This window comes from Siphateles boraxobius, unplaced genomic scaffold, assembly GCF_051911475.1.
Source record: "Siphateles boraxobius isolate OS27281-9 unplaced genomic scaffold, OSU_SipBor_1 8, whole genome shotgun sequence".
Classification (NCBI taxonomy): Eukaryota; Metazoa; Chordata; class Actinopteri; order Cypriniformes; family Leuciscidae; genus Siphateles; species Siphateles boraxobius.
In genome coordinates, this window is record NW_027509208.1 from 30,572,924 (window position 1) to 30,645,012 (window position 72,089).

Consider the following 72,089-nt stretch of genomic DNA (forward strand, 5'->3'; position numbering starts at 1 on the left):
CGCCAATGTGGATTGGCTTGTTTAGTTTACACTCGAAGGTGATTGGGCTCTCAGGCTCCCAGTTCTGATGAAATGTTGAACATGACTGACTGAAAGGGAACAATAAATACTGTATAGATAGATTGCCATATCTATATATCTTCATATCTCAAACTTGCTTTATGCTAAATCACTCAGCCATTTTAGACATACACAGACATCCCAAGTCTCCCGGAATTTCCGGGAGTCTCCCCCATATTGATAGCGGCTCCCTGATGCCGACAAATTTGTTAAAATCTCCTGGAATCTAGAACGAGCGAGCAAGAGCGCGCATGTGAGACAGAAGAGACTGTGCTCCAAACCGTATAGCACACGCACGGCGGAGAGGGAGAGAGCGGGAGACCTTGTGTGTGTGTGCCTCATGAAGCGCATGTAAGACAAAGAGCATCCTGATTGGCCTGTTTCAGTAAGTCAACCAATCAATTTTAATAAAAAAAAGTTTATTTGTTCCATAACTGCAGCAGAAATGCTGCTTTTCAGAGCTTTTAAGAAGGTATTTTGCAGTCTTTCAATTACTATTTCCATTATATGTTGTCACTATAATTCTTTATTATAATACCTTAACAATAATAGCACAAAACCACAATCAGAGTCATTTGAATTAAAAAATATTTATCAGGTTGCAAAAAAATGTAAAATAAATATTCTTAACATCCTGCCAAGTAACATTAATATATATATATATATATATATATATATATATATATATATATATATACATTTCAGTACATTAAAAATAAAGTAAGTAAAGCAACTAGTATTTCATTATAAATTCACATTGTTATTTATTAACCAACTGAACAAGAATGGCTTAATGGTCTTACATGTGCATGTATTTTTTTAAAGATACAATTATTGAAAGGGAACAAATATGATCTCTGAAGTCCAGGATTTGTACCTTCCATTTGGACTTGTCTGTAGTTTCTCGCATTAGATTGAAAAATAAGAAGATACATGTTATTTTAAAATGTTAATTTTAGTGTGAAACTTCAAGAATCTGGACCCTTATAAATTGCTGGTCTTCCAATCATCACAATATCTTAAATAACTTAAGAATAAAACTACTATGATCAAAATAGTAAAAAAACAAAACAAAAAAAACAAAGCAAGAGATGTGAAATTTTGCTGGCTCAAAATTGATCCAGAATTTCCTGTAGTGGAAATAATTAAAATTAGTCTGTGGAAAAAGTCTGTGAAAGACTCTAAAGTTCAATCATACCCTATGGCAAGAATCATAAAATTACGGTTCTAATCTTCCTTTTACATATGCTGATAAGAATATTAAACCTTGAGTATACTTTAGAGTATATAACTTGAGATATCTTATGGATGTTTTACTGTACGTGAGAATGCAGTCAGAGACCTCAATACTTGGCTGATGTTCAGAAATCACAATCCCAGTCTGAAAACTCCTCCTCTGCTTGAGTCTTATCATAGGGGAAGCGGTCAAAGTTTATATAGCAGGGACCCTGAAAAAAAAAAAAAACACAAAGACACAATCAGTCAAACAGACTTTGTTACTTTGAGGCTTATGTTGTAGATGGATCTGAGTTTCATCCTAAAACAGTTTAAAAAGCGTCTGAAACCTGATTTTCAAATTTACCCATTGGCCTTCACTGATAATTGAAAATATATTTTGAACTTTGTACTAAAGAGAAATATGCTTGGTAAAGATTTTTTTTACATTGTGTAAGATGATCTGTGTAAAGAATATGATTTAAGATAAAAAATGTGACCTTTCTTATTAGTCGTACAGTCGGTGCTTCCAGTTGTCCCATTCTTAATTTATGCCAGTTAATGCTGTTAAACCACCTGAGAGATAATTGAGGGAAAATGTGTCATTAATAACAATAGAAACAGCACAAATGCTACACAAAAGTCTAGCATATCAAAATGACTAAACTCAATATACCTAAATTGTAATTGTGGGATATGAAAATATTTATATTTATCGAAAATATTAATCTGAACTAAGCACAATACACATGCATAAAGGTCACCTGTGATTTCTGACATCTTTGATTCCATTTTTTGTATTGCCCAAACGCTGTCCAGGACGTGGCCTGCAAGACATTTAAATAACACATAAACTGAAAATTAGCGAATTAGCAACCTAAAAAACTGATTAAAAATGGTGACGTTTAAATAAAATAAACTGGGATGAAAGACATTTTATTACTTCTCAGATAGAAAACAAATCACAAACTGCGTCAAATAAATTCACTATATGTAAAACAAGCCAGAGCTTTTGTAATAGTTTCTGTAATTACCTGCACAATTTAGTGATGATAGATTTGGCACCTTCCCCCATATATGAAGGGAAATTAAGCACACCATCCAAGATCCTGGCATAGATCTTCTGAGGTTCTGAACTGGAAAAGGGTGGGCTTTAGGACAAATAAAACTGTATTATTACAAGTAATTAAAAAAAGTGCAAACTTAAGACACATTTTTAAATACTGTATGAGCTGATCAAATTAGGTCAAGCTCACAGTACAGGACTGTAAGACTAACATAATTGCTGTGGTGTGCAAACTACACAACACAATGCTGACGAGGTGAACAAACTACAAGACATTATGGTCCACTTGCGTCGCGCCTGGCCAGGTGTATGATAAGGCCCTAAAAGTTATTGTTTGTAAACCCCCAAACCCCCCCCCCCCCCCCCCCCACCCCACTTCATTGAGGAAAACGTCTCGGTTACGTATGTAACCCTAGTTCCCTGATAGGGAACGAGACGCTGCGTCAAACGCTGCGGGAACGCCCCTGCGTTGTGCGTCATGAAGCACGTATGGAATCAGCCCAATGGAGAGATGAAACGTCATAGGCGGGTGACGTCATCGACCAGGAAACTATAAAGCACCCCAAAAACACAAGCGCATTAGCTTCTGATAGGCTTGAAGGAAGCGCTAACGGGAGTGCCGGGAGTATGGCGGAGCGACGCAGCGTCTCGTTCCCTATCAGGGAACTAGGGTTACATACGTAACCGAGACGTTCCCTTTCAAGGGAACTTCGAGCTGCGTCAAACGCTGCGGGAACGCGAATACCCACGTCGCCATAGGACCAAATGACCGTCATGTGAGACTAGCGCACAGAGGACGAGAGCACCTGTGCCCCAGGGGTAGAGCTTAAGTCTAGGTCATAGAACTTAATAAAAGTATGCGGTGAAGACCATCCAGCCGCATCACAAACATCACTCAGGGAAACCCCCGACAAAAGAGCTTTAGAAGCAGCCATACTCCTGGTAGAGTGAGCTCGGACAACCAAAGGTGAAGGCTGGCCAGCCGACTCATAAGCAAGTGAGATAGCCTCAACCACCCACTTGCTCATTCTCTGTTTAGACGCCGGACACCCTTTCCTGGGTGGCCCGAAACATACAAAAAGTTGTTCTGATTTCCTCCACAGGGCAGCTCTGTGGACATAAGCGTCTAATGCCCTAACAGGGCAGAGTGAATTAAGTTTCTCCTGGTCCGATGACATAAATGGAGGAGGACAGAAAGCCTGCAGAACCGTAGGTCTAACAATATTAGTAGGAACCTTAGGAACGTAACCTGGTCTAGGATGCAGAAAAGCTTTAACCATGCCAGGTGCAAATTCCAGGCACGAGGGTGAAACCGACAGAGCCTGCAAATCTCCGATTCTTTTTAGTGAAGAGATAGCAAGCAAAAAGATAGTCTTAAAAGTGAGAAACTTCTCGGGAACTTCTTCGATAGGTTCAAAAGGAGCTAGGGAAAGACCTTCTAATACAATGGCCAGATCCCAAGTCGGCACCCTCGTACGAACTGCTGGCCTCAGCCTCAAAGTGCCACGGAGGAAACGAGTTATAAGCGGGTGTCTCCCAAGAGAAACTCCACTGAAAGGGACGTGGTAAGCAGCTAGTGCCGCCACATACACCTTTAGTGTGGAGGGGGATAACCCTGTGGAGAAGCGCTCCTGCAGGAATTCCAGCACTGCACCCACTGGGCAGTTAACTGGGTCCTGCAGGTGTTCTCCACACCAAGAAGTGAAAAGTTTCCACTTCAAGGCATAAAGCTTCCTCGTGGATGGAGCTCTGGAGTTAAGAATGGTCTCAACAACCTCGGTTGAGAGACCGGAGTCTATGAGCTGGGCCCCCTCAGAGGCCAAGCCCACAGTTTCCACAATTCTGGGCGGGGGTGAAGTATCGTGCCCCCCGCCTGGGAGAGTAGATCCCTCCTGACCGGGAGCTCCAAAGGAGAACCGTCCAGGAGAGAAATCAGGTCCGCAAACCATACTCGGGCCGGCCAGAACGGGGCTACTAGTAGTAGACTGACCCCGTCCCGGCGGACCCTCTCCAGAACTCCTGGTAACAGAGCAATCGGGGGAAAGGCGTACAGACGTGACCTCGGCCACGGCTGCACCATAGCATCCAACCCCAGGGGGGCTGGAAGAGTGATGGAGAACCACCGATGACAATGAGTGGTCTCCTTGGAAGCGAATAGGTCCACCTCGGCGCGACCGAAACTCAACCAAAGGAGCTCCACCACCTCGGGGTGGAGTCTCCATTCCCCTGGCCTCGGCCCCTGCCTCGACAGGGAGTCTGCTACCACATTCAAATACCCAGGGAGATACATTGCTCTCAGAGATAGTAGCTTCCCTTGGGACCACAGGAGGATCTGACGGGCCAACTTGTAAAGCCGGCGAGACCGCAGGCCCCCCTGATGATTTATATAAGAGACCACCGACGTGTTGTCTGATTGAACTAACACATGATGGCCTCTCAGGTCTGTTAGGAAGTGTTTCAGAGCCTGAAACACAGCCAACATCTCTAGACAATTTATGTGCCACGAAAGATGATGATCCTGCCACAGACCTTGGGCTGGGCGACCACTCATGACCGCCCCCCACCCTGTGAGGGAAGCATCCGTCGTTAGCGTTATGCGACGACAAAGAGCCCCCAGCACAGGACCTTTGGATAGGAACCAAGTTTCTCTCCACATGACCAGAGCACGAAGGCAGCGCCGCGTGACTTTGAACGTGCGGAGCGGATTTCCCCTCGGGGAGAATCCCTTGGTCCTGAGCCACCACTGTAGCGGTCTCATGTACAACAGGCCGCAAGGTATAACGTTGGACGCTGCTGCCATCAGACCCAACAGTCTCTGAAACTGCTTGACAGTGAGTAGCTGGCCTAGCTTCACTTGTTTCACAGCTGAGAGAATCGAAGCGATGCGGGTCGGAGAGAGTCGCGCCCGCATCGATACCGAATCCCAAACGACACCCAGAAAAGTGGTCTTCTGGGAAGGAGATAATACACTTTTCTTTGCGTTCAGCCTCAACCCCAACTTTCTGATATGAGCGAGGACGACATCTCGATGCCGAACCGCCATCTGCTCGGTCTGAGCTAAAATCAACCAATCGTCGATGTAATTGAGAATACGAATGCCCTGAAGCCTCAGAGGCACTAGTGCTGCATCCATGCATTTCGTGAAAGTGCGGGGAGATAAAGCTAGGCCAAACGGAAGAACCTTGTACTGGTACGCCTCGCCCCCGAAGGCGAACCTCAGGAACTTCCTGTGTTGTGGAAGGATGGACACATGGAAGTATGCGTCCTTCAGATCTATCGTGACAAACCAGTCCTCGGACCTGATTTGAGACACGATCTGCTTGATAGTGAGCATCTTGAATTTTAGCTTCCCTACCGAGCGATTCAATATGCGCAGGTCTAAAATTGGACGCAACCCCCCATCCTTCTTTGGAACGATGAAATATCGGCTGTAATAACCTGACTCCAAACTGGGAGGAGGAACCCGTTCTATAGCCTCTTTTTGAAGGAGCGTTTTCACCTCTTGTTCCAATACCAGAGCCTGCTCGGGGCCCACCACTGTGTGCAGAACCCCTCTGAATTTTGGTGGACGACACCTGAACTGGATAGCATAACCCTTTTCTACTGTCTGCAGGACCCAATGAGATATTTTTGGAAGGCTTTTCCACTCTGCCAGAAATTCTACTAAGGGTACCAGCCTCTCGAGACTGGCCTCTGGTGTAACTTGAGCAGCAGACGCAGCGCCCTGTAACGGCGCACCGGCAGGGAACAACTGGTCTGACCGCTCTGAGACCCTCCTCAGAGGGAGCGAGCGTCCCTCGGGAAAGCGCTCGCTGGGATCGTCTGTGCCCCGGCATAAAGGCGGGGTTGGCAGAACGAGCCCCTGAGGGCACCGAGGAGGAATGGGCACCGTAAAAAGAGGTGAACACCTTTCCGCCTCGGTGGGGACCACCCTCAGCATCCTGAACGGCTTGGCGTCAGGACTTCTTCTTAGCCGAAGCCTTCTTAGCCAATATAACTGTCCTCAGATCAGTTCTACTGGGAGAAGGCTTCGGCTGAGAGTGTCGCGGCTGAGCCCACTGTCCAGCAGGGGGAGCACGAGACGCGACACTCTGCCTCTGCTGCGCTCTATGTGATGAGCTCGAAGACGGCCGGGGCTGCTCCCGCCCAGCAGCCCCAGGGACATGAACTTTAAGGGGAAGAAACTTTTTAAAAGCTGCAGTTTGTTTCTTTTCTTCTTGGAATTTATCGATAACTGAATTCACAGCATCACCAAACAACCCCATGGGAGAAAGAGGAGCATCTAAAAGAAAAGCTTTTTCTCTCTCTTTAATATTAGTCTGATTTAACCACAAATGTCTTTCTGCGGCCACCAGAGCTGCCATAGAACGACCCATTAATTTGGCCGATTCTCTGGTGGCACGCAGGGATAAATCAGCAGCCTGACGCAGTTCACGAACTACGTCAGTACTGACCTCCTCACTCTCACTCATGTCCCTTAGCAGATCAGCCTGGTATGCCTGCAAGATTGACATAGTATGCAGACATGACGCAGCCTGACCTGCTGCCGAATATGCTTTACCCACTAAAGCCGAAGTGTTTCTTAAAGGCTTGGTGGGTAATGCCGGTGCCTTAAAAGATGATGCTGCTTCGGGGGAGAGATGGCTCGCAAGCGTCTCTTCCACACGAGGCAAAGCACCATAACCATGAGCCTTGGCTCCCATAATATTAGCGTATGTTGAAGTCTGGGGACTAAACACTCTATATGACACCGGTTTTCTCCATGATTTCGACACCTCGGTGTGGAGATCATGGAAAAACGGCAGGCACCGGCGTGGAGGCTGCACACGTGACGGCAAAAATCTCTCATCCAACTTTGATTTAGAAACAGACTCCTGTCTAGTCACTGGCCATTCAATATTAAGTTTTTCAACAGCTCTTGTTAACACCTCCATAAGCTCATCACTCTTAGGAGTGTGGGGTGGCGAATCCTCCACATCTCCCTCAACACTAACAACATCAAGTTCCTCAGAACTGGATAGCTGCAGCATTGGTGCCTCAGCCCGAGCGGAAGAAACCGCAGCGCGTGCTTCCGAACCCGGGACTGAGGCACTGGATCTCACAGGTGAAGGGAGAGATAAGGCAGAGCCCGTCTCAAACCCCGCTGTGAGATCCATCTGCGATCCCCACGATAAGCGCCGCCGCTCTGCCTCGGCAGAAGCGGGACCCGAACCGCGGGGAGCGCGCACCGAACCGCTCTCCTCAAAGAGCGACCGGCGGGAGCGGAGCGTCCTTAACGGCAAACGCTCGCAATGCTCACAGTCTGCTCCCTCGAGAGCAAACTGGGCATGCTGAACTCCCAAACAAACAACACAAAGATCATGTGTATCCCCGCTCGTTAAATAACGCGAGCAGGGAGGAACACACTTTCTAAACTGCTGTTCGTCCGCCATAATCTCTCAATATATATATATATAGGGATAAATTGTTTGTGTGGTGCAGGGTATGTAAGACAGACAATATCACACAGGGACAGATTCACATGTAGCGCGACTGAAAGCACAGAAGCTAATGCGCTTGTGTTTTTGGGGTGCTTTATAGTTTCCTGGTCGATGACGTCACCCGCCTATGACGTTTCATCTCTCCATTGGGCTGATTCCATACGTGCTTCATGACGCACAACGCAGGGGCGTTCCCGCAGCGTTTGACGCAGCTCGAAGTTCCCTTGAAAGGGAACAATATTTTACGGCGGGCTTATGTGAGCCATTGCGCACCTAACCAGTTAGTTAACCTGATAATCGTGTCAAAACAGCTGGTACACGGCACAGCTGTACTGCATGGTGAGTCGGTGGCAGTCGCATGACCCAGTCAACACTTTGATCTTACAGTGATCTCATCATATGGTAACACCCTCAGCAATGTGAGGTCACAGTGAGCTAAAAGTGTAACCTCACAGCGCACTCACTGTGTGCTCATACTCTAGCCACAATATGAGCTCATCCGAGCTAGAAATTGTATTGTTCTCTGAATGTTTTGAGAGCATTATGTTATGTTTTTGTAATGTTTTCTGCAGCTAATTTTATTTTTGTTACCAAAATGTTCTCCTAAAAGGTAGGATAAGGGACCGTTCTGTATTTATGAAATGGACTTCAGAGGAAAATAGGGGAGGGTAATGTATTTTTATTCTTTGTTGAGGGGAGGGTCATCCAACTTTTTTTAGTCTAGGGAGAGGGTCACCCAACTCTTGTATTCATGAAAACAGCAACATTTCAAAGTGGCTTGTTTGGTGTATATTTTTTCATGTAGCTCCATTTAGCTCTCTCAGTCCCAACAAAAATCAGACACGAAAGATAAAGTCCAGTTTGGTGGTGTTTGAAAGTCGCTTCGGGCATACGCGCTTAGAAAAATTGCATCATGTCAGAACAGAACGCCAATGAAATGTTTACCCGGGAAAGCTTTAAAGTGAGCAAATAATGAACTTTTGTGATTGCGAATAAGTGCAGTGTCCTGTGAGTGTAACTCTACCGCTGCATTAACAGGCGATGTGAATGTACGTCGAGTTTTACAGTATTAGGACTTAAGCCTTGTTTATACTTTCGTCTGGCTCCGCAGTGTGAGCCTCTGCTGTCTGCGTGCACACCTCCCCAAACGGATGAGGCGTTTATACTTGACCCGCTCGCCGTTATACTATACTTTAAAACGACAGGAGGCTACTGAATAATTGCCCTCTAAACCACCAGGAATCAGCGGTGAGAAGTAAGGTACACAGGTGAATGTTCATTTTAGTACACTTCACCAGAACCACACTACATTGTGTAAAGCAGTAAACCTTGAGATTATTAGGCTACTTGTTACATTGGAACAAAATAAACTAATTTGAGAACATAGCCTGTAAAACTAAATTAACGATAACTATTTTCTAATTTCACTAAACATTTTCGTTTAGTTTCGAGATATTTATTTATAAAACATGGACCATAATTAAAAGGGCTTATGTCTGCTATTGTAGGCTCATTTTGTAAATTTAAGCAACTACTAGACGCACAAACTGTGTGCCGGTGTGATGAGACGTATGTGCTCGGCCAGATTCGGCTCGAAGTCGTGCATCTGCGGGTGCGGAGCCGCGCACGCAGTTACAAAATCTGCCGTGCACACCGCCAAGCGAAATGTGCCCTTGCGCTCATGCGGACACGAGTAACGGAGTTTACAAAACTGTATCGCACGCTTGCTACAGTGGTACATTTATTCATCGCACAGACCAATCTTTTCATAGATATATGTCGCACTGTACAGCCCTGTACAGGACCCTTTTTAATGAACGTTTGGTGAAGGTCTACTAGGCATAGAGATATCTGAAAATCTTTGCCAAGTGCAAACCAGTACAGAAGTAATCAATAACTTAACGGGGAGGGTCATGCCTTTTTTCACAATCATTTTGGAGGGTCATAGAAAAATGTATTGCTGGCGAAGGGAGGGTCAAGACTATTTTGACTATAGATCTCAAAACTCCGGTAGCCCCTTAAATAAAAAAAGAACAGTCCCAAACACTCTCTAAAAACACTTTAAACATGTTTAGTGATAACACTGATAGAACATTATTCCCTAACATTCTTATAAAGTTTCAGCGGGAAGTCTCCCAGCAGACACGGGACTGAACCTCTTAAAAGAAGTTTGTTTGAAAGTAATAGTTTTGTTTGGTCATCATTGTGGAGGTCAGTGTTTGCTTTAGTTTGGCTCTTTGGCCTTGACTATTTGATGTTAGTTTTTCTCTGGCTGCTGTAACTGTTTGTTATAGCAAGATAAAAGGTGATCAAGTATGTTGGCTACTTATTGATAATAAAGATATTATCATAATAAAGCAGCCTGATTTCATCCAGGCACTATTCTCTGGTATCAATTTTACATGATTATAACAATTCAGGATTTCTAAAGCATGAGATCCTGCAGCATTTTAATAAGAGAATCTGGATTATTAATATAAAAAACTAAATCTGTGTACAATAAGTTTTAAACTCCTTCATTGAGACAAACTATAATCATGCCATATAGGTTACTATAATCGATTATACAAAAGTAATAACACATGACGGTCTAAAAGAGATCAGCTGATCAGAACACTACATGATGGTTTTATCATTAACGTTATCATTAAGTAGCTGACATCATCTGATCACATTTTCTCTTACTGTCCTTGCCATAACAAACAGTTACAGCAGCCAGAGAAAACGTCTGGGTTACGTATGTAGCCATCGTTCCCTGAGTAGGTTTCCAACGAATTGGAATCACGCTAGGGAGACCAACTGCCTTCGAGTGAACTAAAACGAGCCAATAAACATTGGCAAGCAAGATTTGCATTCCGCGCGCCACCTACCAGTGCGGGTATAAAGCGGAAGCAAAGCGCACACACATTTGCTTTTCGCTAAGGAGCCGGACGGTGTCCAGTCCTCTGCGAAGGTACAGCAGCATAGCGACGGGACGAGACATTACATACGTAACGAGGGTTACATACGTAACTGAGACGTTTCCTTTCATGGGAACTCCTACGTATCGTCGGAGGAGTTTCCAACAAATTGGGATCCCTAACAAAACGCCATGGTGCTGGCCCCTTCCAGCGCCCGGCTTAGCTACCCGCCGGAACAGTTTCTTATCGTCTTTGGCGGGAGCTAGCTAGGAAAATCACACTGCAGTTCCGCAAGACCCTCTCAGTGGATATGGATAACACTGGGAAAGCGTGCCCAACCTGTGGGAGGGAACGCTGCGGAAGCCCCTGCCCGCCCGAAGGGAGGCACTGGAATACACATGTGTACTAACCCTTGGGGTAGTGAAACACATGGCAGTCCTTGAGGTAGTCCCAGCCCGAGGGGTTGGAGTGTACTCAGCAAGGACGACAGAATGGTCTGTTAAGGGGAAGACACGATGCTAGCCCAGAGTGTAGCTGGATCGTGGAGAAAATGGGTCGCCGAAGGGACCACTGTAGGCCACCCAGTCTACACACAACTCCTACGAGAGGTAATAGACCTATCGCCGGGCGATCCACCTCGCCTGGTGCCGAGGGTGTGATGGGGATGATGTAACTCACGAGGTTAGCCGTATATTAGGGAACCAACGGAGTATGAAGACGCACATATCCGGCCATAGAGGCGGGAACGGCGTAGCAAGCCGAGATAACCTAATTCCTCACGTTACTGGCCGTAGCGAGTACACCTGAGGAAACAGGTTCAACACGGAGGCTATAGACGAGGAAGAATCGAGACATGAAAGTACGAGTCTTTCAGGTCGATCGCTGCAAACCAATCCTGGGGACGGATGCATTCGAAGATGCGTTTCTGCATGAGCATTTTGAATGGGAGCTTATGTAGGGCCCGATTCAAAATCGGAGATCTCATCTCGGCTGGAGGGACCGGCCCGATCGCGTCCTTCGCCAGCAGGACGTCTATATCCTTCCTCAAAACAGAACTGAACTTGGGAGGCCGGCGGGCAAACTGAATTGCATAGCCGAGCCGAATGGTACGAATGAGCCAGCGGGACAGCCTCGGAAGCGCTAGCCAGGTTTCGAGAGACTGTACCAACGAGCCCACACGAACCGCCGGCGTACCCGCGGAGGGGCAGCAAGATGGAAGGCAGGGACCGGACTCTGGAGGCATTACTGCGGCCGAGAGAGGGGTCTGGGTGTGCGGGGCAAGACCTACCTGCTTCCACCGGGGGACAGGCAACAGGGAAGACCCGGAGGCGTTCAGCTGCTGGCTGTCCCGAGGCGAAGGAAGGAGGGGAAATGAGGAGGGAGGCCCGTAGGCGTCGAGTCCTGATTTCCGCACCTCCTTGCCCAGCGGGAGACGCGAGTGACGAGGCCGTAGCGGCGTCACTGGCGTCTGAGCACTGGGGTGAGGGGAATGAGAGCGGCGAGGCAACGTGGCGGCGCACACTGTCATTCTGACCCTCATGGACGGGGGAGAATGAGAGCGGCGAGGCACTTGGCGACCTTGGCTGCCAGTCTCGACCATGAGTGACCCAGAGGAAGTAGAAACTGCTCTTATTGAAACTTTGGGTACCACTGGTGCTTTACTGGTCAGTGGCAGAACAGAAACAAAAGAAAGATTCTCCACTCGGCCCTCCTCCTTACCACTCCTCTTGCTGGAGGGCTTAGATGAATCCCGAGCGGGCTGGGCACCTCATTAGCAGCCGACACCCCACTGCATTGAGGGGCGAAGGCGGCGGCAGGAGGGCACCCTCGGCATCAAGGGCAGAAGCAGCTTCTCCACACGCACTGTAAGCCTTCCGAGTCAGACTGGAAGAGAACCTACATGCGCGGGAGGGGAGCGCAGGGTTACCCCGCCAGGCGGACGCGGTCTGAGGACACAATTGCATCGCAACCGACCGGTCCACTGGGGGGGCGCCTACATATTCCTTCACTGCCCCGCCATCGAGAGTGGTGAGGGAGGAGGACGGAGTTGACCTGTGTCCGGCCGCCAGAGGGGCCATCCATGATCTCGTCACCTCGTCATGCACCTCCGGAAAGAAAGGAACCAGAGCGGGGCGCTGAGAACCAGCACGGGCCACCCACCAGATACCAATCGTCAAGCCGTGAGGGTTCGTGACACGGTGGAGGGTTCAACTCGAGCCCGACACTCGTGGCCGCCCGGGAAAACATAGCGGCCATTTCCGGATCCGGCTCGGCTGACGTTACCACACCCGAAGGAGGCAACACAGTTGAGTCGTCATCTCCAGAAGATGACCGCTCTCCCTCCGATGCAGCGATCAGACATCTGATGCTCTGGCGGAGCCCTGAAGGAAACGACTGGGACCACACGTGATGGCCCAGCGCGCTCCTGCGAAGGCTCCAATGGCAGCGATGCGGAGGAGTGAGGAGCCTGGGGGGTCTTTCACCCGGCTGGACATTCCTCACTGTAACTCTCAGACCACCAATGGGATTAGCAGAAGTAGTCATTTTCTGAAGTAAACCAGAAGAAGAACTAGATCGGGGAATCTCCAAAGGGACTCCCCCTCGTTTGAGGGATTGCAGTCTTGAATTAAGCATCGCGACGGTCATGTTCCCGCAGTGAGAACATGACTCGTTCACGAACGCTACCTCAGCGTGCGTGAGGCCCAAGCACGAGAGACAGCGATCGTGACCATCAACCGGCAGAAGATATTGACCGCACCCAGAAACACACGGATGAAACATCATCCTGAAAAGGACGCGATCTTCACCCGTGTTGCTCTTTTAGAAAATACTCTCTTATTGTGCTGAAGCACGCAGGGATGAACGCGGCAACACAGCGGGGAAACTGCAAGCCCGCTGTGTGCACTCAACCGAATACCAGCTGTGAAAACAGCTCTTTTAAAAGATGTAGATCGTGTGTAATCACAACCGGCAGCCAGGATCTCGCGAAGATCACTGAAGCGCTGTCACACCAACACAGAGAGATCCAGAAAAAGAGCAGACTCGTTGAGCACGAAGAAAACACTTTCTTGAAACTCATTTACCGCTTTATACCCGCACTGGTAGGCGGTGCGCTGAATGCAAATCTTGCATGCCAATGTTTATTGGCTCGTTTTAGTTCACTCGAAGGCAGTTGGTCTCCCTAGTGTGATCCCAATTCGTTGGAAACTCCTCCAAAGAGACGTAGGAGTTCCCACGAAAGGGAACTAACATTAAAACATCAAGAGTCAAACTGCCCAACTAAAGCAAACACAGATCACAATGATGGTGACTACCAAACTATTAATTTCAAAAAATCCTCAACCTATCAACCTACATTTCTACCTGGGGTGACCTCACATTGTGGCCATAATGAGCACACAGTGAGTGCACTGTGAGGTTACAGTTTTAGCTCACTGTGACCTCACATTTTGGTCATATGGAGAGATCACTGTGAGATCAACGTTTTGACTAGGGAGCTTTTAGGCTAAACATGGAGACTGGAGTACAGATAAAATAAAGACCTATACACTGGTCAACATGTTTAAAAATTGTTGTTAGGTCGGAAGGTGCTCATAACATACTCTGCTCGGTTCGTAACTCCTCAAGCCATGACCATACGAGCATCAGTTATTTCCATATGATTTCTCCCAAGAGAAAAAAATTGCCTGCATGCTTTTAAGACAGAAAAAAACAATATATGCAGAAAACAATATATGAGAAAACTTTTTACCTGCCCACAAGTAGCTCATAGATTAGAACACCAAGTGACCAGAAGTCAGCTGCAAAGTCATGGCCTTGGTTCTGAATGATCTCTGGAGACATATACTCAGGAGTACCGCAAAACGAGTATGTCTTTTCACCCCGAGAAAGCTCTTTTGCAAAACCAAAATCAACCTGAAATCAAAATACAAGAAAAGAAGATAAAAATAAACTTCACTGCACTTGACTGTTACAACATTGGATGTATTTTTTTCTGACAGTGTGTGACACCTATTAACAGAATGTTCACTCTCAACTCTGTTTAATTTGTATAAAGTACAAATAAAATAATTGTATGAAAAGTGTTGCATGTACAAGTTTCTTATTGGCATTCTTGTCTTGGCACTCGGTGTTGATGGATGGCCAGTTTTTGGCATATTGATCCAGTATTTTTTCCACTTTCATCACCTTAAAAGTGTACTATGCAGGATTTTCGGGGGGAAAATAGACTCACACTGTTACAAGGTGGTTGCAGCAGAGATGAAACAGGATCTAAGTGCAGCAGCTTTATTTGGAAACAAACTCAAAACTTCACAAAACAGAATCTCGGGTAGTGATGGGACAGTTGGTATGTCACAGACTTACGAAGCTTTGTTTGGTCACGGGCTTTTTTTGCTCTGCGGTGATTTGTTAGATATGGTGGACAAAACAAGTCTGACCACCAGATGTCGCTAATGCGCATTGTGTTAAAAGCTTTGAGTAATTAACCTTTTTTCAGCACAATTTGATGAAAGCTTGAACTGCTTCAGAAAGCCTCGATTTCCCATCACTAATCTCGGGAACACGAACACGAACACGAACACACCGTATAACTGACAAAGCACTGATAGAAACACAGGGCTTAAATAGACAGCAAACAGATGAACTAACGAGACCAACGAGTCCTGAAGCTCTGGAAACTCAGCTAAGGCCTGTTTCCACGCAAAAAAAATTCACTTATGTGTTGCTATTGCCTTACTGACTGATATATTTAACTCAAGTTAGATTATTAGGCATTGTAATTAAGTTTTTATGATGACATGTACTGTAATTATTAGCAAGCTAGACTGGAGGTGGCTAAAACTCACACATCTAATACAGAGTTGTTCTAATAGATCTGTTAGCTCAGCTGTTCTTTCATGTAGGCTACACGTACAATGCTATTTATGCATGATAAACACAATATTTGCAAGATAGAGTTGGTTGGGCTGCGTGTGCTGCTGATATCATATCAAGGAAAATCACTTCCTCTGGCTTTTTTACCATCTCCAAAAAGGGGCAAGTTTGAACATTGTGTTTACAAACAGTAACTGAAAATCCTGCATAGTTCACGTTTAAGGCTGGAATACACTATACAACTTTTGCCCAGATTTTTTCCACGATTTACAGTCTGGAAGAGTCGACACTAGTTGCTGAAAGTCAGGGCCAGTCTGCAGATTTTGGGCAGATAGTGTTGACAAATTTCACAGAAAATCACGTTGTATATAATGGGCAGAGGCTCAGATTTTTTTTAGCTTCAGACCATGACTCCATCAAGAGGATACCAAACATGTTTGATATTTTGAGCCTATTTTAGAAGACATATTGTTTAAATGTGTCATGCGTCTTCTAAGAACATTCTTAAGAACATTTTTGTAGTGTATGATGCCCAGTTTTTCTCTGTTACTAATGTAAAATTCTTATCACATTTCTGGCAAAATATGTTCTTGTGCAATGTAGTTACAGGTCATATCAGAGAATCAGATCATCACATGATGACTATAACATCATCAATTAATGATCGAGATCATCTGATATTTTCTCCAGCATTTATTCCTATGACAAACGTGTATCAAATGCACAGTTAAAGCAGCCAGAGAAAAGCAAAAGTAAAATCATGACCCCAACTAAAGCAGACACTGATCCCAATCATGGTGACATCAAATTTATTTTAACGTTTTTTACACTTTATTTAAATTAGCATATTTTACTTTCATTTTATGATTTTTGTTTGGCAGCCGCAGCTGCCAGTCATTTGAGCCTGTTTTTACGATTTTTTACAATGAAGGTATTTGATCATAATAATGCAGGAAATCTGTGAAATAACAATTTTTTCAGTTTATTTAAATTAACATATTTTACTTTAATTTTATGGTTTTTGTTTGGCAGCCGCAGCTGCCAGTCATTTGACCCTTTTTTTACGATTTTTTTACAATGAAGGTATGCGATCGTGATTATTCAGGAAATACCTGTAAAATAACAGTGTTTTTCAGTTTATTTAATTTAGGATGTTTTACAGTTTTTTGGGGAGCTGACAGTCATTTGACCATTTTATCATTTAACTATTTTGTTACTGTTAAATTACAGATTATATTTGTAATTTTACATACATTTTTATGTAATTTAAGAAAACAGAAAAAATACTGTATGAAAAATACAATAAATGTTCTGTCTAAAAAATGTGAATAACTGTAATTTGTCATTAATGTCACAATACAGATATTTTATTATTTTATAAAAAATTAATTATCGGGAAATTATTTTATTTTACAGATATTATTTGTAATTTTACAGTGTTTTGAGTACAATTTAAAATTAATGAAAATGATCGTCAAAAAAACAGGTATTTTCTGTAAAATTAGGATTATATATATAAACTTTCACATTGTATTGCAATGACACTTAAATTTCAGGGCAATATATATATATATATATATATATATATATATATATATATATATATATATATATATACACGTTTAATTTACAACACACAGATGTCAAAATTACCCTCTAACTACATTGCACAAGAATCTTTTGCCACAAATGTGATAAACTTTTATATACAACAGACATACAATTTTTGCCTGGAATATATTAACAGAATAGGTACCTGTTAGTTTTAAAATAATTACATTATAAATAATTTGCTTTGAATTCTGGTTGTACCCCTTTATTACCCAAAAACTTAACATATTGTTCCCTTATACCTACACGGAGGTACACTATAATTACAGAAATGTACACCGCAATTTCGGTTTACTTACGAAGTTCTTTGCAGGTTTTATATCTGCTTGTTACCCCTTTATTACCCAAAACTTAGCATATTGTTTCCTTATACCTACACATAAGTACACTATAATTACAGAAACGTACACCGTAATTTCGGTGTACTTACGCAGTTGTTTGCGGGTCGTAATATAAAGTGTTACCATATATCTTGTTAAAATCTATCTCAAATATTTTTTTATCTTTTTTGTTAAGGTAATTAGGATTGATATCAGCCTTGCAGCATGATAAATGTTTTGAATTGTCACAGTGGCAAATTTATCACAATTTTAGTAGCATCTTATAAATGTAAATGCCTCTAATTGATCAATTTGTGGAAAGTAGAAAAACAGATCATTTATTTTACCAATTTCACATATCCTTTGGAGTCCAGCATGAGGTTTTCTGGCTTCAGGTCTCGATACAGGATGCCTTTGTTATGGAGGTATGCAAAGGCTTCAACCACACAGGCTGTTATAAACACAGCTATATTTTCCTGAAAGCGTCCTCTGCAACATGACAACACATACGCCCACATTCACACATTCAAACAGCACTATTTAGAAATTGTGATATTAGCTTTAAATAAACGCAGTCAAACATTAGAGAGAGACAGGAAATGGATTCTAAAGCATACCATATTATTCAAGCAACATGAGCAAGAAAGATGATTCTGAGGTGTTGTGGTTATTCACCAGGGTGTTGCTATGCATTATCTAAGATTTTGTAAGTGGTTGTTAATGCATTATGCTGTTGCTACTGTGTTCCTGCTAGTTTATATGCAATACAGAAATAGAACAAAAAGTAGGCTTAATTGGCATGCTTTCCTTATCAAACACCACAAACTCATGAATATCTTACACTTCTTTTAGTTTGGTCCAGATTTCCCCACCAGGGCAAAACTCCATTATCATATAGATGTAGCGAGAATCTTTGAAGGCAGCATGCAGCCTGAACAAGAGGAGAAAAGTCAGACTGAAGATTATACAGTATTACAGAAATTATTCAACCCACATTGCAAATCAGGTTAATTGGCAAAATGTACAGACTTTCAGCTGTTTGCAATGAACAAATCAAACAAAAGTAATTGAAATAGCTCAACACAGCTAATGTTTCAAGTGGTTTTCCCAAATTTAACTTAAAATGTAACTTTTAGTGACTGCTGCAGTCTCAAAATTATTCAACCCCTTCATGGCAAGCATCTTTAGTACTTAGTAGAACACCCTTTTGCTGTTATGATCTGCTGAAAACGAGATGTAGAACCAGAAACCAGCTTCTGGCAGCGTTTCTGAGGAGTCTTAGTCCATTCCTCATGAGCAATGACCTCCAGTTCAGTAATATTATTGGGTTTGCGTGGGACTTACCAGGACCCGTTCTCGAATTTACACCAAAGATCCAGGCAATTACTTGCAAAATAATTGCCTGCAACATTCTAAAATCTGCCAGTTTAATGCGACATGTAAGCTATGTATCGTTTCTTTTGCAAAGACTCTTATTATTATTCCAGTCATAGACCAGCGCTCAAGTACTGTCTAGAATCCAGCGCTGACAAGAATCAGCATTCACATGCTCAAAAATGTGTTTCGCACTGACAACAATCTGGTGGTGGCTAGAATCAAGCACTAAATAGAATCACGCAGTGGAGGAATGGAAAGTTGACAAGCCATTAAAAAAGTATTGACTAAAGAACCACTTATATATTTTCAATAAATCATGTTCCAATTCACTTTTTTATTAAACTAAATTCTATTTATAAGGTAAAACTTTTACGTTTTTAGGCATTAACTAATGCCATTGCCTAATGTCAAAATGTTTTCTTTGTTCACCAAGTCATTTACTGGTCAGGCATTGTTGTTAACTCGCAAGACTGTAAGAAGAAAATGACAATTTGATGGTTAATTTAAATATATTCTGTAATCACATTTTGGTGATGTATTAATTCCGCCGTCACATCTCACTGCGAAACGCTGCTTGGATAGTTAAAAATAAAGAATAATAAAATAATAATGTAATTGTGCATATGTGTTTATTCTTGTTAGAAGTTTTTTTTTTTTTTTTTACTGATTATGAACACACATTTATTATGACAAACCAAATTAATTGTAATTATATTAATTATACCATTGATGAAAACGAACTAACTAACATAATTTTTCATGAAAATTCATGATTGTATTTTTTTTTGTTTCGAAAGTAAAGTTAATGTAACAGGTTCTTGCAATACTCTCCTAAATGCGTATTAAAACCTAAGTGCAAACATTACGGCTTTAATGACCTCATGGCCTACGGTCGTTTTTACTGTCCAATGACAGCCCATCTTATATCTACTTTGAGTGGCATAATGCTGCCTAAATCATAATCATCAGCAATGACACAGTGGCACGCAGGATAAATGAAATTGGTGTAGATACAGAGGAGATGCCATCCTGAAGGACTCTCCATTCAGCCTTCAGCTGGACGAGACAACCACCGCTGACAACAACCCTCTGCTGATGGCCTATGTCCGTTATAGGGCCTCAAACAGTCACGAGATGGCAGAGGAATTTTTGTTTTCTAAATATCTGGAAACTGACACCGAGGGCCAGACCATTTTTAACATGCTTTCTGCTTATCTACAGGAGAAATCAATTCCCATCTCTAACATCCTCGCATGTGCCACTGATGGTGCCCACACTATGGTTGGCTGGTACCGTGGGTTCACCGCACTGCTAAAGGAGCAGGTGCCGCATATCCTCACAGTCCACTGTGTTTTGCATCGCCACAACCTTGTGGCCAAATGCAACAATCTAGTTCTCCCTGAGTCTCTCCATGTTGCAGTCAAAGCAATAAACAAAATAAAAGCCCATGCACTGAATGACAGAGTGTTCCCACGGCTGTGTCAGGAAAACGATGAGACTTTTGCGTGGCTTCTTCTCCATACTGATGTCCGCTGGCTCCGCCTTGCTCGTTTTTGTGAGCTGTTTGACAGCATCGTTCAGTTCCTGGAGAAGGTTGATGGAGCTCTTGGGGAAAAGGTGTTATCCAGCCGCTGCAACATCATGTACTTCACAGACTTTTTTGAGAAAATTAATGAACCCTCTGGGGTTGGCAGTCGCGCCGGGCGACCAGCTCGCTTTTTTTGTTATCATTGCAAAAGAGACTCAAATAACTTGATTTTTGTCATACAGGCAAATGTATACATCATTCAAAACTGTTAAATGTCTTCTTTTATTTGTGCACACTCATATTAAAAACTAAATATTGTGTTTTTCATAAAATAAAGAAAATAAACATGATGTGCTTTCTGCCGTCTCTCTAAATGTGAAGTTCATTCTGAGACTCAACAGAAAATTTCCTGTAACTCAGCGAATGTTTGTCACACAGACTTGAGTCTTTACAAAGCTTGAAGTCTCTATTTCAAAAACACATGTTCTCTTTTTAAGTAATGAGTATGAAAGCAACGAGATGTACAGTTTTTCAAACACGTCCGCATTAGCTCTAATGTGACCACACCCACACGCAGGGACGTCACTAGGCCCTTTTTAGGGGGGCTTCAGCCCCCCTAAACTTCTGCCTAGCCCCCCTAAAAATTTGGTGATTAATATACACAAATTTGTTTTCGCTTCAGTCTTGTTAATCAGATTCAGCTCATTCTTCATCTTCAATCCGCAGCAGCGCCGAGCAGAGAGCACGTCAGAAACAGAGGACAGGGTGTGTGTGTTCATCTGAGCCTCATTGGTCTGTCACTGCTCGTCAATGTCAGAATATTTGAGATGACCAATCAAATCAAAGTAGGCGGGCTTTATGTTAACAGGCGCTGCTGAGCGCGAAATCCTCAAATTTTAGCAGAGCAACTCGACGCTTCAGTGTACGATAAAGTGCGACTGCGAGATAAGATTTAAGTAAGTAGTAGCTAAACTTAACGTTTCATATTTGACAGTTTTTTAGGTCATTATAAATGTTAAACGAATGACAAAAAATAATCTGGCAAACTAATATAACGTTAGTTTAATTTCACCATCCACATGAACTGCCTTTGTAACTCATGTAACGTTAGCCTGCCCTAATGTAATAATTAGTTTACTGTCATTGTGAGGGGACAATAAACATTAACATAGCCGTTTTTATCATGTTAGGCACATGATTAATAATGAATGTGTTCATATTGAGAATATAATACAAATTGTAGCCTTTTGTAAATTAAAAAAGCTCAGCTTTATAGGAGGGAAAGAGAAAGGGCAAGATGAGAAGACTGAAAAAAAAGAAAGGAGGATGGAGATGAGGAGAGAGCAGGTGTTGACAAATAATTTACTGCCCGCTGACATGGTTTTAAAGCTATTTCTTATCCTTTTTTTTATGGTCTTCAAACGTCTTGAAATGCACATATCAGAGAAATACAACATTTGAACCCCCACCCCCACAAATTTAAGACCTCTTTGATTATAAAGCCCTGTCTATGGCTCTGATACAGCGTGAAATTGTAAGTTGTTTTTAATTATCTGCTTACCTTTAGCTACGTTTTCTTGAGGTAAAAAGGACAGGGGATATTTTGGTTTGCTATGGAAAACTGTAGCAAAATGCAAGAAATGGTTAACTTAGCAAGCTAATCAAATTTCACTGTGACCTTAAATTTCTGGTTCTTGGGTTAAACTGTATGCAAGCCAAACTACACAGCGAAATTACAATCTTATTGAACCAATCCACAGCGCAGTTACAGTAATTAGTGTAATTAAATAGCATTATGTGGACAACTTATCTTATATAGAGAGGAATTAGATCAGTATGCTATTACTTTATCATACATTTACATGAGGAGACAGATAGCATTTCAGTCATTGCTTATAGAATAACTCATCAGGAGCAAAGTCTGGCCTAAGTAAATTTCCCCATGCAGCTTTGATATGTCTAAAAGCTAACATTACAGTAACTTTTCTTTAACACAGTAGAAATGGAAGAAGAGTATATGTCTGTCACGTTTTACTTGTTAACATATTGGTTTCTTGACTAGTTGTTGACATAAGTGTAGCTCTAGATGTGAGTGCAAAAATTTTGCAAACGCAAGTTAAAAATACCCTGGGGGCTAAGCCCCCCCTGTCTTCCAATCCTAGTGACGTCCCTGCCCACACGCACACAAGGGATTCACATACAAATCGTCCATGTGAAGGAGCGGACCTGTAAACACGTTGTGTTTGTGCTGTGCTATGCTGTGCTGTGCTGCTGTTTACCTTGGATTTACCTCAGAAGAATTAGAAGAACGTGATTTGAAGATGAGAAAGATATTTAAGGTAAGACATTTCCACTCATAATAGAAAGCCTGTTATATGTAATTTCATATTGTAACAACTAGTTAAACTGGTGCCAGACTAAAATGTATGTGTGTGTGTGTGTATATATATATATATATATATAGACAGAAACATGTTGAAATATTAAGTATAGACAGGTAGGCAACCTTTCAATGTTAAATTTATATGTACGACACAATGATGTTTTTATGTTCGATAATAAAACACATCATGAAATAAAAGTAGGCTAGTATGAGTGTTTACTCTAATAAGGTGAATATTAGAATGTTTAGACCAGTGTTTACTGTTAAATACTGTGTTTGTGGATATCTGCTCAAACGTTGATATGTATGATGTGTTAACAATAATGTTTCATAGTTTGGAGCAGCTTGATCACTTCAGTAAATGTTCTCTGCACGTGATGTGAGTTTGAGTCAGTTGCTCTGTGCGTTTGAAAAGCAAAATACGCCAAACAATAGGCTTCATGTTTTTACTCCAATCTCATTTCATAACGTCATAAGGAATGGAAATATTTTAAGTAACATATGATAATCCATATATTTTTCTCTATATTTCCCTTTTTAACCATTTATAGGCCATCTGCAACAGGCTATTGTTATTATTATTTTATGCAGCCGTACAATATGCCTACAAGGCACAACAAACCTGGTGTTCATTACATATATATTTTTGTACATTTTAAATCGCAATTAACCCCCTGGGGTCAAGTCTCGCTTTTTTCCTTATCAGTGCAAAAGAGACTCAAAATACTCTGTTGATTTTGATCTTACATATAGGCTAGGTGTTATACATCATTCGATTCTGTTAAGAGTCTTTTTTTTTTGTATAATCACAATATAAAAAAAGTGTAGGGCTTTTTGGTCAAATAAAGAAAAATAAACATGATGCGAGTTTTGCCTTCACTCTGTCAGTGAAGTCCATTCTGAAACTCGTCCGTAAATTAACTGTAACACCGCGAATACTTGTCACACAGGCACGAGAGATTTTTCTTTATGAAGCTTGAACTCTCTTCTTTTAAATGAAGTAATTTATATAAAAAACAAATATTCTAAGTTTATGTAATCTGTATGAAAAGAGAGAGATGTCAGTCTTTTTCTTTTCAGCTCATTATACCTGATTAAGTGTTAATGTGACACGCCCACGTAGAGCGCGCGCTATTCAAACGCAAATGATCTGACGCAAGCCATGCAAACATACCAATGCCCACATCAGCTGGATAAAACACATCAAGTTTAATAAGAATCCTCGTCTTGCTATGCTGTGAGGAATAATACTATCTAATAATTCTGGAAAATATACCAGAGGTGCTGGTAGTTTCATTTCGAGGGGCAACGGATCCAGCTGATGTATTAAGTTCCCTTTCAGTCGATAACGTCAGATGTAGTCGACATCGACTGAATGTGGATCGCGTCAGAGGGTCAATGTTCTTCGAGTACTATTAAACGAGCCAATGGAATTGGCATGCGTGATTCGCATTACACACTCCGCCCCCGCGGCACGGGTATAAATACGGAAGTTGATGCAAGTACTAGTTGCCTTTCGCTTCGGAGCCGATCGTTTGATGTCTCTGAAGAGTGCTGTTGTTTACAACCAGCGAGTGTGTCAGTGTTCTTCAGGAAGACTCTCCCAGTGCTCGTGGTTTATACAGCACGAGTGGAGCGGTGATTGCAAGCTTTGAGCTCTCAACCTCTGTTTTAACAGCAACAAATACTAAATGTTTGTGTGTGTTGACGGCTGGTTAGAGGGTGGAAAAGTGAGTGCTTCACTGTTTCAGTTCACTGTTCAGTGTTGCCGTGGTCATTCCCCTGTGTGCTCCGGCACTGGTGACGGGTCGTATTTCCTGAAAGAGCAACACGGGTGCGTTTGCGTCTTTTTCAAGATGTCATTCCACCTGTGCGTTTCTGGATGCGGTCGTTCCCTTTTCCTTTCTGACGGTCACAATTGTTGCATCAAGTGTTTGAGCTATATATTTATGTGTATATAAATATGTATATATATTTATATCTTCAGCACGCTGAGGCAGCTTTTGTGGATGGCTCCACATTCTCATTGCGGGAATATGACTGTCGCGGTGTTGAGATCGAGACTCGCCTTTGTCCACAAAGCGCGAGTCCCCATTACCATGCCCCGCCCCCGGGTGCCGTGTGGGATGGGTGATCGGAGGATAGTGATGGATGTCTCGCCCGGTAACCATTCTCTGTGGGCTCCTCACTCCTCCATCACACCGCAGCCGATGGAATTCATGCAGGTTAAGCATGCTGGTCCCTCTGTAATGGACCGATCAGCTGTTTCAATGGGGGATCCCCCAGAGGATAAGATGTCGATAGCAGCTTCGGAGGGTGAGCTGGCCTCTGTAAATGACGACTCGGCTGTGTTATCTCCCTCTGGGAGTGTAACATTGCCCGAGCCAGATCCAGAAATGTCAGCTATGCTGAAACGGGCAGCCAAAGCTGCCGGGCTCGAGTGGAACCTCCACCGTGTCCCATTCAGTCTCGGTTGGAGGTTTGGTATCTCGGGGCTTGCCGCGCTGGTTCTCAGCTCGCCGCTCCAGTGCATGTCTTTCCCGAAATGCATGGAGAGCTTACCAGGTTGTGGACGTTACCTTTCTCTGACAGAAACTACCTGAATAGCTTTTCCCCCTCACTACCCTTGATGGAGGAGCGGTGAAGGGTTGCGAGGCTATCCCTCCAATGGACCGGTCTGTCGACACAGGTGCGCCTGTGTCTGGCGACCGCTGCCTTTTGGGGGTACCCTCGTCTCCCGCATAAGGCCTGTGAGTTTTCGTCCATTCCGACGGGCAGAGCTTGCAAAGCCTGTGTGCAAGCTGCCTCCTGTTGCGTGCCATGGCGTTGCTTCAGGTCTGTCAGGCAAGGGCACCCATGGACATGCACGAGGGTAGCCCAGACCATGTGCTCATAGGTGAGCACCGCACTGCGTCCGACCTTGCCCTCCGGGGCACGAGTGTCGTGGCGTGCGCGATCGGTCTGGCAATGTTCACCTTAGTGGTCCAGGAGCGCCATCGTTGGCTCATCCTGATAGATATGGCGGATACGGACAATCCCGCTCAAGTCTGTGATAATCATCACATTAGGTGTTGAGCAGACGTGGTCCTGAAAATCCAGTGATATTCATCACACCTAGTGTTGAGCAGTGCTCCTGACTTGTGCGCACTTATCTTATCCTGTTGGCGAAGGATATGATACAGCCGCTCCTCCAGCCGTTATGAAGGCCAGTTGAAAACTCGTTCTTCATGCAACTAGGTGTTGGGTCGTGACCATCTTGGCCCAAGATTGGTCTGCAGCTCCGACCTGAATGACATGTGCTTCAGATCTCTACCTTCTGCACCGCAGGCCATCATGTGTGTTGCGCGTGAGGGTTGAAGTATCAGTACATAGTCCTTCCCTTCGAGTGCTCCACAGCCCGTTGGATCTTCAGGTCAACTGGGAGAGAGTAATCTCACCCACGGTTTGAGTATCTCTTTTTCAGTTTTGGAGGTGGACTCGGTCCAACACGTCTCTCCAATGAGAGTGTGTTCAGCTGGTGCGTATAGAAGTGAGAAAGGGTCCCACTGAAAGAACTTTCAGAGGCTCCTGGGGCATATGGTAGATGCAGCCACTTGGCTTCCTCCATATGAAGACCGCTTCAGCGCTAGCTTCATGAGCGAGTCCCGATGTGACCGTGGCAAAGCAGCTCACCCTGTGTGACTACAGTTCACCCCGGTCTAGTGCCAAACCCTCACCGACTGAGGGACCATGTACAAAGGGCATGCTTTAACGGGGGCCTGGGCGACCTCCGACTGCACGGGCATTCGTGCCTCGAGTTGTTAGACATGGTGACCATGCGTGAGCTAACCTCGCATGTCACGACTCACCCATCACCTTCTCCTTGGAGTCAGAAGCTTCTGAGGACGCTTTGTTCCACTCTTCCTGCTCTACTCAATCGTGCCGCTGACGAGCCTCACGACAGTTATAGCCAGGGTTAGGGAACATGTGATAGTTACTATCACTTCGGCAAGCCCCCCTTGGAAAAAGGTAGTGTGTTTACGCATCAGAAGTGGAACCTAGTCGTTGAGTGCGTCTTCTCTTCATGAGGAGATCCTGAAAGCTTTCAATCATTTCAGTGCTCATTTCCTGCAAGATGGGTTGGGGTAGGCTGTTTTCTTTCACCCTCAAAATGATGTTTCCTCTGTGTTCTTGACGCTCATCATGATGCAGAAGCGTGGGAAGCACGTCCTGATCGTCAGGTTCCTGAGGGAGCAAGGTAATGTAAATCCTTGTGCCCCTCTTTACCCTCTTGGGCCTTATCTCTGGTGCAACTGCACTGCAGAGACCCCCCCTGAGCCACTGCAGGCAGTGAGTTAAAAATTCTGTTAAATCAGTTCTCCTGCTCGCATGGTCTCTACAAGAGGGTAGGGACTTGCTCGCTTTCGACCAACGTATTGTGCCTGGAGTTCGAGCAGGCTAACTCTCACGAGCTGAGCCTGGATTGTGCCCAAGGTTCCTACGTCTCCCGTAATAGGATCAGGTGGTGAGCCTGCAAGCGCTGCCCTGGAGGAGGCAGACCCAGCCCTGGCTTCTCTGTCCGTCCGCTTAATAGCGCTTAGACGTGTATAGAATGCAAGCCGTAGACCTCAGACCAGCTCTTGCCTGTTAGGAGTTCAGCAGAGAGGGAAGGCTGTTTCCAAGCAAAGTTGGCCCAATAAATGTGGTTGCGTTTATTTCTGTGAAAGTTTCCGAGATGCTCATGTCCACTGAGGTGTTGAGCTTCTCTGTAATGAGTGTTTTGCTCCACCTGGGCATTGACGAAGTGCTTTGCTGAAAGATTTAGAGTTGGGGGCTAAGCGACACCTAGTTGAACCGCTGCTTCCCATGCGCTCCCTTCTCATGAAGCCAGTTTCACCGTGAGCCTGGTTCAAGTGTCGGCTTTTCTGCGCCATTCCCCCCTATGGACTGGATACGTGTGCCTTTCTTCTACAGTTGAATTCCCTGAAACCAAACCCTGTTGAGTTCTTCCACACCCCTCCGACGTCAGACGTGCGGAACGTCTGGTGTTAGGCCTAACACTCGTAAGCAGTGTGGAACCTGTGTTAGGCTGGGTCCATATGTTGCGGTCCCTACGGTGATCCCATATATGTATTCTTTCACGATACGGCCCCCTACGGCGAGCCCATGTTTTCCCTCGGCAGAGTCTCTCTGCCGCCACTGACCGGTGAGTCTCCCACCGTCTTGGCTGGAGCCACCCTATTGACATTCCATATGTCGTAGTGCCCAGTCATCCGCCCAGTTCATATGTGTATTCTCCACGTTACCTCCCTTCGGGTAGGATGTGGCTTCCGCAGCGTCCCTTCCTTCCAATGTACGGGAACACTGTCCCAGTGGTCCTGTAGGAACAGCAGTGACTTCCCTTGCCTAAGCCCTGTCCTTTCCCGCCTTAAAATTGCAGGGGCATCAGAAGGCTTTAGTCTAGGCAATGGAAGGTGGCAGCTTTAGTGACGTTTTCAATGGTTATCCCCATTCATTCGACGTCGACTACGTCTGACGTTATCAACTGAAAGGGAACGTCCTGGTTGCATATGCAACCCACCGTTCCCTGAAGGAGGGAATGGAGGACATAGTCCCCTTGCCACTACCGCTGGACCACCGCTGACTCCGGGTTACGTTCAGCTCCTCAGCGAAAAAGCAACTAGTGTGTGCATCCACTTCTGTATTTATACCCGCACCGCGGGGGCGGAGTGTGTGATGCGAATCACGCACGCCAATTCCATTGGCTCGTTCAATAGTACTCTGAGAACATTGGTTCTTTGACGTGATCCCCATTCAGTCGACAGCGACTACGTCCTCCGTTCCCTCCTTCAGGGAACGGTGGGTTGCATACGTAACCAGGACGTTATTTTTTCTTAAGTGCTTTGTTCTAATCGCGATATTGAATAGTGTCTGTAAACCGCAAAAATACTGTTTAAATATGAATTGCGTGTCTGTGTGTGAATGATGAATGAATGGCACAGGCGCGCGCGTGCGCCGTTGTTTACTACAGTTATACAGCGTGTCTGTGCCATTCATTCACTCTCGCACCTAAATTAGTAAACATGTTATTTTTACATGAACACATCCAAACTATATTGCTATAGCCTACTGAGGTGACTAAAAATAGACTGAAATATGTTGAAATAAAATGTCAGTATAAGCAAGAAACTGCAAATTAACATGTATATGCTAATATATCATAAACACAATATGTTACAGATTAAATATGAATGTTTAGACAAGATTTCGTTGATTAGTTTTGGATAGATTATAACTAGTGGTGGGCATAGATACATTTTTTTAATCTAGATTAATCTCACTGTAATCTTGGAATTAATCTAGATTAATCTAGATTAAAATGGTTCATTTGAATTATGTTGAAGGCATTCAGAATATGTGTGCTACCCAAATAATGACTAAAAGTAGGCCTGTCTTTGAGAACGGGTTTCTCAAGCCAGGTGGCGCATTAGACCAGGGGCTCATCTCCTGTTTCCAAAATGCATCACAAACTGCTTAAGAAAGCTGTTCTACTATGATAATTGGTGATGAAAATAAATCAAGTTCAATCAGATGTATTTGTGTTTACTATTGGATACATCTTTACATCTAACTGATAGAGCTGTGCTGACGGGATTGCCTCGGTTGCACTCAAACATTACATCAGTGCTTGGCCCGGCATCTACCGCATTAGCTTAGGGATGCTTTGCGTTTAGGTGGTACTTGAGGTTGCCAGCTGAATGTGTGGAACGCTTTTCAGAGAAGATAAGGTAACTTATTTTAGCACAATTCACACCAAGCGGTAATTCAGGAAAACAAAATCTCCGAATGCTCCACATGAAACTTTGGTCGTCCGACCTTTTTAACATCGTGTCGATTTATTTTGGTTAATATGTGTGAGGAAGAGAGAGCAAGACAGCGCTTAGTGTGGAGATGGTGAAGTCTTGTTTACACTTTCGCCTGGCTCCGAAGTGAGAGAGTGCGTGCGCGACCGGGTCACACTCTCTCTCTCTCTCTCTCTCTCTCTCTCTTTCTCTCTCTATCTCTCTCTCTCTCTCTCTCATCTTTCTCTCTCTCTCAGTTAAACATGTGACCTAAAAAAAGCGCAGCAGTTCATCTACATTACTCACCGAATTTAATGCAGGAAAAACCCTGTTTATGCAAACAGGAAACAGCATAATTTGTCTCGTTTAGACAAGCTTTAGATCGTCTTTTCCACTCCATGTTTACCTCCTCTGCTTAAATCGCTTTGACATCACGAATGACGCACAGATGCGTATAGGACGTCACGCTATGGTGCCCAATAAAGGACAAAAGGGAAAGTTGAGTTTGCGGTCTGTAGTGTATATTATGGCTGGGACTCGGAGCAGGAGCATCGATAAGAGGAATTGTTAACGTCGAGGGCATACAATATCGATGGTTCAAAAACTTAGAACCGGTTTTCGAGTGGAACCGGTTTTCAATTCCCACCCCTACCCCCTACAGTGCAATTCGGCTAGGTATACATCCGCGCTAAAATATCAAGTTGAAATTCATCATAGCTTGCATAGTATAGACCCAGCTCAACTTTGAGAATAGATTAACGGCGATATTGTTTTTTATCGCCCGATAAGAGTCTCGATAAGGGCCCACCACTAATTATAACGTTTTTACTGCAAAAAAAGACTACTGCCACATTAAATAAGCTTTTGTCCGTCAATTTCTGCTCATATGTTAAATATATAGTATGGGATGTTTTGTCAAAAATAAAGTAGGCCTCGGTATATTGAATTTTCAACTAAGATGTTATTATAGTGTTTGTTCCAATATTCAAACTAATGAATCCTTACCTTTGAAATACGTATGATAAAATGTATACTTTTTACAAAGAAAGAATATACTTGAAATATTGTTAAAATTGAAAATAGTTGTTATTTGTAATTGGTTAAAATTTCTAATTGTAATCTATATATATATATATATATATATATATATATATATATATATATATATATATATATATATATATAATAATTTATTTTGTCCTCGCATTCTTTGGTACCCCGTGACACACCTGTGTGAAAGGCTCATTATGCAGCTCATTATAAGGTCATTGTCTTCTCAGGTGTGAATCACACCCACCGCATATTGCCTTTCCAAACAAAAAGTATCTTATAAAATTTAAATCAATGTATTGTTTTCTGTAAATTATTAGGCAGGATGATTTTCAGATCATTTTGAAGCAAAAACTCTAGGCGACAACAACCATTAGTCAAAAGTCTTGTGGACACATATTTAGTACGTGTTTTGTGGCCTTATTTGAGAAACTTTATGTTTTAGTTTTTTCAATAACCATGCATAAACAATATTCTCTCAAAAATACAAACATGTACATACATGTTGCTCGCATATTATGGTATCGCTGTTTGTGCTAAATAGAGTATGACAACCCTTGCCATTCATATGTTTATAAGCAACTGAAAAAAGCACAAATGTCCCCAAAAAAACCTTAGACCCCAGAGGGTTAAATTTGATCTTGCAAACTATGCTTCCAACTGTGTCTCTAGTAGGGGTGTAATGATACAAAAAACTGACGGTTCGGTTCTTCCCACAGTTTTGATGTCTCGGTTCGGTTCGGTTCGGTTCGGTGCGGTTGGGTGGGGTTTAGAAAGATAAAATTGCTTTTTTTGTTGTTGTTTTTAAACAGTGGTTTAATGAAAAAATTGTGTCTTTGTCTTTAAATCAATTCAATTACAATTAAACGTTTTGCAAGGATTAAAAAAAGACCTGCTAACGCTGTAATCTAGCTATATAGGGACCCACACCTTACTATAACATTAAAGGTTAACAACAGAGCCTAGACTTTTAGATTAAATTCAGATGCTATTTGTTTTTTAGATATAATAATCAACACCCAACTCATTGTATGAAAACATGTAAATTTAACATAACGTGCGCTTAGAATTATACAGTTCTATCTCCGTTTAGGGTAGTTCTGAGAAATTGAGCATCAAAGTTTTTACATCCCTGGTGTTTTGTGAGATGGTACCTTTTTATTTTATTAATAACTACTAACAAAATATATATTTTTTTTGTACAAAAATAACACCACACAGGCATTAATAAACACCCAATGGATTAGATAATGTCAAAAACTCAATTTCGACCAAAAGTGGAGATAGAACCGTATAATTCTAAACTCACGATAAGGCAGTTTTTGCAAAACTTATGCTTTTACTCTAATTGGTTATTGAAATATAATAATTTACACAGTTGCTGAATTTTCATGAAAGATATTTTAAACATACATTAAATAATCAAGATATCATTAACAGGTTAAGTAAAATATAATACATAGGCTAATATAGTGCAGTTATTTAGTGCGAGAATTCATTTCTCTAGGAACTGGATGACTTGCCTGCTGAGGTAAATATAATGCTATGACAAACTAAGCTGTTTTATTGACGTCTTTCCGCTGCTGAAACACTGATTGACTGAATAAACGAGTTATGATGTCTTTCAGTAAGTATACTGTATCTTTCAACATACCTTCAGGTGTCCATTCATGTTTATTCTGTAACTGAGGAAGAGATGATCGCGTTTACTCACGCTCCACGCTGACGCTTGAAATGAGGAGCTAGTACAGGGATCTGTCACGCCAAAACGGCATTAATTGTTTGAATTTCGTTATCAAATAGACAGAATTTGAAAAATTACACCTTGCTTATTATCGAAAGTAACTAAACACGGACCTTGCTATTATATGGTGATAATGGTGTTTAGGCTACAAAACTGAATTCGTTGTGTAGCTACACATAAGACATGAGGTCCAATGAGCTAGGGTAGCAGGGGGCGGGGTGTGTTCGGTACGCCATGAGAGAATCGCGATACGTATCGTGGGTTCTGTATCACGATTTTTCGGTTCGGTTTGAATATCGTTACACCCCTAGTCTCTAGTAACATTTAGTGCCTTCGCTATCTGTTTTTTGATGATATCTTCTCTTAACTTTTTGGACCATTCTTTTGACTTAGCCATATTTCTAACATGCAGTCAAACGTGACACTCAATAAAACTAGCCAGTTCAGATATTTCATGTGTTCTAGCTCAAGCAGACCTGGTGCAACTAATGAAGCCCTTGATTAGTTGCATCGGGTGGGCTTGAGACAACACTTTGCAGATGTGTGCTGTTGTGAGGGATTCTATTCAGGGGGTTGAATAATTTTGAGACTGCAGAAGTCATTAAAAGTTGCATTTACAGTTGAATTTGGGGAAACCACTTGAAACATTTGTTGTTTCAAGCAATTTAAATTACTTTTGTTTGATTTGTTCAATTTAAACAGCTGAAAGTCTGTAAATTTTGTCAATAAACCTGATTTGCAATGGGGGTTGAATAATTTCGATTACAACTATTTGTGAACAATTATCGAATGGTTTGAAAAAAATATATGATTATAGGTTAGGTAGGAAGCAGAACCAACCTGACAACGAAGGCACATCGGATTGCCTGAAGAATTTTCTTTTCTAAAATAATGTGTCCTTCCTGCTTCTTTGCAACAATATGCTGTTTACTGATCTTTTTCATAGCAAAGTACTTTCTGTCCTGCAAGGTAGTTACCTAGTAAACAAGCAAATATATTAGTATTTCAGGAGGTCAAATCAGAACAACATTACTATAGTCTGGATGGACTAAACAGTGTTTTGAATTCAGAACTTGTACAGACAAAAAAATTAAAATGACTCTCTTCTCATACCAGTTCCACTTTTCCAAACCCCCCAACACCAAGAGTGACAGGCTCTCCTTGATAACTTCCCTCCTGGTACGGTACAGGGATGAGCTCTTTCAGCTTTAGAGATGTTTCTGGCCTGGAGACATCAATACACATAATACATATATTCAACAGAAATGACTGCATTATGTATAATTCATATTCTAACTTATTTTAAAGGCTTTATTTAGCAGTAGACAGGCAGACCACAATAATTCCTGCTGTATTTGTATAGGTAAAACTAGATTCAAACAAACTAAGATTAAAGAAAGAATTATTGACCTAATATGTATAATTATTATACATTAATGCCAATTAAATATTAATAGTAAAGAAATACAGTATATTGTATATAGAACATTATTTTCCTAATAGTTGAATTTGGGTTGGTTTATTCCTGTGATGCTAAAGTTTTCAGCATCATTACTCCAGTCTTCAGTATCACATGATCTTTCAGAAACATTCTACTATGCTGCTTTGCTGCTCAAGAATTTTTTTTTTATTATAATCACACTTAAAAATGGCTGTGTCTGGATCCCTGGAACATCTGGAAACCACGATGCAGTGTCTTTTATCAAATTTCTTTGAAGAAAAGAAAATTTGAAGAGCAGCATTTATTTGGAATAGAAATATTTTTAGAATTATAAATGTCTTTAGTAACATATATCATGCAGCCTTGCTGAACATTTGTTTTTATCCCAAACTTTTGAACAGTAGTGTATGTGAAAAAATATTACATGACTGTGAGTTTGTTCTCTCTCCTATTTGAATTATTAACAAAATATCTTACCCAACTTTCTCTGGTTTTTCAACATCCTCCAGTGAATCAGCACTACAAAAACAATTTGTGATCAAGAATTTTTTTTCAGAATGAATATAACCAATACCACTGATGCAAAACACTAGAAAGAACACATTTTCATAAGTACAAAACTTGAAGCTGGTTGGAGAACAGAATGCACACTAAATGTTGATTATGAGCCACCTGTAAACAGGTCAGGAATAGCATAAAATGTGTCTACCGCCTGTCAAATATGTTACACTTACTAGTTAGACAGCTAGCGAAGAAATGCTCTCTGCTTATGAATCATTTTGTGCAAAAATTGGTTTATGGACAAAATAATTTCTCTACCCAACAAATAGCACCACAGGTGCCCTGAAGCTTGCAGACACGGAGATGTGAGTCAAATCAAGTTAATTTTGAGTTAACAAGTTAATTCATTTCCACCGGTCTGACCTCCATACAGATTTGTAAACATGAGCATTGGTTCAATGGCAGACTAATCAGCCAATCACAGTGATGTGGTGGCACTGCCTTTTCTCACTTCATTCATTTTGTGTTAGCAAATTATATTTATTTTGGTACTATCAGTTATTTTAGACCTGCACAAAACCAGCACTGTATAAGAACAAAAGGCATATCTGTATTGCAGTAAAGTGAACACAGTATCAACTTAAAAAAGGACTTTCTGGTGGCTTTTCCTCTTGATTACTAGTAGGGGAAAAATGCACTACACGTTACAAGTGACTAAGCTGAAGACTAGACTGAATATCTTTACAAATATAGAAGTCACAAAGCAGGAAAACTCACTCGTCATGCAGCTCAAGGCTTTCAAATGGAATGGTCTCCTCAAAAATTCTGTGAGAAATTAAGGACAATATTACATTTTTAAACAAATCCTAAATCAAAGGAATTTTATACAAATTAAATAAAGTAATATTGTCATCATTGACATCAGACTCACTCTTTATCAATGGAAAAGCACGTGACAACTCCAACCGCTGTACATGTGGCTGTCCTAAGGATCTCTCTGGATTATACACAATATAATATTTGGTTTACTTTTACATTTAAACCAGACAGAGGAAATATATATTCCTGACACAGTGCTAATGATGTTGTCACTAAGAAGCAGTCACTGTGGTTACCGTATAAGAGCCAGTTCTCCAAAATGTTCCCCCTCACTCATCTTACGAATTATTTTCTGCTGCCCGTTCACTTTTTTTGTCACTAATACCTAATGTGAAATGAACAAAATTATGACTAGTTTTAAGCAAAGATCATTTAAAATGATGTTTAATACAAACAGAGACCATTCTGTAGCATCTTTTATAATATGGTTGAGAAATATGTGCAAAGTTTCATGTATAGACTTACACAAAAGATTCATGTATTTTGTGTAAGTTTTAATTTCTGTGTGAAAGTGCTGGAACGAACACATTTAGATTAAACCCTTAATAAATGCAGGCTAAGTCATATACATCATACTTAAATATAAAGAAATCAAACATGTAAATAATGTAATCAGTGTTGCAGAGGATGTTCCAGAATAAAACTATCCTGAGATAAGAGAGCAACTGAGTAATTTTTTAATGTATTTATTTTACCTCTCCTTTTAGAATGATGTAAAAAGTATTGCCCTCTGCTCCTTCTCGGACAATGACTTCGTTGTTCTGAAACTTCACCTTGCAGGGGAACAAACATGGATAATATATTGAGTCATTATGTCATGCTTAGAAGAAAATTCCTGATGTACAAAATTGATTCCTGATGTACAAAACAAAAGACAATTTTACCTTTAATTCAAATGTCATCTGTTACTAAATACAAACATAAACATTTATAGTACTGATAAAATGAGGTTGTCACACTCATTGACCATTGCTTTGAATTTCCCATCTCTAAGTCAATAGTTTGACAACAAAATCCTAATGATGTCTCGAGATATCATTTTCAAGGTTTCTAGTCAGCAAGTGTGTAGGATTTCTCTCGGAAAGATGTCAAACACGTCGGGACCTATTAAGAGCGATAAATCTTAAGCACATTAAAATGCAATATGTCATACTGTACATACACAGGCAAAGTAAAGGAGATTTGGAATTTTTGTGTAAACATCCACTAAATCTCATAAGTGGCTTAGCAAAATCACATTTCACGAATGCTAATACCATTTTAACCAAACATTGAGTCTCATTTTGACAGAGTCTGGTATATTTTCTCCAAGAATACTTAAGGCATCCTTAATTTACAATATGTCCTTATCATAACAATAATGAGTCTTTACTATTTATAAGAATAAAATCACACTGACTTCCTCCATGGAATCAATGATCTTTGACAGCTGTACATCATTTAGGGCCTTTAAAGTGCACGCCCTGGTGGAAACAATTATAAACAATAGAATTTACTCAGCAATAATAGACTGATACACATGATGAACCATATATACTGTAAACAGTGAAGATTCAAAGTGCAACATGCAAAGCATCTAATATTTTACTAATACCAGGCTAAATACAAGCCAGAATGTGTTACGCAGAATGTGTTACAAGTGACCCCAGAATGTCTCACGTTTTCAAGAAGCCCATGAGTTGCTCTCGTTTCATCTTGGATTTGTTGGTCATGATGCTTCGATATGTTTGTCTCTCAATACACCATAACTTTACTGCAGTGACGGCTGTGGGTAAGAGAGTATAAAACACTTGTGTACCACATCAGCAGGGGGTAACCCACATCACTCATGTTCAGCCATCACTCCAGAATGATAACTGACCTTTGACAGATGCTGTGCGTTTACAGTTGTATAGAATGGCCAGTTCCCCAAACATATCGCCAGAGCTCAAAGTTCGCAGATCACGTCCAGCCTGAGTGACCTTCAGCTCTCCCGCTAGAATGAAAAAAGGAATTTAGGCTCATCAATTCATTTCGACTGTCGAACAGTATTCAAACGAGATGTCATTTTCAAGAATTGTACTGCCATACACTTTTCTACAATTAAGATTTTTAATGCAGTAAAATAAATAGTAAAACAATTAAAATAGAAAGGGCAGTCTGTTAGTAAGCATTTCTGAATTCAGCAACACTTAGTTTGGCATTCAGTTATCTCTCCTTAAACATACACACCAGCAACAATGTACATGCTGTCTCCATCTGTGCCCTCTCTGATGATGATATCACCAGGACCACAGTCTAGAACCTTCATCAGTTCTACCATCATACTGATCTGCTCCTCATCCAGACGACGGAGAAAGTCGTTCTTACCAATGGCCTTTACGATCTGAGCTGTCTCACTGACACACGCAAACAAAGCATGATGTAACATTTGAGGTTAGAAAAACAAAAGTATTTATTGATTTATTAGGACTGGTGTTGAATTAGATTCACAGAGTTCTTGATTAATATGTGTATAAAGTTACCTGGCAGTTTTTTTCACTCTACTGGCCGTGATTTCCAAGACTTCTGGTACTCGCTCCGGGGCCATGACAGCTGCCCGACTCTGTCGAACCTCAGGCATTTCATTACTGTTTCGTTGAGGGGCGCAATCTGGCAGACAACATTAGGTGTCAAATAAACATGTGAAACATGTTGAGCCTTGTAAAAAAAAATATTGTTTTATAAATTTATAATATTTTGAAAAATGAACTTCAGCTGAATGCCTTGAATGTTAGTTCTTCTGTGTTTTTTGATTACCCAATAGGTGACCCAATCGTCCAAATCGATATATATTGATATATGTTTCATCATTTTGATCAACATATGATATATGTTATAATGAATTATTAATATTTTATTATTTGTAATACGAAGGAAGCAGATGAAAGTGGATGCAGGTAAATCCATTAGTCTGTTCTGTCTTACCAAGCTCATCCAATCGTCCCTGCAGCACTTGTATAAATCCTTCTTTCTGTTCAAGCTGTCTCTCTGTAATAAGAATACAATATTCTAGTGTGCATTGAAATAAATTACCATCACATTCCGTGTACTCAAAAATCAGAAAAAAACATTCATATTATGATATAGTGGTCTTACTCAGCTCCTGGTTCTGGTTCTGGAGTTCCTGATTGAGCTGGCATTCTTTCTCCAGCGTTTGTCGGATTTTCTTAAGTTGGGCTTCCATTGGCCTGATAAGATTCACCTCTACTAGAGCAGCATGACACTAAAAAAGAGCAGTAAAAACTGACAAGTTACACAGCTAACAGGTAACTGCAACAATAAAAAATAAAAACACTGATTAATTGAACCAGTCTTCAAAATGAATGAATGATCCCCATCACATCATTTATTAAAATGTTTCCAGTAGATTTAAATTTAAAAAACAGTTTAAAAGCAATAATACTGTTGAATTATTGTGCTGACATATGGTGAATTTTACAGTTACACTTTATTAGTGATTCAAAACGTACCTCCCTGACAGCAACATAGTGTCGGCCAAGATCCAGCCCACATCTGGGCCGTGTGGAATCCACGTGGGCCGGATCTGGCCCGACACTATGTTGCTGTCTGGGTTTCCATCTGAAATTTCTATCTCTCACACAGTTATTTTAGCCGTTCAAAATGGATCTGACACTGTGGATCCTCATCTGCACATGATAGAATCCACAAATTACCTTTTGTGCTTAATGGCACAACAAACTTGCAGTTATTTATAACAAACTACTGTAGATTTTATGTAACATAAACAATAGTATTTAGTGCATAATTAGTTTCAAGTGAAGATGGAACCCCTGATTCACTTATTGAGTGCTGAGTGCTCTGACACATTTCAAACACTGGTGCTTAAAAAGAGAAAAATTATCAAAGATCAAATTAGACCCTTGGAGTGAAATGGGACAGAAGGACCACAGTGACATGTTTAGACTAGCGTTAGTTTTTTTTTTTTAAATACTTATAAGTCATAGGGTTGTTATTATTATTTATAACCCTGTGGAGCACTGTGGATGGCTAGGGACGAACAGGCATTGCACACCAAACAACCTTTTGCTGACTTTTGAGAATTCAAAATTTTTAATAGAAATTCTAGTCAGAGGAGCTGCTTTTAGATGCATTTTAGCTGCTTTTACAATCGCTTCAAGAGGCACGACAAAAAACAGACAAATTATTACTCCTCACCCACACTCAAAAAAATAATGTGTTGGCTTTACTTAACTTTTTTATGTAAACAGGTTCCACTGGTTCCACATAACTGGGTTTTTTAAACAAACATAATTTGTTCATGTAACTGCAACATCATGGAAGTTATTTTAAGCGATCCAATTAAACTCTGAGCTGAGTGTTAAATGAACACTGAAGCAGTGTTAAAGTTAATGAGATAATTAAGTGAATTATTGAGTGATGATTGAGCATTATTGAATACACCAGATGTTAAGAAGCAGAATCACTGAAGGAGAAAACCGGAATTTCAGGTCACCATTATGGAGATGAGGTTTTGTTTTAGTTGGGCTTTTGACCCCCACATTATTAACTTTAGATTGTGTTTTGCTGCTATATCTGAGTCATAACAGCCAGATGATCAAATAGAAAAGGTGATCTGATGATCTTGGTTGTGTTTTAACATAATCATTGTATCACAATCATTTGACCTGAATTACTGGACTCATATAGAACTCAATTCTGAGTTAAGTTTACCTCATGAATTATAGCAGCACTGCCGTTGTAGAGCATAACATTTTTAGCCTTTTCAATGGAATCCAAAAGATCAAATCCATAAAAAAGAAACTTGAAAACAAATTTCTGTTTATATAGGCACACACAGACATCAAGAATCAGCCTGTGAATCTCAACAATGGTGACAATTATAAAGCATGTTGCAGTGCATTCTGGGTGCCACCAATCAAAACTCATTCATGGCTACCATCATGCATTGCTACATGAATAAATAATGAGCTTATGTTCAGAGGTGATCTGTTTGTCACCATTGCTGAGATTCATAAGCAAATATTGATTTATACAATCATGTATTGATGTATGTGCCTGCATACAAAAGTTTTTTTTTTGAAGTTTTTATTTTTTTATTTGATCTGATCATTTGGATTTCTTTGAAAAGGCTAAAAAAATGGTATGCTCTACAACAACAGTGCTGCAATAATCCATATGGTAAACTTAACTCAGATTTTGGCTTCTGTATGAGTTCAGTGATTCAGGTCAAATGATTGTGATAGAATAATTATGTTAAAACACAACAAACATCTACAGATCACAAGTTCTATTTGATTATCTGGCTGTTTTAACTCAGATACAGCAGCCAGACAAAACATGAAGTTAATAAAGTGGGGGTCAAGAGCCCAACTAAAACAAATACTCATCTCCATAATGGTGACCTGAAATTCCGTTTCTTTCCTTCAGTGATTCTGCTTGTTAACATCCGGTGTCTTCAATAATGCTCAATCATCACATAATTATTCACTTAATTATCTCATTAACTTTAACACTGCTTCAGTGTTCATTTAACACTCAGCTCAGAGTTTCATTGGATCGCTTAAAATGACTTCCATGATGTTGAAGTTACATGAACAAATGATGTTTTTTTTTTAACGAAACCCAGTTATGTGGAACCAGTGGAACCTGTTTACATAAAAAAGTTATGTAAAGCCAACACATCTTTTTTTTGAGTGCACACAAACAGTGACTTCTCAAAGTTTGCTGCTTTACCGCTTTACGGAAACTTGGTTGAATGAACCCATTCTGGGCTGTGCATTACACCAAACGCAGTTCCAGCTGTTCAAAGCGTATGTTCACACTGCAAGCCTTACTCTGATTAATTGCTTGGATCCTTTTTTTTATTTTTATTTTTTTATATATGTGCACATTGTTGTTTTAAATGTGGCCAATATCAGATTCCAGTGCAAACAGATCATGGAGTTCATAGTGGAGTTCAGGAAGAACACCCCAGCACTTCCCCCTTATCACACCTTAAAGTCCTTCAAGTTCAAAAAGCTTCAAAAGCTCAGCAGCTTCAGTCAACAGATGAATTTCAATCTTCCACAGATTACAATGACAGTTCTACCCGACTGCACATCTATAACTGTTAGCCACTGTTGTTCCATGATCCATAAGGACCAGGGGGCGTATTACAGAAATGTTCTATCTTTAGTTAAGATCTGACAAGTTAATTTAGGATTTTTCACAAATTCATCTTCGAAGAAGCAAGTTGATTAAGTTGATTTAGGATTCTTATCCTATCACACAAAATCTCATCTTATCTGTAGTTAGGAAATCATAAACCCCTCCATCGAGTTCGGTAATCAACTATCAGGTCTGTTACTAAGCAACCAACGACACGCAAACAGCTGCTGTGAAGTTAAACTGAAAAGGTGGAGAATGGAGAAACAAAATAAGTGGTGCTTTTCATTAATTGAAGTTGTGATAAGCTTGGTAGGAGTCTGTACACCGCAAAATCCCCAGTGTACATATGTACACTCTCGGTGTACATATAGGTCCAACTACAGGGTGTTAAAAATGAACACTGAAGCAGTGTTGAAGTTAATGAGATAATTAAGTGATTAATTAAGTGATGATTGGCCATTAGTGGTGACACCTAATGTTAATAAGAAGAATCATTGAAGGAAAGAGAAACAACATGAACAGAAAAAAGGGAAACACAAGAAATACTGACTTCGAGCCATTACACATTATTGTACTTATTATTACCAGTGTATTTCTGTCATACGTCTACACACATTCTTATTTATATTGAACAGAAGTTTAGATGGTAATGCTTTATGGAATGTTTCGTTTCATGTCACCATTATGGCGATCAGTGTTTGCTTTAGTTGGGCTCTGGACTCTTTGCTTTGTAACATTTGTTTTTCTCTGGCTGCTCCAACTCTGTGTTTATAAAGCGCATGTGTTACTGCAAGATAAACCATTACATGGGCTGTGTTTCCCGAAAGCAACGTAAGCCTGATTTGATCGTACAGACCTTTTATTGCAATCGTTCTGTGATCAAGTTAGGCTTAAAATGCTTTTGGGAAACACAGCCCAGGTCATGATGGTTGTTTAAATTATGAAAAAATAATCCTGTAGTGTCCTGATTCACTCAACCAGCATAATAAACTGATTATACGAAGGTTCTATTATTTTTAATCAGAAATTTTTAAAATCCCACACAGATATCAAGAATCTACATATGAATCTCAACAATGGTGAAAATCACACAAAAGATTCATGTTGCAGTGCATGATGGGAGCCACTAAACCAAAATGCATCCATGGCTCTCATCATGCATTGCAGTATGAATAAATTATACAGCTGAATTGTCCTGTAATTTTCATTTGTTTTTCCTGTTTGCATGTTTTTTTTTGCTATTGTTTTGTTATGACTTTAATAGTTTGTTTTGTGATTTTCAGAGTTGATCTGTGTGCCACTAGTTTGTTTATTGTCACCATTGTTGTGATTCATATGCTGATTCTTGATGTTTGTGTGTCTAAACACAAGAGCTCCAGTGCTCAAAGATTTTTTTTATATTGCTGTTGGATCTCAAACTGTAGAATCTCAGGGCTTCAATCACTAAAACGTAACATCAATCATATAGTCAAATATTTAAATTGAATGGCAACAGTGAATCATGTCACTACGTGATGATAATGTCATCATCACAACATATTGTTAGCAGGTTTTCTCATGCAATAACAAATGTGCTTTATAAACACAACATTGGAGCAGCCAGAGAAAAAACTTACAATGAAAAGGTTCAAGAGCCCAACTAAAACAAACACTGACCACCATAATGGTGGCTTGAAATGAAAAATTCCATAAAACATTGCCATCTAAACTTATGTTGATTCTCATTTACTTTTGTAGATGTATGACAGAAATAAAGTCACACTGGTAATAATAAGTGCAATAATGTGTAAAGGCTCGAAGTACGTAGTTTTTGTGTTTCTCTTTTTTTCAGTTCTTGTTGTTTCTCTTTCCTTCAATGATTCTGCTTATTAACATCAGGTGTCACCACTAATGGCCAATCATCACTTAATTAATCACTTAATTATCTCATTAACTTCAACACTGCTTCAATGTTAATTTTTAACACCCTGTAGTTGGACCTATATGTACACCAGCTGGAGTGTTAATTTAACACTTTGAATTTTGCTTTGTATGTCAGATTTTTGTCATCAAATTGCAGCACATCATTTGGGTGTTCACAACATCAAACATCGCTGTTCTTCATCTTGTATCCTTAATAAATGTGACGTCATTCTCAGGCAGAGCTATTTTTATGTGAATTTTACACTTGGTTTCAAATTATTTTTAAGTTAGGAGCTCCATTGGGGTTTTCCTAAAGTTACGACCGTTTTTAGGATTTTTTGTGGAGTTAGGATGCTTCTGTAATTACCTTTACCTATCCGTATTAAGATAAGATAAGATTATGCACTTAAGACATGTCATTTTGTTATAAATGAGGTCCAAACTGAAATTGCCATGGTTACCAAACAGATAAGATAGGATTGTAAAGTTAGGATCTTTCTGTAATGCGCCCCCAGGCCCAATGCTTAATTTATAAATTCCGAGGCCCGGAACAATGGGAGGGGATGGATCTGGCAAATTAGTGGGCAAGAGAAAGGTAACGGAATGCACAATCTCAGTCGGGTTTCCATCCGATTCTCTTGATACTTGATACTATTTTGATACTTAAAATACTCTTAAACCTGTTAACCGTTTCCAGAGCGTCGGCGCACTGAAGCGGTTTTTTTTTATTTAGTTCAAATTTACTATCAGATTTAATGTTATACCTTGACAAACTATACATCATTAAAAAGATATAATACTCAAGATTCAGTATTTGACCACTATTGTATTCTGAGAAACTTATAGTGACAGTTATGTCTTAATTTGTGCCAGGAGTTATGAAATGGAAAAATGAGTCGATACCTTTAATATGAATTATGAGCGTCAGCTGGTCCATTCATAAAAACACTCCGTGCTGTCGTCATGACAGCGATTCACAAAACATCGTCCCTCAGGGCTTTAGCTCAAAAATGTGCAGACTTGGAGAAATATTGATATATTCTCATAATTTCACATCATATTTCTATAGACAGGAATAATATTTGTTGAATTTATACCCAAATGCGTCGATGTAATCATTATGATCGCTTCTTACTGAGATGTGCTGTGTTTTCAATTCATACCAATAGCCTGAGGGCGCTATATGCACAATAACAGTCCATATATCGACCACGAAGAAGACCCATAGTCATGTGACATTCCAGGACGTCACTGATACAGAAAGTAGCTGACAGAGATCGCTGTAACATGCAGATAAAGATTTTTTGAAGACAATAAACATGATTGCAATGATATTTGAGTTACCTGTGTTCTTCAAGCCATGCCAGGTATTTCATAATAATAGATTATATTTATAATGTAATGCTAATCGATATAGATTTCATCATCGTGCAGAACACTATAAATAATACATTTTCTGTCGGATTTTTTTTTATCTGAAGCCAAATTAGATCACAGAAGATTATTTAAAACACTCGACTTGCGTTATAAAGTAAGTTTGGAGCACAAACATGGTTTTAATCTCATAAATGGTCGTGTATTGATGGTGTGCTAAGATAACATGCTAGCTAGCCCAGGTGCACCTGCCACCAGCAGTTATTGTTTTATGATTTTTTTCTAAATAGGAATGCTTACTGAAATGTTTCAGTGCATTTGATACCAGTTTCAAATATTTAGTGAGAACTTTGATAAAAGAAATTAGGGTTTGAAACCCTATGAATAGCCTGTGAATAGCCAGTCGTTAGTAGCTATAATGCAGACAAAAGAAATGCATATTTAGAGCCATAACCAGTCTGGAGAGGTGTAAATGTGTGCAGGGAGAGACTCACACTGAATGGGGCTCGTTTACACCACAAAATAATAGAGACAATAGACTGAATAGATGACTCAGAAGATGACTAAACATCAGTTTGCATTTTAGAGTCTAATCAAAATAAAGTAATTTGACATGATCTTGAAAAACATTTAACTAAATACAGAGTTTTAGACTTATCATTTTCAGATTTTAAATATAAAATGGTCACACATATGGCTTTAGCTGCAGTGCATTTCTAGATTCCTCCAGGGCCAACTTCAATTTTATTTTTATGAAGATGTTTCATAAAAGTAAATTTCTAATAACTTTACAAAACTTTGAAGCTATTTAAACATTTTTTTTTCATTATGACAATAATTATTTCTACATTTACAATAAACTACTAGGTGTCAGCTTTCAAATGAGATCATACTTGTGCTTTTAGTGCAAAGGGTTCATGAACTGTATCTGTTTAAGTTTGGGTATGCCATTTCTGGGGATTTTTCAAAAGTGGCCTTGAAGGTTAACAGGTTAAAAAAACCTTGATGGAAAGGGTTGACGTGAAAAATAAACTCTCACAATGCTCTAGATGCAGATCATCTTGAGTTGTGCGTTGGTTAAAATGCGAATTAAGAGGATGGAAACAGTTTATTCGCATACTGATGATGTGTTATGACCATTTGTGCATGTAAAACACTTCACAGCATTTAATTAAATGCTGTCCAACAACACAAATAACTCTCTCCCAAGCAATGGGCTCCATCACGACAAGAGGTTCATTACGTAGTGGATGGAAATGTCCAATGATGCACCTTTTCTTTAATCGAATATTCAGAAAAGAGCATAAAAATTGTAAAACAATTTGGATGAAAACCCAGCATCGCCGGGTTCACATCTAAATTGCTTCACAAATAGAATAGAATGATAGAATGCGGTCAAATCCAATAGATCATCGCCAAAACAGCATGGGTAACTAAGTAACAGCATTTCTTGCACCTCTTAATATTTTTTTTTTATACGTTTAACATGGATATAGCAAACCGATGATAACATTATCGTTATTATGCCTAATTTTCCTGATCATATGTACACAGGTCATAACAAATATCTTTTAGTAGTGTATGAGATGAAGGATTCCCCAAATAAGGTGCCAGATCGGATTTTGCACAAATTAAGCCCTGACCATGCCCCACGCTTCGGCACACATTTGATTTGCAGATTAATTGCAGTTTAATCATCATCGATTGAAAGTTTATCATTTGGAAGTGTCTTGTTTTTTTGTGTCTTGCAATTTACACATTCCAGCGATTTTAAATCATTCCAACGGAAAAAAAGGTGATAGAGAACTCAATTCGGTAGTGCTGTTAACTGAGTGCACAGTCACTCACAACCGAAGCGCACACTCACAGAGAGGTGCGTTTCAGATATATATATATATATATATATATATATATATTATTTGGCTCTAATTACGCTAAAAAAATGATATGTTGGCTTTTTTATGTAAACAGGTTCCACATAACTGGGTTACGTTAAACAAACATAATTTGTTCATGTAACTTCAACAATGGAATTAAGTAATTTTAAGCGACCCAATTAAACTCTGAGCTGAGTGTTAAATGAACACTGAAGCAGTGTTAAAGTTAATGAGATAATTAAGTGAGTGATGATTGAGCATTATTGAAGACACCTGATCAAGCAGAATCACTGAAGGAGAAAACCGGAATTTTACGTCACCATTATGGAGATCAGTCTTTGTTTTTGTTGGGCCTAATATGATTAACTTTAGATTTTGCTTGGCTGCTGTATCTGAGTTATAACAGCCAGATGAATAAATAAAAAAGGTGATCTGATGGTGTTGGTTGTGTTTTAACTTGATCATTATTTCACAATCGTTTGACCTGAACTCGTATAGAACCCAATTTCCGAGTTAAGTTTACCTTATGGATTATAGCAGCACTGTCATTGTAGAGCATATAATTTTTTAGCCTTTTCAATGAAGTCCAAATGATCAAATCAATTAAAAAAAGAAACTTCTACAAAAAAAAACATTTGTATGCAGGCACCCACAGACATCAAGAATTAGCGTATGAATCCCAGCAATGGTGACAAACAGATCATCTCTGAACATAAGCTCATTATTTATTCATGCAGCAATGCATGATGGGAGCCATGAATGAGTTTTGATTGGTGGCACCCAGAATGCACTGCAACATGCTTTATAATTGTCACCATTGTTGAGATTCACACTCTGATTCTTGATGTCTGTGTATGATGTTCTTAATGTCTACATAAACTATTTTTTTTAGAAGTTTCTTTGTTTATTTTTTATTGATTTGATCATTTGGATTTCATTGAAAAGGCTAAAAATAGTATGCTCTACAATGACAGTGCTGCTTTAACCCTTCGGAGTCTTGGGCTATTTTGGACGTTTTTGAGTACTTTTATTTTTTTTTAATTTTGCAACATAAACAAATGTTTACCATACCAATGTTTGGTATAATTTTTTTCAGCACAACATCACCTATATGATCAGACAATTAGTTTTTCACTTTGATGTACTCTATCAACATACTGGACCCAAAATCACACAAAAAACACATAATCCGAATAGAAAAATTATAGCTTTTCTACTACAAAAAACACAAACATGCTCAATGAAGCATTTTAAAAGGTTTAAAATGTAAACACAAGTTGTAAATGTCAACATATACAGGTACAATTCAGATATAATCAACCTATATACAAAAAAAATATGATTTACAAAAAAAAGCGGGTGTAGCCATAGGCTTTTTTTCTTTCTTATTAGCTCAGCCACTTTTTAAAAAAATGTTGTGCACACAATTATTCAGAGAGCTATATTTAAGGCCTTGCATTCCCAGAGTATGAGGGTTCGCAAATAGTGCAAAAACAACATAAAAAAATGTAAAATTGAGATAAAATTAAACTAAATGCAGCAAAAAGCAGGTGTGGCAATAGGCGTTTTTTCTTTTCTTTTTTGCTTAGAAACTCTACAAAACACTTCATGTACAATTACACAGATAGCTACATTACAGGGATTTCATTCCTTGAGTAAGAGGGGTTCCTCAATAGTGCAAATATACCATACAAAAGGTAAAATGAACACAAAATCAAATTATACATACAACTATTTACAACAAATATCAGGTGTTTTTTTATTTTTTATCTGTGCCTCTCCTCAAAACAGTTTATCTAAATCTACTCCTAAACTACCTAAACTACTCCTAAACTACCTAAACTATCTACACTACTCCTAAACTACTCTCAAAATCTACTCAAACTCTTCCAAAAACTAGCAATAATCTCTCTCTATATATATATAACGTATATATGTCTCTCTTTATCAACTCCGTAAATCCTCTGCCTTTCAATTTTGCGTCTTAGCTCAGTTGGCTCCTCCTCCATTCCCTAAAATGTGCAGCCTGAAGAGCAGAGTCAGCAGATTCACACATTTTTCTCCGTTTTGTTTTATGACAAAAACCGACAAAGTTATTAGAATAAATGCAACGCCTGTCGCATCCCATCTTGCGTTCTTTTACGAACGCGTCAGTATTTTTTTATATAAAGTTTAAATGATCATATCTCCGTTTTTACTTGGTCTATCAACACAAAACAAAAAGTAAAATAGAATTTCAAGCCAGCACTTTCGACAGAAGTGGACGGCAGCGCTCAACGTGACTTTGTTTTTATGCTTCGACGTCTTAAACTGGTCATGTAACTTGATCACGCCGGCGTGATCGGCGACCCCGAAGAGTTAATCCATAAGGTAAACTTAACTCAGAAATTGGGTTCTATATGAGTTCAGTGAATCAGGTCAAATGATTGTGATATAATGATTATGTAAAAACACAACCAACACCATCAGATCACCTTTTCTAGTTGATCTTCTGGCTGTTATAACTCATGTACAGCAGCCAAACAAAATCTAAAGTTAATGATGTGAGGGTCAAGAGCCCAACTAAAATGAACACTGATCACCATAATGGTGACTTGAAATTCCAGTTTTCTCCTTCATTGATTCTGCTTGTTAACATCAGGTGTCTTCAATTATGCTCAATCATCACTCAATTATTCACTTAATAACTTCATTAACTTTAACACTGCTTCAACGTAACCCAGTTATGTGCAGCCTGTTGACATAAAAAGTTAATTAAAGCCAACATATCACAACCTGTTGACATAAAAATGTTAATTAAAGCCAACATATCGGAACCTGATGACATTAAAAAGTTAATTAAAGCCAACATATTTATTTGAGTGTGTTGAAGTTATATGAACAAATTATGTTTGTTTAACGTAACCCAGTTATGTGCAAGCTGTTGACATAAAAAAGTTAATTTATGGAACCTGTTGACATAAAAAAGTTAATATATGGAACCTGTTGACATAAAAATAGTTAATTGAAGCCAACATATCTATCGATGCCTGTAACTAGTGTATTTGTTCTTTTTTCACTGAGTGTCAACCTCCAACACTTTTACATCTCCAGAGTGAAGAAATGGTCAGGTAACATAATCTCAGACCCCTCTTTCCCCAGGCCATAGACTGTCTGCACTTCAGACGCTACAGATCTCTGTGCACTAGAACATTCAGGCACAAGAACAGGTTTTTTTTTCCCCAGCAGGCTATCTCTACCTTAAACAGCTAACACACCCACTACTATCTACCTTTTTTTATAGATCAGTATCCTTATAGTATTTATGCCACCAGGGCATTGGGCAATACAATAATTATCATGTAAATACATATTTTCATTTATACTGAAAAGTTCATATAGTATATACAATACCTAATGGCCACATCTGGTCATATGCCTTCTGTTTACTTGATAGGTGTATGTTACTTTAAGTTTTTTACCTCAATTATTCATTAAACTTTTCTAATAATGCTTGTTCTGATAAGTCAAATAATGAATATACCTTTCATTTACCTCATAACACAATGGGATTTTTATACAGCCAGTCACAAACAGACAAACCGTTATAAAATATTTTCAGTATTTCAGTCTATTATTGTAGTAGCATCTATTTCAGATAAAATTGTTTTTAAATGACACAAACAAAACAAATGTAAATGGGCACTTTTGGACAGTCTCTTACTGTTAGTATAACACTTACAACAATATAACACCTGTCCCTGTCTGAATGACCCTGACTATTCTATATAAGCTGGGCCAGACTTTATTCTGTTAGTCAAAAGTCAGGCTTAGTAGAAATGACTCATGATTCAATGATTCAAATGGAATCCATTTTATGATACAGCATTTTAAAAGCCAATGTTAACCTTTAAGGAAATGATTAGCTAGCCTCATTGCCCTCTATGCTGTACGCTTTATGACTGAAGAGGTGTTCAGGGTCTACTGAAATCTTGCTAGTGCCCAGCCATCATTGCTTGCTAAAGGAAATGTGAGGGTTTTGACAGGATTTGTGGACAACATGATGGATAACAGAATCTTTTATACTTGTGCAGAGATATTAAAATTTCTTTAGGATAAAGCGCTCTGTCCCATCACATGTCTAAAATATTTACAACTGCAAGGTTTAGTAGATAAATGGAAAGCCCTTGGCAGGTATCCCACAAAGTACAGCAACATAGATATATCCTGTTAATCCATGAAAAAATATCTGTTTGTCATTTCTACGGACCATAATCAAATCATTGTTTTATTTGTTAATGAAACCTACCTGAAAACCCAAGCTCTCACTCCCTCAGATCAGTGTGTTCTGACAGAAAGATCAGCTTTATAGACATAAATCATTAACCTGACGCTCCACCCTTCGCCACAGGTAAAAATGAAAATGTGATTCACAGACCTAGAAAATGTTTGTGCTCAGACATTCCTCTTAGAAAGCTCAGCAGATTTATTGAATGTTTCAGTTATGGTTTATTTATCAACTGCAGGTGTGTCTCATAACATTCCATATAGGAGAAATAATAAACACACAAAGGGCAGTAAAAAATGGAGGCTATAAGTTTAGTTTAATTCTCAATTCCTTCTACTTCTACAGGAGCAGCAGTGGAATGGTTACAGAAAAATGAAGAATGGTGCCTTTAAAGTTTTGTATAGCACTGAGCTTGTCTGAAAACACCTCTGGGGGTCACTGCAGAATCACTTTTACGTATGCAGTGCAAGCAGAGAGTAAGCAGCAGAGTTCTGTAAAATTTCTGTCATTATGTGGTGAACTAATTTATATACAATATTACATGTTTGTCTGTTAAAAATACTGAATCTGTGCTCGTCTTATTTTATTATTGGAGATTTTATTTGTTTTCATGCTTTATTTTATATATATATTTTTTTGTGGGTTTTTCGTGGACAATATAATACTTAGGTTTTGAATGTATGTATGAATATAAATTGTTTTTTCCACTGCCTTCTGTTGTATTTATGGTTTGGGGAGTTTCTACACACCTTTGTTGTTGTTTTTTCTGTTTTTTGCAATTGTCAAAGTTGAGAAATGTGTGTGATGCGTGTGCAGTCACATTACGTACTGCATAAAATTAATTATAATAATCAATATTAATAATTAATTGTAATATTAATATTATTAATAATAATTTCATTTTCAGGGATTACATACACTTTTTGCAGGAATGCCATGATAAAAAGGACCTAAAGGGATAGTTCCCTTTAAAGGGAAGAATGTCATATAAACCTAGGATGGCTTGAGGGTGAGTAAATCATGGGCTAGGCCCTGTCCAAAATGGCACACTTCATGTGGACTTACAATGGCGTGTCCATGAGACCGAAGGGTGTCCCATTTGCCATTTTAGGTTTCAGGAGGGTGCTCGCGAGTACCCGTTTTGCGGTCTATATGTGGCCTCAATGCACACTTTTGCCGAGCCCGCAACTCTTCCGGACAGTCAAAGCCGCGTTGCAGACTCGTAGGAAGGCCACGAGTGCTTAGGATGCCATTTGAAGATCAAGTCAAACTACAGGTTGTACAATAAAGATCAAAATGCTTTTAAAATATGGTACACTCTCAGAAAAAAAGGTACAAAAGCTGTCACTGGGGCTGTACCTTTTCAAAAGGTACACTTTAGTACCTAAAGGGTGCATATTGGTACCTTAATGGTACATATTAGCACCTAAAATCAGAGGTGGGTAATTCAGGGGTCAAAGAGTAAAAGTCCTGCCATATGTTTATTCCACCCATGAACTCAGTCAGCTGATTTCACTAATTAGTTATGTCTCCTGTCTGAATTAGCAAATCCAGGCGATTGGAACAAAATACTGAGGAGGACTTTTACTTTCTGAACCTGGACTTTACACCTCTGCATAGCAATGCCACATGTCAGCCAAGAGCAAAGAAATAAACCAGAACTGGACCTTAGTGTAGCCAATAATAAACAACTCCACAAACAGCATTACCAGCTTCACTTATTACTAACTAGACTGACTTTATTTCTGTCAGACGTCTACAGAACTTTTATTGAGAATTAACAGGGGTTTAACTCTGTTTTCCATTTTAAGTCACCATAACAGTGATTTGTGTTTCCATTAGTTGGGCTCTTAACTCTTATTAGGGGTGTCCCCGACTAAGGATTTTCATGGTCGAATCAGAATCGTAAAGTCTTCCCTATAGTCGACTAATAGTCGAATTGTGTGTGTGTGTGTGTGTGTGTGTGTGTGTGTGTGTGTGTGTGTGTGTGTGTGTGTGTGTGTGTGGGGGTGGGGCTTTAACATTTTAAAGCCGCGATGTACAGAGCATCACAAAAAGATATAGAAAAATATGTAGAAAAACATTTCGGATTAATACAACTAAGAAATAACATAAATAACTGCAGAAAGGCCACACTGCAGACAGGATTTGCATTTCACATGCAAATCAAATTAAATCAGCTAAATTGCCTGTGCGAGCAGGCTCTCAGTACCTACAGAGCGCAACATCTATGCACCGAAAAATAATCAACAATTAATTTACAGAATTAAATTAGAACAGAATATACCTTTCTAAAAAAAAAAAATGAAATAACTCTGAAACAAGTCACAAGATGCAGAACAAATGTGTGCAAAGTGCCTAAAGTGCAGGGGAACATATATTCAAAACACAAGCCACAAATAGTTATTTACAATTAGATTACCTTGAGTGATCAATAAATAAAAAATAAAGATATTATTAAAATATCGAAAGTATAGCCAGAATGGTCAACCTTGTCTTTTTAACTGCAGAAACAACAATAAACGCTGAACTCGAGTGACAGTTTATCCAAACATGTTCACAGCATCCAAAAATCAAATTAGAACCGGCTGAAATTTTTTGAAATCACTTGTACCCTGATTGAGAGAGAAAAAAATCTAGTCTTTCACTCTGTGTCTCTGTGTCCGTTTGAGTCTTTTCAAATTGTGTGCGCGGATAAAATACATTCTAAAACACTTAACATGAACGTTTAACGTTAAACGTTTAACGGCTTAATTTCCTAAGACAGTTATATTAAAAGATCAAATTGTATACACACCTGATTAATGAAGCATACTGTATAGCCTACAGAAAAGCAGATGAACCCAGAATATGAACGCAACGCGTTTAATTAAACGCTAATTTTCCTCCCATTGAAAACCGTTATTATAAAGAAAACACTTTACGTGACTTTCTATAGGAGGAACACGTTGCGTTCATATTCTGGGTTCATTTGCTTATCTGCACATTGTATGGTTTCTTAATGAGGTAGCCTACTATACATTAATTAAGCCATGTAAAAGTGCCCTAGAGTTTTAAAAGCTTTTTTCACGTTAAGCGTTTTAGAATGTCCAGAGGAAAACCAACTGGCCTGAAGAAGTGCGATCATGGTTTTCCTGATACTAAATCCAGTTTGGGAAAATAACCTTTCTGATGGTGTGCATCCACTCTTTAGATTTTCTTATCCCATACATTTTTAAAGATTTAAATCCCTGCCGCCAAAACGCTCCTCTATCGGTCGCGTATCGAAAGTGAAACTTAAATCTGTCACGGGGTGTTTGGATTTATTCATGCACGTTAAAAATATTTATTTAAAGCTTCTTCCTTTGCACATTTGTATTTACAGCATTATCATAATAGGCTCCTATATTAACGTATTGACAGAAAACCAGTAGTTCTATGTGAAATCAGACATTGAGCACACTTATAACATCTGCGAAGATTCGACTGTGAGATTGGTAGTCGAATCAGGCTCCTCCTATCGATGCATCGAATCTTCGACTGTTCGGGGTCACCCCTAACTCTTATTATATATTTTTTTTTTTTTAGCTGCTGCGACTGTGTTTGTCAAACACATTTGGAGCAGCAAAGAAAGCTAAAGTGAAATGAGATCAAGTTATGATGGTTATTTGTTGATGGTTTTATAATCATCATGAAACAGACTGATTCACTGAGGTATTTTAATCTAACAATTATGTTGTTACATTTTTTCACATCACATACCTTGTGTTACAACAGGATGAGATCAAGCAATATTGTAACAATAAGTTAGAAGACCTTAACGAACATGAGCACAAAAAAGTCAGTTTATAATGACACACACAGACATCAAGAATCAGCGTATGAATCTCAACAATGGTGACAATCAAAAGTACTAGTGTGCTGCAATACCACCATAGTCCAAAACTCCCAGCATGCATTGTAACATGAATAAATTATGCTGAATTGTCCTATAACTTTGTTTGATTCTAAATATTTGCTATTATTTTTTTCTGTTGTTTTTGTTGTGAATTAGTAGCTTTTCAGTGATGTTCTGAATTAATCTATCTAAATATTTGTGATTGTCACCATTGTTGAGATTCATGTGCTGATTGTTGATATCTGTGTGTGTCAGCGTTGGCTAATTTGTTTTTATTCATTTTTGGTAATATGTCTAAACTGATTGTTACATTGATGGATCTCATGCTGCAGTAATACAGGGTTTGTGATGTGAATATATTAGTGGAACAAGATAATTGTTAGATTATAAAAACCTCAGTAAATCAGTCTACTTCGTGATGATTATAAAACCATCAACAGGTAACCATCATCACCTGATCTTATTTCACTTTAGCTTCCTTTGCTGTTGCTGATGTGTTTAACAAACACACTGTCACAGCAGCTAAAAAAGACAAAATATATGAAAAGAGTTAAGAGCCCAACTGATGGAAACACTAATCACTGTTATGGTGACTTAAAATGAAACAGAGTTAAACCTCTGTTAATTCTCAATAAAACTTTTTTATTCAGTTTTATTCGTCTGAAAGAAATAAAGTCAGTCTGGTTAGTAATAAGTGAAGCTGGTAATGCTGTTTGTGGAGTTGTTTATTCTCCTCTGTTGAGATCTTCACAGATTTAATGTCTTCTTTTCTCTTCCAGTTGTTTCATCTAAGGCTGTAGCTGAAATTACTCCATATTTAATATACACATTTGTTTTGGCTACGATAAGGTCCAGTTCTGGTTTATTTCTTTGCTCTTGGCTGTCATGTGGCATTGCTATGCAGAGGTGTAAAGTCCAGGTTCAGAAAGTAAAAGTCCTCCTCAGTATTTTGTTCCAATCACCTGGATTTGCTAATTCGCACAGGAGATAGAACTAATTAGTGAAATCAGCTGACTGAGTTCATGGGTGGAATAAACATATGGCAGGACTTTTACTCTTTGACCCCTGAATTACCCACCTCTGATTTTAGGTGCTAATATGTACCATTAAGGTACCAATATGCACCCTTTAGGTACTAAAGTGTACCTTTTGAAAAGGTACAGCCCCAGTGACAGCTTTCGTACCTTTTTTTCTGAGAGTGTAACATTTTATTTTGCAATGTGTCCTTGTTACATGTTACATATAGTAATTACTATAAATTGTGCATAATTACATGCATCTAACCCTAAACCAAACCCTAATCCTAAACCTATATTGTAAGTACATGTAGTTAATTATTATTACTCAGTACTTAAATGTATAATTACACTGTAACACAGAGACCTTACAATAAAATGTAACCTAAAATATTACTCACTTGTGCTTTTTTTTTGTGTGTTACTTTTAAATCTGGCAATCAGTTCTTGACATTAACTTTTTTGCTCACTAGCCAATGTGGCTAGTGGTTTTCCAAAGTTACTAGCCACACAGCATTTTTACTAGCCACATTTTTGTTGTGAAATTACCTGATTAAAGTTGACTATGGCGTGCTAAAATTTACTTGAACTAGATGTACAACCCTTTTAAATGTAAAAACCACTGTACACACCCAAATCAAGACTACATGAATGTATAACAATACAGGTAATTATCATTAGCTCTGATAAAGTTTTGTGTAAAACTCCTTTTTTAAATAAAACCATGTATTAAGATAAAGACATAAAAAAGTAGCTTCTTATTGCATAATAAAAGTGGTGCATGGATGTAGAAGATTAATAAAAAAGATAAAAAACTAAACTGAAAAAAACTTTAGCATTAGAAACACTGTCTGTTTAAATTTCAGAATCAGACACAGAATTACTTTATTGAGCCCCGATGGGAAATTCTTTGTTGAGGGGAACGTTCCTCTCATCATAAAGAATTTTTTTTAGTTTGTATCATTTTTGTGCTCAGGCCCTAATAATGACTACTGTTAAGGTTGACAAGAAATGGATAGAAATATACAATGTAAATGTAAACACTCCTTATCAACAACATCAGTAAATAATAGAGTAGAAAAAAACATCTCTGCATTAGAACAACGAGCAAAGAAGAACAAATTATTTTTGGCACATCAATTCAAATTTTGAAAAAATACTTGAATGTGAGAGTGATTGTGGCGAGCAGGACGAGGCCGAGGGACGTGGTGGCGTGATTAATGATGAACGACACCTGCGCGACGCACCAGTCTCGTATCTCTCATGGAGGAGCGGAAGCATAAAAGCAGGAGCGACTTTGAAGAGCAAGAGAGGACAGGCCTGAATTTTATTTGAGGTTTTGTTTTATTGTGTGTGGCGGCAGTCGACCGTGAGGGACTGCCGTCTTTACTTTCGTTTTTTGTATTTGTTTTATTTGGTCATTAAAATGTATTTGATTGTTCGCCAGTTCCCGCCTCCTTCTTCCCATAACATCTGAACTGAGTTACACTGGTGCCGAAACTCGGGAAGAAGGAGGCATGAACCGGCCAAAGTGGCTAGTTGGAGTGTCTTGGTGTGTTACCCGCCACGAGCAAATCCACCCGCATTTGGCGGGTTGGCGGGTGTTAATGTCAAGCCTGTCACGACACACACACAAGACACTTAGATCCAAGTGCAGTATTTTAATGGGTAATCCATACTCACAATCAGGCCAGGTCCATGGAAGAGAACAGAAACAGAGCCACTGAGGGATGCCATTGAGGGTTCCTCCTGCCATCCTGACTCCGATGGTTTAGCTGGCGGCCAGGGCGAAGCAGACAGTACCTCGGGTGGCCAGGGCGAAGCAGACGACCCATCGGGCGGCCAGGGCGAAGCAGACGACCCATCGGGCGGCCAGGGCGAAGCAGACGACCCATCGGGCGGCCAGGGCGAAGCAGACGACCCTTCAGGCGGCCAGGGCGGGGAAGACCCTTTGGGCGGCCAGGGCGGTGAAGACCCTTCGGGCGGCCACGGTGGTGAAGACCCCTCGGGCGGCCATGGCGGAGACGACCAGGGCGAAGGTGACCACTCGGGCGGCCACGGCGGCGACAACCACTTAAGCGGCCACGGTGGAGACCTTCCCTCAGGTGGCCAGGGCGGATCCGGCTGTGCAGGCGACCGGGACGGGGCAGGTCCTTCGGGCGGCCCTGGCGGAGACGACCAGGATGAAGACGACCACTCGGGCGACCACGTCACAGGAACAGAACCCGGCTCAGGAACAGCAACAGACACCTGCTCGGGAACAGCAACAGACGCCGGCTGGGGAACAGCAACATACGCCGGCTCGGGAACAGCAACAGACGCCGGCTCGGGAACAGCAACAGACGCCGGCTCGGGATCAACAAAAGACGCCGGCTGGGGAACAGCAACATACGCCGGCTCGGGAACAGCAACAGACGCCGGCTCGGGAACAGCAACAGACGCCGGCTCGGGAACAGCAACAGACGCCGGCTCGGGATCAACAAAAGACGCCGGCTCGGGAACAGCAAAATACGCCGGCTCGGGAACACCATCAGACGCCGACTCGGGAACAGCAACAGAGGCCGGCTCGGGAACAGAAACAGAGGCCGGCTCGGGAACAGACACTGGCTCCGGCTCAGGAACAGACACTGGCTCCGGCTCGGGAACAGACACTGGCTCCGGCTCGGGAACAGACACTGGCTCCGGCTCGGGAACAGACACTGGCTCCGGCTCGGGAACAGACACTGGCTCCGGCTCGGGAACAGACACTAGCTCCGGCTCGGGAACAGACACTGGCTCCGGCTAGGGAACAGACACTGGCTCCGGCTCGGGAACAGACACTGGCTCCGGCTCGGGAACAGACACTGGCTCCGGCTCAGGAACAGACACTGGCTCAGGCTCAGGAACAGACACTGGCTCAGGCTCGGGAATAGACACTGGCTCAGGCTCGGGAACAGACCCCTGCTCAGGAACAGACACCGGCTCAGGGACAGACACCGGCTCGGCACACGGGACGTGAACAGTGTCTGGCTTGGCAGACGGGACCTGAACAGTCTCTGGATCGGCAGAGGTGTTGTGTCTCCTCCATGCATGCAGTAATGCCACTGCATAAAAGAGGAAGACAACCCTCCTTGCCGTGGCAGGACGGATGGTAGGCAGTTCCGAGACGATCTCCGAGATGACAGCGGGCTACAAGGGAACGACCTCCGGGACAACAGCGGGCTACACTTGGACGACCTCCAGGATGAGGTCTACTAGCAGGCTGTTCGGGAAAGACCACCGGGGCGTTGGGGAGGTAAGAAGTCCTTTTCCTCCTCCTCCGTCCTTGATGGCGAGGTGCAGACTCAGTACTGAACGGGACCAGCGGCGAGGACTTTGGACTGGGCGGGACCAGCGGTGAAGACCTCGTGCTAGGCGGAACCAGCGGCGAGGACTTTCTCGCTGGACGGGACTAGTGGTGAGGGCTTTGTGCAAGACGAGACCCGTGGTGATGGATTAGTGCGGGGAAGAACCAGTGGCGAGGGTCTTGTGCTGGACCAGACCAGCGGCTCCGGATCAGGAACATGGCAAGGCGGAGGACGATGTCGTGGAATTTGTCGACCACCTCCTCCCCTGCAACCTCTCCGAGTCCCGGAGAACTTGGCCGGACGAGTCCCCTCGAACGACTCACCATCTCTGACGGACGTGGTCACTGGAGATTTTGCGACCGCAACTTCCTCAGTTTGACGGGCCCATAAAGCAAAACATTGAAAGATGTTTAACCGGGGCGCTTCCTCCCCGGTCTGCGAACCTCCTCTCTGTGGTCCCCTTCCTCCCCCATTCATAGGAGGAGGGTTACGGAATCCTGAACTGCTGGATCTATACATTTGTGACAGAGTCGTTCTGTCACGACACACACACAAGACATGTAGATCCAAGTGCAGTATTTTAATGGGTAATCCGTACTCACAATCAGTCCATGCAAAGATCAAAATCCATACAAAGGCAATCCGAAAAACAAGAAACAGAAAATAACATCCGAAGTGTGGGACATAAAACAACGACTCCGTGACAAACACTAACCAAACAGGGTATATATACACAGAAACTAACAATGTGGTATGGAACAGCTGAGTGCAATCACGAGTGATGAGAACAGACAAAGGATTATGGGAAATGCAGTTCCAGAGTGAATGGTGAAAGTATGGGGAAGAGACCTCTAGTGGACACCTGGGGAAACACAAACCATACACTGTGACAAAGCCCTGCTGGCAATCACTACAGTTTTATTTGACCTCAGTTGACAGAGTACTGTATCAATTCAAAACCATCCATTCAGGTTTTAGCAAATCATAAAGTATAAATACAATACATACTACAAAAAAGATATTAATAAACTTCAGAGAAATGCTGTAGGCGCCATGGGTCCTGCTCAGCTATTTCGAACTTTGAAAGAGAATGCTGCTTCATTTGTGTCCATCCATTCTTTTAGTATGGTGCATTTTTGTCCACATTTTGTTAATATAATTACTTGGGAATGTTGTTGTTGTATGGCCAGAAGGAATCAGCCCATGTCCTAGACTTTTGTGAACTACATAATTTCTTTGCAATAGTGTGGTTTGATTCACTTTCTGTAGACTGCCCTGCAAAACAAAAGAAAAATAAATTGTGAAATGTATGATAAAAAGAAAAGTGGCAACTATGGTTTCCAGAACGTTACAGTTAAAAAAGCAGTCCCGAAATTTGAGCTTTTATTTAAATTTACAGCAATTTTTTTTTGTCATTTTAATGGTAAAAGGCTGTAAAAATGCCACGATAACCCATATTAAGCATATTAAGCTAATTAAGTGCAGGAAGAGATAAGATGTAAAAATAAAATAAAAAACACCAATTAGAAGGTCAAAGTCACCTTTACTTCAATTCAGAGACTGCTAAGCAAACACTGCTGTCCTGAAACTGCTGTGACGTATGGCTGTGCGGATCTGCAGATGGACATATACGTAATACGGCTTTTTTTCCCCAAGAAACATGATGGGCAACAAATTCAAACAGCCAACATAGTGACCGAAAAAGACTCACACAAATCACAGGTTTTAGCATTTTAGCTTTTAAGAGACTTAAATTTATGGCAGAAAAATGTATGTAATTTTAACGGTAAAAGCCTGTAAAAATGCTACGAAAAAAAATAACATTTTAATTGGTTAACAGTATGTTCCCAAACTATATACAGTGTAAAACTGTAATAGATGTAATGCCACATTTCATGTAATTTTACAGTAAAATACTGTTAAATGTACAGGTCGAATAGAATGGAATAGAATAAAGTAGTGTTGACTATACATTTGCAAAAAGCACATAGCTAAACAATACTGTAAAGTATAATATCAAAGTGCAAAATACAGACCAGAATATTTATTTATATTTTATTTAAAAATAAATATTTTTATTAAAAAATAATATTTTAAATATATAAAAAAATGTATTTTATTTTAAAAGTTGTGTTGCTTTAAACATACATGGCATAAGCACATTAAGAGCAGGAAGAGATAAGATAACATAAAAATAAACCCATCAATTAGAAGGTCAGAAATAAAAATTGTATAAGACTTTTACTTCCATTCAGAGACTGCTGAGGAAACACTGCTGACCTGAAACTGCTGTGTGGGTCTTCAGATAGACATATACTTAATGCATAAGGCTTATATTGTTTTCCCAAGAAACATGATGGGCAACAAATTCTAACACTGCCAACATAAAGATTAAAAATAGACTCAAACACATCACAGGTAAAGTAAGTTTTGGCAAGATGCAATAAAGATTGACAAGTCAATAAAGTACAGTTGGTACTCAACCAGAATAATACTTTTACCGCCGGTGGTAAAATTTGACGGGGTGTATTTGCTGCCTTTTACCACTAAGCGGTGCTATAATCACAGACTTTGAAAAGTGTCAGTTTATCCTCTCTATTACTTAATCTGCCACGGCTCGTTGAGAGCTGGTAGCAGATCAATTCAAGTGAAACATTAGTTAAACGACTTAATAATCACAATACTGAAATTAAAGTACAAATTTAGAACTGAAACAAATGTTGGCTTCTAGTATTGTATCAAATTTAAGCAAAGAAGGCTAAACCTTAACATTGTGTGCCCAGTTTTTCTATAAAGGCTATGCATCTCAGGTTGTGCGTCTATACAATAGGAATTATATTTAGTGTTATTTGAATTTGTTAATAGATTTATTAACTGAAACAACATTGAAATAAATTAAACAAAATGATCGTTTAATATAAACATTGTCAGGACTTGCTAACCGATGTTAGTCGGCAGCAGTTGTGTTTTAGCATTCTTTATTATTTTAAACTTTCGGGATAGTTCTGAGGTCAACACAACAGCATGGGGCATCAAGCATTCCGAATTCGAAACTCAGCTCTATAAACCGATTCCATAATTTTGGCTCTAGATAAATATTTGTCAAAAATAAAAAACTTTTTTATTCATTAATTTTTATTAATAGGCGTTTAGACGAAAACATTGTAGCATATACATGCTGTTAACCGATGTTGGCCGATAGCGTTATGCTTTACCGTTATTGATGCTTAAATAGGTAACAGTTTATTAAAGTCAAGTGTTTTGTTTAATTAATAATGGCACATTACAACATAAATTTGCTACATTCCAGTAGAGCCTCTGTTGCGCTGCACAGACGACAAAACCCGAAGGTGCTGTTGAAGGCAGATCAGCTGATCGCACCAGAAAATGAAGATGATGAAGCTCGTCTTTAATCTGCTAAATCATTGTTTTGAGAATCATTCACAAAATTGAGATGACTGACAGTGATACCCATAGTGTCAGGGTGTGGTGCAGGCAGAAGGAGATGAGGAGTCCAAAATTCCAAAGCAAACTTTTACTTACAATAATAATTCAAACAAGTACATAGAAGACAGGCAGAAGGTACACACTTAATACAACACAAATCGGAACCATGAACAAGGCAACACTTTGGGCTTAAATACATAGGGAAACAGATCAGGGAAACCAGACACAGCTGATAAAAATAATGAGGTAACAGGTGAGACAGATGAACTAATGATGGTTACCATGGAAACAAATGAGTGGCGGGAAAGAAGAACAAAGGAAGACATGTGGCTAATGAAAATACAAACAAACACTGACACGTGACACATAATAGCAACGAAAGAAAATTTTCAAAACAGATCCATAGGCCTACATTAAACAACTCAGAAAAAGACTCAACATTCTGTTGATTTGTCTACAAAAATAATATACTAACTAAATAGTTTTGCTTTCCTCCCTTTGCGAGGCAAAATGAGAAATATTGAATCTTATTCTTGTGAATTTAAATTTGTATTGCCACAGAAATTTCAGCTTTGCTGCGTACAACTAAATCAGTACAAAATGAAAATAGTACAAAGCAACAAATTAAGAACAGCCGTTTTTCTTTTCCTCTGTCTCACGGATGCGCTGGATCTCTTTTAAGAAAGTTTCTTTTGTCTCCCTCACTGCGGGTAACCCTTGCTGTAATAAAAGGTACAATTCTGACAGTTTCATACCATTTTGCATTAAAACAGTAATATACCATAGAAAACAATGCATTCTGGGTTATATTTGTCATTTTCGTGAAAACAGAAAACTGATTGGGATCTTATTAGGAAGCCTGCCATCTTCGAGTATTGATAAAACGAGCCCCGCAGCGCGAGTATAAATACGGAAGTGGATGCACTCACCAGTTGTTTTTTGCTGAGCAGCCGAGGGGAGCCAGGAGTCAGCGGTGGTCCAGCAATAGTGGCGACGGGACTACTATGAATACTCTGATTCACACCTGAGAAGACAATGGCCTGCATAATGAGATGCATAATGAGCTGCATAATGAGCCTTTCACACAGGTGTGTCACTGAGCCACAAGAAAGAATGCAAGGACAATATATATATATATATAATTGTTTCACAGTTGGAAACATCTTGAATTTTTTTTTTCCACTTGTATTTTTGCTTGCAAATTGTATTATATCCAAGGTAAACATTTCTAGTAATTGTGTAGTTAATTCTATAAAATAAATACTGTATTTCCATAAAGTTTTGGATATGTATCCTCTCCCCAAATTTGTCACTATTAAAACACAATAAAAATAATTTAAAGATAAGGCTTATATTGACATTTTAAGATTTTGTTTACATCTACCTTGTAAATATTTTCTTTGCTATTTTTTTAAAAAGGTTACAATTACAGCAACAATTAAAATAACAATATTTCAAGTGTAATCTTTCTTTGTAAAAACTAAAGTATACATTTTATCATACGTATTTCAAAGTTAAGGATTCATTAGCTTGAATAAAGCCTACATTGGAACAAACACTATAATAACATCTTAGTTGATGACTTTATTTCTTACAAAACATAATATATTTAACATATGAGCAAAAATTAGCAAACAAAAGCTTATTTGATGTGGCAGTAGTCTATTTTACAGTAAAAACTTTATAATCTATCCAAAACTAGTCAACGAAATGTTGTCTTTCATATTTCGTCTGTAACATAGGTATATCGTTTGTTGTTTTTATGATATGTTGGGGCATATAAATGTTAATTTGCAGTTTAATACGTTGCTTATACAAAGACATTTTATTTCAACATAATTCAGTCGATTTTTACTCATCTCAGTAGCTATAGCAATATAGTTTGGTAAAAGCTGTTCATTCATTCACATACAGACGCAATTCATATTTAAACAGTCTTTTTGGGAGCTGTAGTAAACAACAGGGCACATCTGTGTCATTCATTCACACACATACACACGATTCATATTTAAACAGGCTTTTTGCGGTTTACATACACTAGGATATCGTGATTAGAACAATAATAAAAAACTTACTATTCTTCTCAGATGGATCCGTTGCTCCTCGAAATGAATTTAAACCAGCACTTCTGAGGTAAATTTCCCAGGATTATTCCTCACAGCCTCGCAAAATGACGTAAAGTACTGTAATCTGATTAAACTTGGTGTGTTTTACCGAGTTGATGTGGACGTTTACACGTTTGCATGTATTGACTCAGATCATTTGGGTTTGAATATGGCACACTCTCCGTGGCCGTGATCACATTAAAAGATAATAAGCTATAATGAGCTGAAATGAGAATGACTGACATCGCTCTCTTTTCATATAGATTACATAAACAGAGAAAATTTGTTTTTGTTATGAATTAGATCATTTAAAAGTACGCACTTAAATGATTATAAAGATATATAGCTCATGCCTGGGTGAACAGTATTCGCTGAGTTTTGTTTAAGTTAGAGCCAGAAAGCACGCCCTGTTTATTTCTTTATTTTACAAAAGCACAATGTTTTATTTCGATTGTAATTGGACACATAAAAAAGAAGACATTTAACAGTTTATTTTTTCATATTTCTTAAGTCTGTATGACCAAAAATAACGGAGTATTTTAAGTGTATTTTGCTGCTATGTGAAAAAAATCTAGCAAAACGCGCCCGCGCGTTTGCCGACCCCAGAGAGTTAAAACGCCACTAGTGCTGCCACCTTCCAGTGCCTAGACAAAAGCCTCCTGATCGCCCCGTATAATTGAGACAGAGATGGGACAGGGCTTAGGCCAGGGATGTCCCTGCTGTTCCGCAATACCCACTCAGTTAGACTTGGATAAAACTGGGAAAGCGTACCCTTTCTATGGAAGGAGGGACGTTACGGAAGCCACATCCAGCCCGCAGGGAAGTAACGTGGAGATACACATAGGGACAGGGCGTTACCGTGTCGTACAACATATGGAATGTCACTGAGGTGGCTCCAGCCTATAACAGGGGGAAACTCAACCGGTCAGCGACAGCAGAACAAGCTCTGCCAAGGGAAAGACACGGGCTCGCAGCAGGGAGCAGTACCGTGTAAGAATACACATATGGGATCGCCGTAGGGATCACATCATATGGACCCAGCCTAGCACAAGTTCCACCAGTGCATACAAGTGGTAGGCCTAGCATTCGATGCTCCACCACGTCCAATGCCGAAGGGGTGTGGAGGAATTCAACAGGGTTCGGCTAAAGGGGAACTCAACTGGAGCAAGAATGGTGCATGTATCCAGTCCATAGGAGGGGAATGGTGCAGCAAGCTGACACTTCGAGCTGGGCTTACGGTGTTAACAGACTTCTATTTGAAGAGAGCACACGGGAAGCAACCGGCTCGACACATAGGCTATAGAATCTAGCAAACGTGTTAGATGATGCCAAGATGATGAAGAAAAAGAGAAAAAAGATTGAGTGGTGCTCAATTAACAACTTGTCCCTCAACATCTCCAAAACCAAGATGATGGTCCCAAGGAATCTAAAACTTTCCACCGAATTTACAGTTTTGTCCTTGACAGCCAGTGGCCGGAACACCTTACTTTTTTTTTGCTCCTGAAATCAACAACCATCTCCTTGGTTTTGGAGATGTTGAGGGACAAGTTGTTAATTGAGCACCACTCAGCCAGCAAGGAGACCTCTGTTCTGTAAGCCGATTCATCATTATTGGTGTTGAGACCCACCACAGTGGTATCATCAGCAAATTTAAAAATCGTGACTGAATCATGGTGAGAAAAAACATTGGTATAAAATGAGTACAAGAGAGGAGACACACCCCTGGAACACACCCCTGGGGACACCCCAATGCTGTTGGACATTGATTTTGACAAGAGGTTGTTAACCCTAACCACTTGATATCTGTCAGTTAAAAAGTCAAGGATCCACTTACATGTGGACTCCTTAACACCCAGCCACAGGAGTTTGTCACACAATTTCTTTGGTATAATATTATTAAAAGCAGAACTAAAATCAATAAACAGTACCCGTGCATATGTAGCTGTCCCTTCCAAATGTTGTTCCTTACAGAGCATGCTACACAACTCCTTGTCCAAGCCCTTTTTTTTATTCAGACTGGACTATTGCAATGCTCTCCTGGCTGGTCTTCCAGCTTGCTCTGTCAAACCTCTACAATTGATCCAGAATGCTGCAGCCAGAGTAGTCTTTAATGAGCCAAAGAGAGCACACATCACTCCTCTCCTCACAAAACTGCACTGGTCGCCAGTTGCCGCTCGCATTAAATTCAAGGCACTGACGTTTGCCTAAAGAACAACCATTAAATGGTGTGCCACAAATTGCCACACCATTTAATAGTAGCAGCAGAGACCTGGTCGGGGTCTGCTGCCTTCCTGCAGTTTTGTTTCCTCAACAGATACCTGATCTCTTTTTCTTCTATCAGAAAAGGTGGTTCGGGGGAAGCTATGTCATTGAGGAAATTAGAGCTGACTGTACATTCAGGCTTTGCCAAACACCCCTGCTGTCATGGACACCAACCTAAGCTTCAAGCTTGGCCTTGTAGTTAGCTTTAGCCTTTTTAACAGCCCAATCAAATGCATATTTAGCAATAGTTTACTGACAGATATCTCCACTCTGAAAAGCATTTTTTTCTCTCCATGTACAACATTTTATTATCCTTACTAAACCATGGTTTGTTATTGTTGCAAAAAATCACGGTTTTAGAGGGAAAAACACTTTCAGCAAAGTGAATATATGACAGCATCACAGTATTCGTCCAGGGTGTTGAACTCATCTCTGAAGACAGACCAATCAGTAGTATGATGGCATTATTTTAATTCATTAGGTGCTTGGATAGATAATTGTTTTATTACTTTTTTAGTCGGCTTAGTAGATTTCAGTCTCTGACGGTATCAAGGGATGAGAAAGATGGTGTTAAGATCTGACCGTCCCAAAGGGGGCCAAGCAATAGAATGATATACGTTAGAGATTACACAGTAGCATTTATCGAGTGTCTTTTCTCCCCTGGTAGCAGTATGAATATGCTGCTGGAACTTGAGTAGTGATTTCTTTAAGTCCATGTGATTAAAATCGCCTAAAATTAAAACCACAAAGTCCGGGTTAGAATTCCCCACCTCTGTTATGTGAGCCGCCAGCTGCCTGCAAGCCTCCTTGGCTCCAGCCTTAGGCGGAATGTAAACAGCAGCGAAATCGACGGAGAACTCCCGTGGGAGATAGAAGGGTCTGCATTTAACAATGAAGCATTTCAGCTTCAGTGAACAGTGTCCCGCGAGGACAGCAGAGTTAGTGGACAAGCTTTGGTTGCTGTAAAAACAGACACCCCCACCTGACTTGTTCTGTGAGTCCTGCTGTGATCGATCAGCTCGTAGTAGAGTGAAGCCCGGCAGTAGAAGACCCTCATCCGGGGTGCTGCCATCCAGCTACGTCTCGGTCAGTCAAATCACAGAGCAGTCAGCGGCATCCCGCTTGGATCGGATTAAGATAGCCAGCTCGTCTTGTTTGTTAGTCAAGGAGCGGACATTCGACAGGATCATGCTGGGGAGCGGAGAGCAGTGAACCCTCCGCCTCAGCCCGAACCAAAACGCAAGCCCGTTTGCCTCTCTGCCTTGGAGGCCACTTGTAAGAGTTGTACACTTGCCTGTAAGAGTTGGCTTGACTGCCAATACTGTTTGTGTTTTCAGCAACATTCCTCCAGTGGTCGGAGGCCGGGAATTTTTGAAAAGTGTCCCGAATACATAATAGTTTAACTGTGCTCTTGCAGAAGTGATGGTGTCCACAACTGATTGTGGTAAATCACCTAGAACATCTGCGTCCCGTCCCTGGACCAGACATGGAGTTCCAGAGGTCTGGACGCAGGTGGCACACGGTGCCCTGTCCATGAGAGAGAAGGTACTCCCTCAGAGTAATGGACCAGGGAGGGGCTGTCAAGAGGAGCACACGTTCAATACTAATCCACTATGAGTACTCACTATACAGTTGGCTAACCTCTGCTTGGAGACAGCCTTTCCATTCTGCTGGCCTCCATAACAGACGAAGAGCTGATCTGAGGTCCTGAGGCTTTTCATTCTGTCTGGAGCGGACGGGACAGAGAAAAGCCAGGGCTGGGTCTGCCTCCTCTTGGGGCAGCGCTTGCAGGTTTACCACCTGGTCCCGAAAAGGAGTGGTAGGAACCTTGGGCACATATTCATGCCGGGGTCTCAGGATAACGTGAGAGTTGGCCGGCCCGAAATTCCAGGCACGATTCATCGATCAAAAATGCGTGCAGGTCCCCTATCCTCTTGATGGAAGCCAAAGCAAGCAGGAGAACTGTTTTTTAAAGACAGGACTTTTAACTCAGCTGCCTGCAGTGACTCAAAGAGAAGTCTCTGCAGTGCGGTCATTACCAGAGAAAAGTCCTAAGAGGGTATAAAGGGGACGCAAGGTGGATTCAGTCTCCTCGCTCCCCTCAGGAACCTGGCGATCAGGTCGTGTTTTCCTACGGATTTCCCATCCACTGCATCGTGAGGTGTGGCAATAGAAGCAACATACACTTTGAGGGTGGAGGGAGACAGCCCTTTCTCTAACCCATCTTGCAGGAAAGAAAGCATGGAGCTGATCGAACAACTTCTGGAGTCTTTTCAGTGAGAAGAGCACCACTCAGCGAACAGGTTCCACTTCAGGGCGCAAACATACCTCGTAGAGGGTGCTCTCGCAGAAGTGATGGTGTCTACAACTGATTGTGGTAGATCACCTAGAACCTCTGCATCCCATCCAGGGACTAGACATGGAGTTTCCAGAGGTCTGGACACGGGTGTCACACGTTCCCTGTCCCTGAGACTGAAGATCCTTCCTCAGAGTAATGGACCAGGGTGGGGCTGTCAACAGGAGCACAAGTTCAGGGAACCAGGTCAGTTGGGCCAATAAGGGGCAACTAGCAAGAATTGCTCCTCTTTCTCCCTGACTTTGCACAGTGTCTGTGCAAGAAGGGTCACTGGGGGAAACGCATACTTGCAGAGGCCCCGAGGCCAGCTGTGTGCCAGCGCATCTGTGCCGAGGGTCCCCTCGGTCAGGGAGTACAACAACTGGCAATGGGACGAGTCCGGAGAGGCAAACAGATCTATCTGTGAGGCCCCGAAGTGGTCCCAGATCAGCTGGACCGCCTGGGGATGGAGTCTCCACTCTCCCTAGGCCACAGGCTGTTGTGAGAGCTCATCAGCGGCACGATTGAGCATGCCGGGAATATAAGTGGAACAGAGTGATCTCAGATGTTTCTGACTCCATAGGAGGAGGTGGCGGCGAGTTGTAGACCACCTTGATGGTTGATGTACGCAACGTTCGAAATGTTGTCCATACGGACCAGTACATGCTTGCCGAGCAGCGGCATTTTGAGGCGTCTCAAAGCAAGGTGTACTGCAAACAACTTGAGGCAATTGATGTGCCAATGTAGTTGGGGGCCCGTTCAGATCCCCACTACTGTTTGCCTGTTGTACGTGGCCCCCCAGGTGGTGTTGGAGGCATCTGTGGTGACCACAGCATGCCTGGACACTTGTTCTAGGGCCACTCCGGCCCGGAGAAATAAAGGATCTGACAGGGTTTGGCGGCAGGCCGGGTGATTGTCACACGGAGCGTGCCGCTGTGCCACGCCCACCTCGGGACTCTGCCATGAAGCCAGTGCTGAAGCGGTCTCATATGGAGCAAGCCGAGCAGTGTTACTGCGGCCACTGTTCTGCTCTTGACAGTATTCAGGCAGTTCAGCACCGACCGGACATGTTACTCTGTGAGGTGTGCCATCTGTTGGACCGAATCCAGGCGATTTCAACACCGAGACAGTCATATTCCTGCAATTGCAACATGGGCCATTCACAAAAGCTGATTCAGCGTGCTGTAAGCCCAAACACGTGATGCAACAATTGTGACCGTCAGAGGGGGACAGGGAAAGACCGCATCCAGAAACACACAGATGGAATGGCATCTTGAAAACGACGCAAACACACCCATGTGGCTCTTTCAGGAATTGAAAACTCTCACCAGTGCCGGACCACACAGGGGAATGATCGAAGCAACACTGACAGGGATGGTGCAGCCTGTACCTGTGAAGCACTCACTTTCTTCACCCCCAACCGGCCGTCAGACAAACAAACACAAACACAGAAATGTGATGCTGTTAAAACAGCAGTTTAGAACTCAGAAGGCTCAAGACCACCGGTGCACTAGCGCTGTAGAACCATCAGAGAGAATACCTGAAGAACCGCCGACACACTCACTCGTTGTAATATAAAAACACTCTTCAGAGACATCGAGATGAGACAGATCACCTCCGAAGCGAAAGACAACTGGTGCGTGCATCTATTTCCGTATTTATACCCGCGCTGCAGGGCGGAGCGTGAGATGGCTTGTTTTATACTCAGAGATGACAGGCTCCCTAAACTTGATCCCAATCAGTCAAGCATGAGCGACTGAAAGAGGGAACATTAGTTTCTCTCTGTTTCCTGTAACTGTGAGTTTGTAAAGCACATTTGTTATGACAAGAAAACGTCAAGAGGAAGTTGATAATGGTTGTTGTGATGATGCCATAATCATTCTGGACATGTCTGATTTTCTGATCTCATCCTGTATATAAGCTTTGTATTTATGTGTATTTAATATGTATCATATATCTGTTAATCTACAACATGAAATACGGCAATGTTTCTGGGGACATTTAATTTTATATTTAACAATATTATTACAAAATGATTTTCCTGTTATCACTGTAAAGCTGCTTTGAAACAATCTGTTTTGCAAAAAGCGCTATATAAATAAAGGTGACTTGACTAATCAAATATTTTGAAGAATATTGAAATCATATAGTACATTAAAATATTTTGAACTCCTGCTTGAGTCAGAGATGCATGCACTCAGAGATACACGCACTCAGGCACTCACGCACGTACGCATGCACAAACATCAACAATCAGCACATGAATCTTAAAAATGGTGACAATCAAAAGTGTCATGTTACAATGCATGCTGGCTTCCAGGATAGTATAAAACTCCAAGCATGCACTGCTCCATAAATATATAAATAACAAAATGATTGCCACCATTGTTGAGAGACGTGCTGATTTTTGACATTTCTGTGTTTCTACAAGACAGTGTAGCTCTGTTTCTTTGGTTGTGTCATCATTGCAACTCATTACTGTAGTTTCATAGTGGTGGTAATGTAACTCTTTTAATACCGGATTAAACTCTGAATAAGATTAGTGAATAATCAGGCTATATGCTTTTTTTGGCATCATAATGATTATAACAAACTGCATTCACAAAACATGTTTGTATGCATATGTGTGGCTTGCAAAAAAAAAAATCAGTTCGAGCAACAAGCGAAAACTAATGTTAAAAAGTCAAGGGTCAGCATCCCAACTTAAGCAAACACTGATCTCTATAATGGTAACTTCAACCCAAACATTTTCAATAACATTTCTATAACAACTTCTGGAGATGTATGACAGATATAAAGTCATACTGGGTAATAAGAAGTGTAATAATGTGTAATAGCTTGAAGTCAGTTGTAGTTCTTGTGTTTCTCTATTTTCTGTTCTTGTGCTCCTCCTTCCTTCA

The 72,089-nt window shown here is 40.6% G+C and overlaps 1 protein-coding gene across 2 annotated transcripts; it reads right to left on the reverse strand.

Annotated features, from left to right (window-relative positions):
• Positions 1 to 799: 799 nt before the first annotated feature.
• Positions 800 to 50,888, reverse strand: prkg3 (protein kinase cGMP-dependent 3). Of its 2 annotated transcripts, XR_013199894.1 has the most exons (24): positions 50,843 to 50,888; positions 38,369 to 38,495; positions 38,198 to 38,260; positions 37,756 to 37,882; positions 37,463 to 37,629; positions 37,113 to 37,226; positions 36,911 to 37,016; positions 36,651 to 36,714; positions 35,947 to 36,024; positions 35,488 to 35,576; positions 35,304 to 35,369; positions 35,150 to 35,197; positions 34,349 to 34,390; positions 33,544 to 33,655; positions 33,271 to 33,407; positions 18,369 to 18,458; positions 17,875 to 18,016; positions 14,473 to 14,636; positions 2,310 to 2,426; positions 2,040 to 2,102; positions 1,776 to 1,851; positions 1,403 to 1,508; positions 1,104 to 1,190; positions 1,019 to 1,054 (listed from the first exon to the last, which is right to left on the reverse strand). XR_013199894.1 is itself a non-coding variant. In XM_077219619.1 (23 exons), the coding sequence occupies exons 2-22, from the start codon at positions 38,454 to 38,456 to the stop codon at positions 1,422 to 1,424; spliced, it is 2,040 nt and encodes a 679-aa protein (XP_077075734.1). In that variant the 5' UTR covers positions 38,457 to 38,495; positions 50,843 to 50,888; the 3' UTR covers positions 800 to 1,190; positions 1,403 to 1,421. The 2 variants fall into 2 exon arrangements, 1 of the variants encoding a protein (XP_077075734.1); XM_077219619.1 differs by having other exon boundaries at positions 800 to 1,190.
• Positions 50,889 to 72,089: the final 21,201 nt, after the last annotated feature.

What these genes read in the sequence shown, in the direction of transcription:
- prkg3 (XM_077219619.1), bottom strand. Translation starts at nt 38,456, where the DNA reads ATGGAAGCCCAACTTAAGAAAATCCGACAAACGCTGGAGAAAGAATGC. An exon ending in GGGACGATTGGATGAGCTTG is followed by an intron (nt 37,883 to 38,197) that starts GTAAGACAGAAC and finishes GTTGTCTGCCAG; the next exon opens with ATTGCGCCCCTCAACGAAAC. An exon ending in TCATTGATTCCATGGAGGAA is followed by an intron (nt 36,025 to 36,650) that starts GTCAGTGTGATT and finishes TTCCCCTGCAAG; the next exon opens with GTGAAGTTTCAGAACAACGA.